The sequence below is a fragment of the Mustela lutreola genome, chromosome 9 (assembly GCF_030435805.1).
Source record: "Mustela lutreola isolate mMusLut2 chromosome 9, mMusLut2.pri, whole genome shotgun sequence".
In the NCBI taxonomy this organism is placed as follows: domain Eukaryota; kingdom Metazoa; phylum Chordata; class Mammalia; order Carnivora; family Mustelidae; genus Mustela; species Mustela lutreola.
This window is the reverse complement of record NC_081298.1, coordinates 63,176,283-63,247,819: the sequence shown is the minus strand read 5'-3', so window position 1 is coordinate 63,247,819 and position 71,537 is coordinate 63,176,283. Positions and strand designations below refer to the sequence as shown.

General features: G+C 46.3%; 1 protein-coding gene across 1 annotated transcript; it reads left to right on the top strand.

Annotated features, from left to right (window-relative positions):
• Positions 1–24,632: 24,632 nt before the first annotated feature.
• On the top strand, positions 24,633–58,088 carry IL1R2 (interleukin 1 receptor type 2). Its single transcript, XM_059133289.1, has 9 exons — positions 24,633–24,807; positions 40,637–40,764; positions 41,358–41,622; positions 46,987–47,167; positions 49,541–49,715; positions 51,843–51,905; positions 53,516–53,651; positions 55,554–55,696; positions 57,908–58,088. The coding sequence occupies exons 1-9, from the start codon at positions 24,794–24,796 to the stop codon at positions 58,045–58,047; spliced, it is 1,245 nt and encodes a 414-aa protein (XP_058989272.1). The 5' UTR covers positions 24,633–24,793; the 3' UTR covers positions 58,048–58,088.
• Positions 58,089–71,537: the final 13,449 nt, after the last annotated feature.

Here is a 71,537-nt window from a genome sequence, read left to right as displayed (position 1 = left end):
CTCACCACCCTCTCCCTACGCCCCCACCAGCCCCCCTCAGTTTGTTTTGTGAGATTAAGAGTCTCTTATGGTTTGTCTCCCTCCCAATTCCATCTTGTTTCATTTATTCTTTTCCTACCCCCCAAATCCCCCTACATTGCATCTCCACTTTCTCATATCAGGGAGATCATATGATAGTTGTCTTTCTCCAATTGACTTATTTTGCTAAGCATAATACCCTCTAGTTCCACCCATGTCGTCGCAAATGGTAAGATTTCATTTCTTTTGATGGCTGCATAGTATTCCATTATATATATATATATATATATATATATATATATATATATATATATATATATATTACATCTTCTTTATCCATTCATCTGTAAATACCCAGTAGTGCAATTGCTGGGTTGTAGGGTAGCCTTATTTTCAACTTTTTGAGGAAACTCCATACTGTTTTCCAGAGTGGTTGCACCAGCTTACATTCCCACCAACAGTGTAGGAGGGTTCCCCTTTCTCCGCATCCTCACCAGCATCTGTCCTTTCCTGACATGTTAATTTTAGCCATCCTGACTGGTGTGAGGTGGTATCTCATTGTGGTTTTGATTTGTATTTCCCTGATGCTGAGTGATGTGGGGCTCTTTTTCATGTGTCTGTTGGCCATCTGGATGTCTTCTTTGCAGAAATGTCTGTTCATGTCCTCTGCCCATTTCTTGATTGGATTATTTGTTCTTTGGGTGTTGAGTTTGCTAAGCTCTTTATAGATTTTGGATACTAGCCCTTTATCTGATATGTCATTTGCAAATATCTTCCCCCATTCTGTCAGTTGTCTTTTGGTTTTGTTAACTGTTTCCTTCGCTGTGCATAAGCTTTTGATCTTGATGAAGTCCCAATAGTTCATTTTTGCCCTTGCTTCCCTTGCCTTTGGCGATGTTCCTAGGAAGAAGTTGCTGTGACTGAGGTCAAAGAGGTTGCTGCCTGTGTTCTCCTCAAGGATTTTGATGGATTCCTTTCTCACATCGAGGTCCTTCAACCATTTTGACTCTATTTTTATGTGTGGTGTAAGGAAATGATCCAATTTCATTCTTCTGCATGTGGCTGTCCAATTTTCCCTACACCATTTGTTGAAGAGGCTGTCTTTTTTCCATTGGACATTCCTTCCTACTTTGTAAAAGATTAGTTGACCATAGAGTTGAGGGTCTAATTCTGGGCTCTCTATTCTCTTCTATTGATCTATGTTGATCTACTGTTCTTGTGCCAGTACCATACTGTCTTGATGATGACAGCTTTGTAATAAAGTTTGAAGTCCGGTATTGTGATGCCACCAACTTTGGCTTTCTTTTTCAATAGTCCTTTGCCTTTTTGAGGTCTTTCCTAGTTCCATATAAATTTTAGGATTATTTGTTCTATTTCTTTGAAAAAAATGGATGGAACTTTGATATAGATTGCTTTAGGTAGCGTAGACATTTTCACAATATTTGTTCTTCCAATCCATGAGCATGGAACATTTTTCCATTTCTTTGTGTCTTCCTCAATTTCTTTCATGAGTACTTTATAGTTTTCTGAGTATAGATTCTTTGCCTCTTTGGTTATGTTTATTCCTAGATATCTTATGGTTTTGGGAACAATTGTAAATGGGATTGACTCCTTAATTTCCCTTTCTTCTGTCTTGTTGTTGGTGTAAAGAAATGCAACTGATTTCTGTGCATTGGTTTTATATCCTGACACTTTACTGAATTCCTGTACAAGTTCTAGCAGATTTGGAGTGGAGTCTTTTGGGTTTTCCACATATAGTATCGTATCACCAGATGGGCTCTTGCAAGGATGAGGGTTGAGCTTGGGTGGGCCCGTGTGGTCTTGAGGTCTTGGGCTGGGGGCTTAGTATCTGGGACCAAAAAACTTCCCTCTCCTACTTGATAATAGTAATTGTGTTTGGAGTATTTATTAATTGATAAAAGACATAAATACAAAAGCCACAATGGATTCACTAATACTTTCAATGAATTTTCATTTTATGGATCAACAATAAAGTCTCTATACCCTTGGTGAATGGTAACTTACAAACATATGAATATAATTAATTTACTCTCCTGATAATACCTAAGGATTTTAGGACCTCTTACAATTCCTGTTTTCCTCATTCTCCATCCCCGTCCACCTCTCCCCTATCCCACTCCTCCCAAGTTTATAAAGAAAACTTCAGATGAAGACTCATTTCAAGGCCACCTGCCATGGCACTGGGAATAGGGTCTTCTGGGGGCCACCCTAGAGAAAGGCCTTTTAGAACAGAGTCTCCATTGCCAGCTACCTTACCTGAAGGTCAAGTTTTGGCAGTGGAAATCAGCATCAGATGGAGCTGCTGTGGTGACTCAGATCAGGGATAAGATGGGACTTGGTTAGGTGGCCCTGTGCATGTTATACCAGGAGAAAATGTCCAAGTGATGGGATTTTGTGTAGGGTGCAGGTAAGCTTGGGGAGGGCTGAGGTATTTAAATCCTTGTTACTATTTTATTTTAAAGTAGGCTTCACAGCCAGCATGGAGTCTAATGCAGGGCTTGAACTCATGACTGAGATCAAGACCAGAGCTGAGATGAAGAGCCAGAGCCCTAACTGACTGAGCTACCCAGGTGCTCCTCAAATGCTTTTTTAAAGAAGTGAGTTTTGTTGTTGTTGTTGTTGTTTGTTTTTTCAGTTTTTGCTTTCCACAGCCTTCAGTGACCAGGAAAGTGTGGGACTCACACTGCGGATCACTCACTCTCCACAACACTTTCTATCAGACCTGATGGTCTGTTAAGTGTGACTGTCTTATTCTCACCTCTGTAGAGAGTAAGATTTCTCTTCTCTTGGGTACAGTAGGCAGGCTAAGCTTTTGGATTTTGAATTCTTGCTTCTCCTGTTGCGGCGGGTAAACATATATTTTATATCCTGTTGTGCAGAACACGACCTTGTGAAAATAAGTGAAAACTACCCAAATGAGAACAGCAAAAGCTATGTATTCAGAGCTGGCTCTAGCAAGGGAGTCAGCCACTGTCACTGGTTTTCACAGAGACTTGTAGCCTGGCTGAGAAGACGCAGAGCTTTATGGTAGAAAGAGCAGAGATTTTGGGTGCGCCCTCCTTGTAGATATCTGGCATTGGGAAGCTGAAGGTGAATTTGCTAGAAGCCCAGCATCCCATTTGATTGGTGCATGCTTGGCTTTCTCTGGCCGGTCCTAAATTAGAAGTGCATGGGGGACAAGGACAGATATTCAAAGTTAGGAATCAAGTCCTGGCCCTATATGTCTGGCTATTGCGTGTGTATTCAGTTTCTTACTTTTTTCACCCTCCACAGGATTTGGGCCTATTGCAGGACTGGCCTGGATTGACCCAGATAAGGGTGGGATGGGAGAGCAAGGGTAGAGCTCAGTGAGATTTGTGTTGAAGAAAACAATGCTGGGACACTTGTGGGGCTCAGTCGGTTAAGCATCTGCGTTCGGGTCAAGTCCTATCTTGGTGTCTTGGGATTGAGCTCAGCGCTGGTCTCCCTGCTCCATGGGGAGCCTGCTCCTCCTGCTTGTGTTCTCTCTCTGTGTGTCAAATAAATAAACAAGTAAATTAGTAAATAAATAAGTAAAATCAATCTTAAAAAAAAAAGAGAGAGAGAGAGAGAGAGAACAAGGTGTGTTTCAACGGAAAACTTCTTCACTGTTAAACAGATAGCCCTCAGGGTTAGGTTATCAGTGTCTAGACTAGTTCATCACCTAGGAGCCATTCTGCAACTCTTTGTAAATTGTAGGGAGCTCATAGGCCTGGAAATTGTGTCCTGTCTGGTTAAGACTTAATTGGCTCCCCCCTTTACTCCCTTGGAAAAACCTATTTTGTCTCTGATGTAGTTTTGGAATGTTGGTAAGGTCCAGAGCTGACAGCCAAGGAAGAATTCTTGCAACATCTTTGGTGCAAAAAGAGTGATTGTATTAAAGCAGGGGGACATGACCTGTGGGCAGAAAGAGCAGCTGCCCTAGGAGTGTGAGGAGCAACTGATTATATACTTTGGGGTTGGGGAAAGAAAGGTAAGGGAAGTTCCAAAAGGTTTTTCGTATGCTACGGCAGACTCACAGGACGCCAGACACCTTGCTATTGTCAAGCTAAGGCTATTTTTCCCTCTAGCAAAGCACAGGTAAGATAGCTGGAAGCTTCCTGGAGGAAGCTCTCTCTGCCTCAAGTCTTTGCCAATGGGCAGCAGGTTATAAGGATATTTTATTTTATTTTGTTTACATTTTCTTCTGCCTTTGTTTCCCACATCACTATGGATGGGTGGGTGATGATAGCATTCCAGGAAACTGAGTCTGTGGGTCTCTGGAAATTTGGCTATTGATAAGAATGCTTTTTCCTTGTAAATCACAAAGATATTTGTAAACTGATAGAGGCTCCTGTCTAGCAGGACTGTGATCTCTGTTAGTTAACCATTTGTTTTTTCCTTCCCTTATCTTTAGGACAACCCAGAGAGCCTGACGATGTCATACATTTCCACTCCTGGGAGTGGGGGTGGGAGTGATGAAGTTCTAGAACCTAGGTGAGGTTTGGTGGGCTGAGGTCTGGGGCGGATGACCAAGAAAGAATTCTTGAGACATCTTTGGTGCAAAATGGTGATTTATTAAAGCACGGGGACAGGACCCGTGGGCAGGAAGAGCTGCTGCCCTGGGTTGTGAGGGTTGGCAGGTTATGTACCCTGTGGTTGAGGGAAGGTGAGGGGAAGGAAGGTTTCAACAGAGCTTCCATATGCTAAAGAGGGCCTACAAGGTGCCAGGATGTCTGAGGCCTACCGGAGGCCTTGCTCTTGCGGCTTGATCAATGTTGTCTTTAGACCAGCCATTACCATTAAGATAGTTGGGAGACTTTTTGGTGGGGTGTCACAATCCTGCTATCAATCATCTTTGTTAGTGAGATTTAGGACATTTGTAAGCCAAGGGAGACTCGGGTCTAGCAGGATTGTGAGCTCTGCAAGTTAACTATTTGCTTATTGTTCATGGCAGTCAGGGCTGCCTGAGGGATGCTACACCTATGACTGAGGGGGGGCGGATGGAGAGGGGGTGCAGGGTGCCAGCTTTTGCTTTGTCTTCAGCCAGCCTCCTGCTACCTTATCAGGAGGGTGCAGGGTGTCAGCTTCCTGTGTTTTCAGCTAGCCTTCTCCTTCCTCATTAGACAGAGCACATGTAATGAGGGAACAGAAGGCAAGCTGAGGACAAAGTAGATGCTGACAACCCACAACTTCCCTCCCCATTGGATACATGTGACATTCTTCATGCACTCCTGGCTGTCTGAAAGCTAAGGAAAGGAAAAACAAATGGTTAAACTATACAGAGATCACAATCCTGTAAGACCCGAGTATCTCTGAGTTTACGAATTATCTTGCAATTTGCAAGAACAAAGCATTTCTATCAATAACCTAGCTTCCAGAAGGAAATGTAGGTACAGTTAAATGCCCTTATAACCTGCAGCCCACTGACAGATAATAAAAGCAGGCAGAGTGTAACATTCCTCCAGGAAGTTCCCACCTATCTTAACATTAATGCCTTACTAGAGTAGAGGGGTCAACAACCTGAACTTGAGAATGGCAGGGCCTCCGGTATCTTTAGGTCCTCTTTAGCATATGAAAGTTCTTTCCAAAGCTCCCTTTTTCCTTACCTCCCCCAACCACACAGTATATAATCAGCTACTCCTTTGTAGCTCCTTCTGCCCATAGGTCCCATCCCTGTGCTTTAATAAACCACCATTTTCCACCAAAGACATCTCAAGAATTCTTTCCTGGTTGTTGGCTCTGGACTCCACTCCACAGAATCTCACTTATATTCCAAAACCACCTCGTATGGGAGACTCAACAAGTGAGTCTTTTTTAATTTTTTTAAAATTTTTTTATTTTTTAAAAGATTTTATTTATTTTATTTGACAGACAGAGATTACAGGTAGGCAGAGAGGCAGGCAGAGAGAGAGAGAGGAGGAAGCAGGCTCTCTGCTGAGCAGAGAGCCTGATGCGGGACTCAATCCCAGGACCCTGAGATCATGACCTGAGCCGAAGGCAGCGGCTTAACCCACTGAGCCACCCAGGTGCCCTCAACAAGTGAGTCTTGTCTTTGCTTGGGGTCTGGGGTTTTTATGGGTGGTGATCCTGTGATTATCTTCTCAGGCACCCAGGAACTGGGTAAAACCAAGACAAGTGTTATAAGCCACTTATATCCTAGAGCTAAGGGTCTTTAGTGAGTCTGTGGCCTGAAAAACCTTATCAGCTTTCTCCTTAGATGTTATTTGTTGTGCTAGAAGGTCCAAAGAAATCAACTCCTTGACCTTTGCAAGGAGGACTTCCATCATCTGTAGTTCAAAGTGTAAGTAGGGTGGGGATGCTATTCCTAGCAAGAATAGAGGCAACAAAGAAGCTGTCTTTCATGAGGTCCCTTCAGTTTCTCAGTCTCACAGGTACAAAGCAAGTGACCTTGAGAGTTGATGAGGGCCTTTGGTGCCGGGTTTGTCTGTGGAGACGGTTTTCCATGTGGTTCTTGGGCAGAGAGCGAAGATAATGGCAGTTAAGTTCCTTCCTGTGGATTCTGATTTGACCCTGGACTTGACTTTCTCACCAGCTCTGACTACAGTATGTGTGCCTGCTGGGGAGGTGTTGGGGGTGGGGTGTGTCAGAGCCAGATTTAATTTGGTGTGGAAAAATTAGGAAGTGGGAAGTTCCTTGCATCTGAGACTTATTGCTTTGCAGAACAAAAGGCAAAAGGAATGTAGATAAAATTAAATCTCCTTCTAAGAGAATTTTTTTTGTAAAGATTTTGCGTATTTATTTGAGAGAGAGTGAGAGCACAAGAAGGGGGAGCAGCAGGCAGAGGGAGCCGGAGAAGCAGGCTCCCTTGGAGCAGGGAGTGGGATGAAGGATTCGGTCCCAGGACCCTGGGATCACGGCCTGAGCCAAAGGAAGATGCTCAACCTACTGAGCCATCTAGGCACGCACTTCTAAGAAACTCTTAAGCATAGGAAAAAAAGGCATTGCTGGAGGGGATGGGGGTGGAGGGAGAGGGGGTAACTGGGTGCTGGATGTTAAGAAGGGCATGTGATGTAATGAGCACTGGATATTTTTTTTTAAAGATTTTATTTATTCATTTGACATAAAGAGAGATAAGAGAGAATAATCAGGGGAAGCTGCAGGCAGAGGGAAAGAGAGAAGTAGGCTCCCTGCTGAGCAGGACCCTGGGATAATGACCTGACCCAAAGGCTTACGCCCAACCGACTGAGCTACCCAGGTGCCCCAAGCCCTGGGTATTTTATAAGACTGATGAATGACTGATCTCTATCTTTGAAACCAATAATACATTATATTTTAATTATCTGAATTTAAATAAAAAATTAAATTTCCTTCTGACTTGTAGCCCATTGACAGATTCTTCCTCCAGGAGGCCCAGTCTTAATGTTAATGCCTTGCCAGAGGAAAAGCAATCCTAGCTTGTTGATAGCCAGGCCTCTAGGATACTGTACATCTTCTTTAAGATATGAGTCCTTTGGGAAACTTCCCTTGTCTTTACTTTGGCCAACTTGAAAGTGTATTATCAGTCATCCTTCACAATGCCAGTGCATCTCTTTCCACCCACGCTTCACCCCATGCTATAATAAAAACAAGAATTCTTTCTTGTCCCTTGGCTCCTGAGGCCTACTTCAAACCCATCATGATGAGGCATGTGTCATGGCTGCTTGATCTTGGAGGTTGCTCTGGGCTTTGGGAGAGCATTTGTGCAGCTTGTATCTGCACCACAAACTCATTCCCCCTCCAGTTGGTTGGAGTGTTAAATAACACACTTCAGCCCAATCCATCTGAAGGTTGAATAGGCTTTATTAAGCAATTAACGCAAAGGGCAGCATCCCATCTGGCAGATAGAGAAGAGTACCAACAAAGAAAAGATAGAAACTGTTTATAGGCAGCAGGGTGGGACAGGAAGTCATTACTGAAAGAGGATCGTTCAGGCAAGGTCACCTTCCCTTAGGAGGAAGTAGAGGAGGTCTTCCTAAGTGGACCACCTCAACCTCCTCTGAGAGCTGGAGAGGCTCAAGACTCTCTCCAAGAGGCCCAGGTGGCCTCTGTGGTACTGACCAGAAAATTCCAGATCGATTAGCTTAAGCTTTCACTCCTTGACAAACTGGAACTACAATTGGGTCTTGGTTTGCTGTCTCCACCTTGAGCCTGTGACTTTCTTTTTGCCAGAGAGAAGGCAGGTTTTGGGGAAGGCAGATTTGTGTAGGGGCATGGAAGGTGATGTTAAGGATCCTGTTTCAGGCTGCAACAGTCACACCACAAAAGCTTCCCTAAATAAACAATCCAATTCTTCATACCAGAAGTGCTTCCCAGAGAAAACGGGGTGTGCAGGGAGTGAGGGGGTGAGGAGTGAGGGTGGGGATGTGGTGATATGGTCCAGCCCAAACATGGGCCTGACTCCCAAGATGTGCAGGGCAGGGGGTGGGGCCCATTGTGCCTTGGCTTCTGTGAACAGTGAGCTACCAGACACAGAGGGGGCTTTCTGGGAGGACATGTCACCCTTGGGGAGGAGGGCTGGAACCTCTCCTAGATAGCTCATCTGAGCCCCGGGGGGTGTCAGTAGCTCTCGGAGGCCCAGCTGTGTTGGTGCAGAGGAAAGGCCACCCGGCTCTCTGGTGTGCACTGTGACTTTGGCTGGATGACGGAGGACTCAGCCACACACCAACACACACACACACACACACACACACACACACACACGCACACATACACATACACACCAACATACACACCCGGGGGCACCTCGCAGAGAACTGGTTGTTCTAACTGCAGGGAAACCTTCCAGTTCTGGGTTGATGGCTGGAATTTGAGATCACTGGGTCCTGGCAGAAGGTCTTCAGTCTTGGAGATAGGGAGACTGAATGTAGCAATGGACAATGACCTGAAAATAGGTAAAAACAACTCTGAGCCACAGTCTGCAGTAACCAGCCCAGGAAGCCAGGCTGCTCTCTCCAAGGCAGTCTTGTGGGAGGTCAGAGTCATCATCTAGCAATCAGTCCAGGAAGCCAAGCAGTAACCCTGTAACAGCCAGAGACAGCCAACTTAGCACCCTTCACCCATCACACAGGATGGCCTGCTGCTTCAGCCAATAGCCTCCAGCCAGGGCACTCCCTTTTTTCCATTATAGAGCTTCTCCCCCCCCCCGCCCCCCCCCAGTGATGGTGGCTGACTTCCCTTGCTAGAGCCAGCTCTGAATTAATAGCCTTTTCTGGTTCTCAGATGAGTGGTCTTTTATTTCTACAAAAACCTGGGTCGGACCCATGGAGAATCCTAACCCAAAGTGGGTAGGGCCAGCTCCTGACCCAGCCCTTCTCCCAATTCCCCGAATTCCTGGAGCAAGGTTGGGGAGTGGTGGAAAACAAGGCTTGAGGGACTTTTTCAGGGGCTCCTCCTAGGCCTGATAGCTGGGAGACAGGAGGAAGTTTCATAAGAGTGGGAGTCCTAACTGGTGCATTAGACTCATGGGAATTTCAGAGCAGGGTGCCCCTGAAAGTAGCTGCTGAGTCAAGGGGTCTCTGGACGTTGGCAAACAGGTTTGTGTGGCTGTCCTCAGTGGGTAGCCTTGGGTGTGTACCTAAGTTCTGGGCCTAAGAGGCAGAGACCCAGGCCATGAGCAGATGAGCAAACTGGCCAGGTGTGCATCGTGTTACAGGGCCGGCTTTTTTAACTCAAAAAATCACTTTGGTCATTTAGAGAGAAGTGGCAAAAATAATAAAAAGAATGTTCATGTTCACTTAGATTCCCCAAATGTTAGTATATTGTTGTATTGACTTTGTTCTCCACTGTCTTCCACGTGCTTGTGCGTGTGTACATGTGATGTGTATTATGTTTTCCTGAATCAATAAAGAGTAAGTTTTAGGCATGTCCCTTTATTCCTGAATATGTTGGGGTATATTTCCTGAAGACAAGGAGTTCTCTTATATAACCACAGCACAAGGAACAAAATTGGGTCATTCCCATGATATCATTATCTAAATTACAAACCTTAAATATTGATTTCTCAACTTGTCCTAATAACGTTCCTGAGAGGGAAGGAGAATCCAAGATCATTTGTAGCTTCTGGTTGCCCTCTCTTTATCTCCTGTAATCAGAGGAGATTACAGTCTTCCTGAGCATTTCACAATATTGATGCTTTTGAAGAGGAGGAGTCTGGATTCTATAGAAGGCCCCTTGTTTTCTGTCTGGTGTTTTCTTGTGACTGGATTCAGGTTGTGCACCTTTGGTGGGGACACCCAGGGGAGCCTGAGCTCCTCTCCTCTCAGTGCCTCACACTACTGACCTTGAATCCACATAGCCACTTCATGACCTTCTTGTGTGGTTCTGAAATCAAGCTATGTCCAGTGCCACCAGCATCCGGGTCAAGAGAGCTCAGGCCAAAGGTCAGCATGTCCCCCAGAGGAGGCTTCCTGTCACTTCTGTCTCTATCAACAGCTGATGGTCAGAATGGCCCCCCCCTTTAGAATTTAACACACACACACAGAGGGAGAGAGAGAGACAGACAGTGAGAGAGGGAACACAAGCAGAGGGAGTAGGAGAGGGGGAAGCAGGCTTCCCTCTGAGCAAGGAGCCTGATGCAGGGCTTGATCCCAGGACCCTGAGACCATGACCTGAGCCAAAGGCAGCAATTTAATGACTGAACCACCCAGTTGTCCCCCATCCCTGTTTTTGTTTTGTTTTGTTTGTGAGAACAGTGACCAGCTAATGTGCATGATGCAATTTAGAAACCAGTTTTCTTCACTGAGATTAGGGTGTTCGAGATGCGTGGCTAAGATATTGCAGAGAGCTTTTTTCCATTCTTGCATAAACAGGCCATAAAGAGCCCCCTTAGGGATGATGTCCTATCACCCTGTCTCCTGCCTGGTCCCTGGTGGATTCCTGGAGGCCTAATGCTGGCTTGGCTTTTGACTTGAAGGTCCTGGAATCCCTCTTTCCTTGGGGGCAATGGAGAGAAACTAATGTTTCCATGCTGGCCCAGTTATTTTCCAAGGACAGGCTGTTGAGCTATTGCGTCCCATCTGGTTCTTAGGGTGGTGGGAGGGACTGAAGGAGCAAATACAGTAATGTCTCCCTGTTAAGGGAGATCAGCAGGCATTTGGGATGTAAGTTCTGGCTCTCTTGCTCCTCTATTAATGACTTTCACATTTCAGGGACAAAAAGCCACTTGGGACTCATTTGGGAGAGTGAGTTCACTGTGAGTAGTTGACCTGGAGGGGACTTTGTTTGAAGAGGCTACCACTTGGGAGAGGGAGTGAGGGGGGCAACCCAGCATGGGAAGCAGGGAGACTAGTGTTGGGCGGGGAGGGGTGGGTGTTTGCAGGATGAAGACCTTGCCTGAAGGTCTGGGCCTGTGGTCAATGGACAGGACATCTGAGGCCAGCAGGCTGATGGAGAGTGACAGCTTTGTGGCTAGGCCTGTGTCCTGTTACCACCAGGCCATATCCTGATTTTGCCCCCTAACGAGACCACCATGGACCTCTCTCATTAGCAGACTGGGACCGAGTTCTGGTATGACCTTGATCACTGGCTGGGTAACTGAGTGCATTCAGGGAACCAGAAAGGGCTGCACAGAGCAAAGAGACCCGGTCTTGCTGGGGTGTGTGTTAGCACCTGTGTGGACCGATGGCCCATTTCCCAACTGCCACACTGAGCCCAGGAATTCGTAGGAGCCCTAGTGCTTAGACGTCTCAGCTCTGTTGACGCAGTGTGAACATCCATTTATTCAAAGCTCATCCCTGTGAGAGGCAGGGGTCAGAGGAATGCAGAAGTGACCAGACTGGGGAGGGGTGTCACTCAGAGATGGACCTGCTATCCCCTGGCAACTGGGAGCAGTCAGTTCTAGAAATGTTCAGCAGACAGGGACCAGGCAAGGGGCCTCCATCCCAGTCCACACCAGAGAGTGGGTCAGGGGGCTTCTGGGGCAGGTCTGGCAGAGAGGGGCACATGCTGTCCTCAGAATTTAGGATTGGGGAGCAGCGTTTTGTGCTCAGGGGCACCCCTGGGTTGGCGCTCTGGCTGTGTGAGGTGGGCTCGCTGCCCTGCTCTTTCCTGGTCCTTGGGAAAGTGAGCTGATGCCATGTAGTGACTTGAAATGGAGGGATGCCCGTTGTGTATCGAACCCAGTTCCTGGAGCACAGATGGGCTTCATAAACATCAGTCCCTTTGCCTCCTCCCATGTGAACTGGGGTACACGGCGGAGCTGATATTGAGAAAGAAGTCGAGAGCTCCACCACCAGAATCGGGGCTCTGAGGAGGACTGCCTGCTTCCTTAGGGGCTGACTCCCCAAGGCCAGGCAGCCACAAAGACCCTTCTACCCGGGATCCAGGAGTACCTCTGGAAGGCGAATAGACCCATCTGACTGACTGCCCTACTTTCCCCGCCCACCTACTACCCGCTTTACTCACCCACCTTTGCCTTCCACAGATGTCCCTGCCTTCCAAGCATCTGGACGAGTTTCCTGGCCTCTAACCTCTCTTCTCCTCCAGGCACTGGCCCTAGATGCCGGTGCACAGCAGCCCCTGCAGGTCTTGTCCTGCCTGGGGAGAGGGGTCTGGCCTGGCAAGGCTGACTCGGTACTGAGCCAATAGCCCAGGGCTCCCTAAATTCCTTCTGACTGTAGTAGGCTGGTCCCAATACCTAAGGTGGGGCTGTGCTCATGAGTGGTGCCAAGAGCCCCGGCAGCCAGGGCAGGGAGCAGGGCAGGCCCTTACTTGGCCTTTAGATAAACAGGGAGCTGTTTCTAGGAGGATTTCACCTCGCAGGTTTTCTGGGTGCCTCCTGGAGTTACGCTTCGGACCGGCTCTTCGTGTCCAGCCCATGAACAAGCCGGTGTTAATTTTGTTGCAGTTGCTGTCATTTCCTGAATGCTTTACTTTGGTAGAGTACTTTTCTTTGTTCTGGTGTAAGGCCAAACAACCCTAGATAGACCCAGTTACTGTCTGCAGAGTACAGAGGAAAACACAGGGACACAGAGAGTTTAAGAATCGTGCCCAAGGCCACTAATCTAGTAGACAGTTGGGCTCACCTTTGCACATCAACTCCCTGAACTCAGCAGGTGCCTAGTAAATGTTTGTTAGTGACCAAGAGCACTTCAACTCTTGCTCACCAGTGTGTTTGTTTTTGGCGTAGCTGTTCAAGATCAGTGGTGCTGGGGCGCCTGGGTGGCTCAGTGGTTTAAAGCCTCTGTCTTCGGCTCAGGTCATGATCCCAGGGTCCTGGGATCAAGCCCCACATCGGGCTTTCTGCTTAGCAAGGAGCCTGCTTCCTCCTCTCCCTCTCTGCCTGCCTCTCTGCCTACTTGTGATCTCTGTCTGTCAAATAAAAAAAAAAAAAAAAAAAGATCAGTGGTGCTGACCGTGCCCTTGGGCAGGGTGAAGGCTCTGCCTCTGTCGGACACCCTGAGTCGCCCGCCGCCCCCTGCCAGGTCTGGGACCCATTGCCAATCCTGAGGTGTGGCCAGGCTCGAGGGGAGTGGATTTGGAGATGGCCTCTCACCTGCCCCAGCTGGGAAGGCATTTTGCCTCTGGAATCAAATGCTTGGTGGGAGCAGCCAAGTCATTAACTTCTTGATGGAATGTGATAGGTTCAATTCCCTGGAGTGAAGTAACAGCTGGAAAAAGAAAGCAGTAAACACCGATCTCATCTCTGCTGGGTACATGACATTCTGGATTTTACCGTCCTGTTGCTACATGCTGGGCAGTTGGGGACAGTTTCAGTCTTGGAGACGTTTGCCATCTCTGTCATACCTTTTTCTCTGCAAAGAATGGGGCTGGCCACCTAGTCAGCGTTGCATGTTTTGTCTCTGTGAGGTTCTTAGCTCACCTCCTCCACCACACCACGGGACAGCTTCATCATGTCCTGGCCCCACGCTGGTGGCTGTCCCCCTTACTCCCCCACAGCCAGCCTGTGGGATGGTGATGGGAGCATGGGCTCTGGGACCAGAGGGTCTGAACTGGCATCTCCGCTCCAGCACCAGCCCCTGGTGTGTATCAGTGGCTGGCAGCTGGGTAACAGTTCAGAGTAACAGCTATTTATTGTCCCAGTTCGGGGCTCCAAAAGTCCTGGATCAAGGTGTCTGGCAGGCCCCACTCCCTCTTCCAGCTCTAGGGGATGATCCTTCCTTGCCTCTTCCGGCTCTGGGGCTGCCAGCGATCGTCGGGGTCCCTTGGCTTATAGCTACATCACATGTCTGTCTTCTCCTTGTGTTTGTCTCTGTGTCCAGATTTCTCCTTTTTATAAGGACACTTGTCGATTGGAGAGGGCCCACCCTAACAGCCTCACTTTAACTTGACTGCCTCTGTAAAGACCTAAGTTTCAACTAAGGCAACATTCTGATGTCCCGGGGGGTTAGAACCCCAACATACCTTCTTCTGTTGTTGGAGAGAGACACAGCAACATGGTGTTGCCTTTGACAAGTTACTACTGTCTGCATACCTTGGTTTATTTGTAAAATGGGCTGCAATACATCCTAATACTTAGCTCCTCGGGCTGTTGGGTTGGTGACACAAGTAGATATAGAAATTAAGTGCTTGGGACTGAGGCAGGTGCTTAATGACAGCTCTGTGAGTCGGAGCAGCTGTTACCAGGGCCTCTTCTCACAGTTGCAGAAATGCAAACCCTGGTGGTGAACACGCTTGCCAAGGATCTGAGGTTAGGTGACAAACCTAAGACTGCCTGGAACCAGAGATGGCTCTGGGATTATCCCCCTGAGACCAGCATTATGCTGGGTGGCCTGGCTGTGTGCCACTGAAGGAAGGAAGCCAGCTGCACCCAGAGAGCACAGAGCCTAGTCTGGAAAGTGTTCTTTCCATCTCCTTTTCCAAAGAATTGTTGTCTAAGCCAGCAAGGCTCCTGTAGCACTCAAGTACTCATCAGGGGGTAGGGGATGGCTTCGGACCTCTGTCTTCAGCTTGGATGAAATCCTATCACAAATCCCTTCCTCACTCACAATGAGGGGTAGCCCCGAGCCTCTGACAATCTGTGCATCTGTGGATCTCCAAGTACAAGAACAAAACCCACCATGGTGTAAGCCCCTATATTTGTTTCCTTAGTTCCAATGGTGTTTAGCCCTAAATGGCCCCAAAGCTTGGACAACCCTCGGGGCTTGTTAGAGTGGGCCCAGCTGGCTCTTTCTGTCTTTCAGGACCTGCGGAGCCAGAGCTTGGGGCTAGGGAGCTCTTGGGGTTCTAAATCTGCAGAGGATTCGTGGTTGGAGCGATTGGATCCTAGAGAAGCAGACAGATACCTCCCCCCCTCCAACCAGAGCCACCATGAAGTCTGGAGGTAGAGCTTCTTTGGGTGCAGGCCCAGGAGGGCAAGGCAAGTGGGCATGTCTGCTCATGCGGGATCCTCACATCGCCTTTTTGATCACCTGAGTCACTCGGAGAGTGGCCAGGATGACTGTGGGGTCATTCATCTTCCTGAGGTATTGATGGAGGTGACAGGGTGTTTCCTGATAGGATTAAGGTAGGGGCTTTTATTCTTGACTGAAGAAGCTGGAAGAAAGTTATAAACCCATGATTTCACGTAAGAGACCATTTACTACTTTATTTGACTCTCATTGTTTTGAGAAACAGATTAGTTTGAATTGTTGGGGAATGTATATATATTATATAGATTTTTATAAGGATACCAGTCGATTGGAGAGGGCCCACCCTAACAACCTCACTTTAACTTGACTGCCTCTGTAAAGACTTGATTTTCAACCAAGGCAACATTCTGATGTCCTGGGGGTTAGAACCCCAACATAACTTTTTCTGTTGTTGGAGGGAGACACAGTTCAACCCATAACATGGTGTTACCTTTGACAGGTTACTACAAGTTAGTTGAATATATTTATATTCAACTAAAAGCAGTTGGAAATCCGTCAAGTACACTCTGTAAATTGATCCAGGCTAACGGAGTGTTCCAAGCAGAGACACCTAGAACAAATAATGGTGATTTTTTAACAATGCATCATCACTTTATGGTGTGTGACTATTTTTCCTAAGAATGTAATGTGTACTCACCATAATTTTGGTTGTTTTTTTACTTAGCAACACTGTTTTTAAAATTTAAATTTAATTAATTAATTTATTCATTTATCAGAGAGAGAGAGAAAGAGTGCACACAAGCAGGGGGAGCAGCAGGTGGAGGGAAAAGTAGGCTCCTTGCTGAATAGGGAGCGCTATGTGGGACTCAATCCTAGGATTCTGGGATCACGACCTGAGCCTAAGGCAGATGTTTAACCGACTGAGCCACCCAGGCATTCTGGTAAGCCTTTTTAGTACATAGGAAATCAGAGTAAATTTCACTCTAAACCTATTCCCAAACTGTCAGCATTATCGACACCCCTGTTTTTACTGGATTAGTGTCCTCCAGGCTTATAGACATCCCAAAAGTAAGGGGGTGGGGACGCACCACATACTCAATGGGTGAGAACAGATGATGCGAACTGCTGAGACCAAACCTGGTGAGAAAATGGCATCTGAATTACCCTCGTATTGGTTATTGGCTGGCCAGCATCTTGCTTGTTATAAATTGACATTCATTTGCTTATGTCTCTATTATTGCCATTTCCTCCACTAGATTGCTAGTTCTCAGACCTGAGAACAATGCTGGGCTTGGAGTGGGGGCTCAACACTGAATCAGTGAAATGTATGAATGGATGAATAAACAGGGCTGTTGCTCCAGACCGTGGTCATTTTTCTGAGTTTGGGTTAATGTGAATTGGAGTCTGATCCCCATGGCTGACCTGATTTCAGGGTAGAAACTAGAAGCTCAGCTCTTCTGATCTAGCCCAGTTTCACCTTTGTCTTTCTTCTGAACTGTCCTCTATGAGTCAGCCTGGGAATTTTCCCCACTTATTTACTCTTTTCTTCGGCAGGAGGCGAAGACACAGCCCTGGAGAGGGTGAGCAGTTCAGCTCCTCGGGCAGTGGCTCTCAACCCTGGCAGGCAACACATTAGAATACCTGGGGGAGCTTAAAAGGAATTGACTAGCCCATCTCCACCCCTTTCCAGGGCTAATTGGTATGAGGGTGGGTTTGGGCACCAGCATTTGTTACAGAGTTCTCCTATGCAGCAAGAATTGAGAACCACTGGAATGGTGCTTCTTGAAATTTTGTCTGTATCGAACATCCAGATGGCCAACAGACACATGAAAAGATACTTAACATAACTCATCATCAATGAAATGCAAATCAAAATCAAATGAGCTATTACCTCACACCTGTCAGAATGGCTAGTATCAAAAAGACAAGAAATGAGCATTGGTGAGGATGTGGGGAAAGGCGGAACCCTCATGCACTATCGGTAGGAATGCAAACTGGGGCAGCCACTGTGGAAAACAGTATGGAGGTTCCTCAAAAAGTTAGAAATACCATATGACCCAGTAATTCCACTTCTGGGTATTTACCTGAAGACAACAAATATGCTCATTGGAAAAGTTATGTGCACCCCTACGTTTATGGCAGCATTATGATAGCCAAGGTATGGAAGCAACTCAAGTGTCCATTGATAGATGAATGGATAAAGATGATATGGTAATGGGGCACTGGGTGGCTTAGTCAGTGAAGCGTCTGACTCTGGATTTTAGCTTAGGTCATGATTTGGGGGTCATGGGATCAAGCCCCACATCCGACTCCATGCTCAGCAGGGAGTCTGCTTAAGATTATCTCCCTCTCCCTCTGCCCCACCCCTCCCCCTTGCTCTCTCTCTCTCTAAAAGAGAAAAGATGTGGTATATATACATAATGGAATATCACTCAGCCACAAAAAGAGAATGTGATCTTGCCATTCCCATCATCATGGTTGAACTTAGGGAGTACAGTGCTAAGTGTATGGCTGCACTTCTATGTGAAATCTAACATAAAAAACAAATCTAACATAAAAAACAAAACAGACAAACAAAACAAGAAACAGATTCATAAATACAGAGAACAAAGTGGTGGTTTCTAGAGGGGAAAGGGTAGGGAGGTAGACAAAATAGGTGAAGGGGATTAAGAGGCCCAAAGTTATAAAATTACTAAGTCACAGGGATGAAAAGAACAGCATAGGAAATAGAGTCAATGATATTGTAATAACCTTGTATGGTGATGGATGGTGACTGTACTTGCAATGGTGAGCATTTCATGAAGTATGTAAATATCAAATCACTAGGTTGTACACCTGAAACTAATATAATATTGTATGTTGACTATACCTCAAATAAAAATTGAAAGAAAAGAGAAGAAATAGTCAGGATCAGAATCACCTAAGGGCTGTTAGGCACCTGTTGTTTGGTCCCTCTTTAGGTTCTGTTTTTTTTTTTTTTTTTAAAGGTTTTATTTATTTATGTGTCAAAGAGAGAGAGCACAAGCAGGAGGAGAGAGAGGACAGGCAGAGGGAGAAGCCGACTCCCCACTGAGCCCAATGTGGGTCCCTCGTCCTGGGACCCTGAGATCATGTTCGGAGCCAAAGGCAGATGCTTAACCAGCTAAGCCACCCAGGCATCTCCCTAAGTTCTGATTTCTAGCCTGGGGTGATGGTTCAGAATGTGCGTTTTCTGCCATGCTCCCAGGACCTGCTGTTGCTGTTCCACTTGGGGAACTGCCGCCCTTGGGACTGGGGCATGGTTGCCCCTAATTCTCCCTGACATGGAGTTTTCTGTTTCTTGCATGTGCTGTGCCTGTTCTTCCTTTCTCCAGCTGGGGCTCTCGCTTTGCCTGCTGCACTGGCCTGCCTTTTGTTGAGCTCTGCACCATTCCTGACAGGGTGCAGAAAGCAGTTTTTAAAAATCTGCTCTTCTCAACCCAAAGGAAACTGGAATGCTTGGAAAGGAGTTTGCGTGGAGGGGGAACTGGACACCACCCCCCACCATGGGGACCCAGCACCTGGAAGTGGACACATTCAGAGGTGGTTGGGATATGGGCTCTGGAAGGGTCGTGCGTTCCTGAGAGGCAGGGTTGGGGCTGAGTTGTGTGCTACCTCTAGGAACTGGCTTGCCCTTGAGGGATCAGCAAGGCCTGGATGTCAGAGCCTCAGAGGATAGCCACGGTTAATAAAAGTCACAGTTACCACAGGGCAATTGTTGGCTCTGAGCTGGGCAGATATAGCAATGGGCTTCCCTGTGGACTCTTTTAAAAGTCACTCTAAAAACACTGCTTGTATAAATACACCTTGGCATGTAACCGCCCCTAGCCTCTCAGCTCAGCCAGCCTCTCGTAGGCCAGGTTAGGGGGTGCGGCCGTCACCCCCCTGTCCCCGTCCGGTGTATCCCTTGGCCACAGTTTGGGGCCTGAGGCTAGCTGCAGCAGCGTGACATCACCGCTCACAGACCCAAGAGGGAAGAACCAGAAGCTTCGGGAGTGCCGGGCGAAGCGGAACCATGTGTGACCGCTTCGCATGTCAGTTTCTGGGAAAGCCGGAGCACCAGCTTATGACAGGACACGGAGCAACGTGGATTCTCATTTGCGATGAACTTCAGTCGAGGCCCTTAGTGCAGCTGTTCAAACCTGCTGAGCCCAGATGCTGAGCTGGCCCATTACACCTGCCCCGGGGGCGGTGTGTCTGCCAACGGGGACAGGTGGGTCAGGGCTCTGTGTGCCTGTTCCAGGGCTGGCGTGTCACCGGCAGGCAGGGTTACCGTGAGCCTGTGCATTCTATAACGTGATACACAGATGAGACGGTCATGGGTGCATCTGGGGCCCTGCAGGGTGAGTCAGTCCCCATCACTGTTTTCCAGAAGTGTGGGGCTCGGCCGTCAGCTCAACAAAGCAAAATGTTTGACAGGTTACTGAGAGCCCATTAGAAAGCAGAGAGGTCTCCTGGTTCATGAAAAGAGCTGCCCAGAAACTGGCAGCTATCCTGGCAGATCGGGCGATATTCAGGCGGGTAAGGTTAGGGGTTGGGGGGGTTGTGAGTGACAGTGGCCAGAAAGGCCCTGTGACCCAAGACTCACAGTCACCAAAGAATGGGAAGGATGACTTGGAAATTGTGTTTTCCAGTGAGTTCCATGTATTGCCTTTGTGTGTCTGCTAGCACTTATTTTTAAAATGTAAACATCTCGTGTGTACTGATGATGCCTGTGACTCAGTTTGGGTGTGGATCTTCGATTTTTAATATACTGAGAGCTGCTTTTGAAGTTTTTGTTGGGTTTCTCTCCATGCCTGCTGGAGCCCTGCCAGGCACTAGAAGTAGTGATTATTGGTTATGGTGGGAGGCTGGCCTGACCCTGGGCAAGTAGGATAAGCACAGCACTTCATTAAAGAGAACCCCTGTCCTGCAAACCCAGCACACACACACACACACACACATACACACCCCTAAGAATCCTAGCATAAAAACTGTTTTTTAAGCCGCCTTTATTGTGGACATAAGGTCAGTTTGGTAAGTCTTGTAACAGGAGTGGAGGGAGTCTGTGAAGTACTGAGTAGAAGATTTAGCTGCTGGGATCCGTGGGCAGTGGGAGGCCTAGAAGCAGGAAAGGTAGGGTGGAGGCGAGGCTGGGGTTGTCCTGAGAGGTGGGTGGATGCTGATGGTGGGGTCTGGTGGTAGGTTTTCATTGGGATCTCGGAGTTGCTGTCTAATGGTTTTTCCACCATTCCGTGCTGTGAAGCCCGAGGCGGGTGAATCCAGCGGCTCTCCTCCCGGCCAGAGCAGGACCTGGCTGTGCCTCCGAGGCTTTGGTCTGGAGCCCTGCTTTGGGAAGGGGCAGAAAGGTGCTATGCCAACTGTCGAGGAGGGCAGCATCTCTGTGCCCCAGGAGCGTCAGGATGATACTGTGCTGGGGACCGACCTGATTGTGTCTGTGAGGTCATGATTTGGGTTCTTCTCTTTCAGTCTAGACTGGATTAGGAAGCAACCCAGACTATTGGCCGGCCAGGTCCTTCTGCCTCCTCTTGGGGCGGGTGGGGGGGGGGGGGCGTTGAGCTGACAGATGAATGAACATTGCATGGCTTATTATAGAAATCAGATATCATAAGGAAATTGTCCCTCCTTCTGGTTCTAAGGAAAATAAATTTTTATTCACCCCTCCCTTGGAGCAAAGAATGTGGCTTCATCTCTGTGAATGGCTTGTTAGTACTCTGGATGGCTTCTAGGTTTTTTCCTGGGCAGGCCACATCCCTGCACTGGTGTGTCTCAGGCCCAGAAGGCGGAAAGGCAAGGCCAGGGAAGCAGGGGCATCTACTGGGCCTCAAGTCGGAGCAGGTGGGGCTGGCCTGGTGCCTCCAGAGTCCCATGGCAGGGCAAGGCTTGGCTGTGTGGCTGGAGGAACAGGGGAGGGGAGGTCTCTGGACTGGGCCTGGGTATTGTTGAGAAAGAGTTAGCATGAAATGGGGCTGGTATCCAGCTCCCCTCCTCCCATGCTCTGGGTCCCATGGGCAGGTTGCAAGGACAATGGGCACATGTCCATCCCTTTCCACAGTCTCTCTGGAAAGCAAGGCAGGGAGAAAGAAGCAAAAGGACAGGCTGGCAAGAAAAAAGCTTTCCATAATGAAGGTTGGATTTTCTCTGGATTGGACAGCAAAACCCAATCTCTCCTGTAGATCTCAAAAGCTCTATGCAGACTCTGTCTACACTTGCTAGAGCAGCTCAGCCCTTCGGTGTAAAGGAAATGTTGGTGTTCCAATCCTCAGTCACGTAGAGCACTTTCCTAGGCTTCTATTTACAGTCATAGAGCACAGACTTTGAAAACTGGAAGCAACCTCTGAGCTCGTGCGCCAGTGAACATGGTCTTCTGACCATGTCCACGTCTGAATTCCTGTCACCTACGATTAGGTGACCTTCCATGGCAAAAGAGGTTTTACAGATGTGATTCAGGTAAGAATTTTCAGGTGGCAAGTTTATCCTGGCTTATTTGGGTGAGCACCAGATATAACCACCAGGGTCCTCATAAGAGGGAGCACAGAGCTCAAAGGAAAACGAAGGTCACATGATGATGAGAGCAATGGGAAAAAGCGGATGTACTAGCGGCCTCCGTGAATGAATGAGAACGGCCTCTGGAAGTGCATTTTCCATGGAAGCCTTCAGAAGGAGCTTGGCATCACTGACATCTTGATTTCAGGCCATGGACAGAGACTTCTGTCCAACGCCTGACCTCCAGAACTGTAAGAGAATTAATTAGTGGGTGTTGCATGAAGCCAGTGTTTGAGGTAATTTGTGAGAGTAGCAATAGGGAACTGATACAGAACTCATTTATTTTAGCTCTCTCTTTTCACAGATGAGACCAAAGCCCATTTGTAGTTAATATTTTCATGTTTATCTTGTGAAGTTGTTAATAATGTTTGGGGATGGGGATACATGGTATGACGTTTCCTCTGTCTCTATGAATAAGACACGAGAGATTTTTTTCTGTCATTGGCCAGCTGACCAGAACAGGCCTAAGCATTTTAATTTTATGGGTGCTGATTGCTAAATTGATCCTGTGGGTGTGATAACCATAATCTTAATCCAAATTAAGGACTCTCACCTGGCAAGAATGAGTGAATTTATCTGGATAATTTGACAGAGGCTGTCCCAGCAAACCAGGGACAAACAGTCTATGTTATAATCCATGACATAGTGGCCACCACAGGCTCTTTGCTTCTCCAAGTTCCCTTCTCACGGTTCCCTACCTTTTGGCTTCCATGGGAGGAAAGGGAGTTGGAACTTTGCCACAGGGGTTTTCAGAAGATGCTGTTCATTTATGACCCAAAGTAGACTTGGGAAAGGCCTGGGTTCAAAAAATAAAGACTCATTGCTTCAATCCTTGCAATAAACGTCCTGGCTTACTTTCACCTCAAACCTCAGAGGATTTCGAGATACTTCAGAACATTCTGTGCCTTGTTCATTTCCCATCAGCTGGTGGAGAAATTGAAACAAATGCTCTGGTGACAGTGAGGAGAGGACAGTGTAGACAGTGCAGATGGGTGGGTAATGGAGGAACACGGGCCGGGGGGGGGCATTTTTCCACGAAGACTTTTGGTGATGGTTGGGTCTGAGGTCATCTTTCTTTCAAGGGCCATTCAAGCAATTCTTGTGGCTCCATGATCACATTTTCCCACCGAAGAAGTGAGGTCACGTAAATTCCTCTTTATGGATCACAAGATCAGCAGTTATACTTCAATATGGCCAACAGCAGACCGCAGGGTTTCACTTCCTCTTTTTGACTATATTAAGCTGTGGGCTTCCCTGTGCTCTTGAGTGAGTATGATCCCAGCCGAGGCAAGGTTATCTGGTGCTGGTGTGTTTGGTTGACCACAGAGAGAGCAAGGACAGGACTCAGTTATTTGCATACCCTTCATCCTGGGATGATGAGGTATTTGGGGAAATTTCCCTGCATAGGGGTGAATTTATACCCTCAACATTACTTGGCTTGACCCCAAATTTATAGCTCAAACTTTAATAACCATGTCAAAATTTTGGAACAAAACTAGACATTCTCCCTTCAACTGATCCTTGGAGAAAGGATAAACACGGATACAGTGTAATATTTACCCCTTGGCCAACAAAGTCCATTTTGGGGACATTCCAGCTTCTATCATGAAGTTATATAAGTCAATACAGCTTTCTCACCTGTGGTCCCCCTAAGTGCCTGGACCTCAATTTGCGACCACGTCTAAGTTTCCATCGAGGTCCAACATTGTATATTTTTCTCCGATTTTGTTTACCCAGTCTGAGCTGAGATTCCCTGGGAGTTCTCTTCCTTGTTAGCAAAAGGTTAAATTTAGGGCCTGTGGGCCCTTTTAACTTGGAGCCATTTGTTTTGACTTGTCTCTAGACATTTCTCATCTGCCTTTTTACCTGTAAGAACCCCAGTATCTGAGTCAGTTAGATGGAAAGTGCCATTAAGGTTAGCAACATGGATTTTAAAAGACATTCGGGTAAGTGTTCTTTTCCATCCACCAACATGGGGGGGGGTCCATATTATACCCCTGCCTACACCACACAGCTCAGCCCAACAAGAGCACACGGGACCCAGAGGGCTCACATCCCCACCCCATGCCCTGGTCCTCGCCAAGTTCGTATCCTTTTCCACATGGCTTCCTGTTCATCACAGGGAGGGGACTGGACCTGGGTGCAAGCCTGTCCAGGCAGACAGCAGGGGCAGTGAACCCGGCAGGGGGAGGGCTGCTGTGGGCTCTGTGTATCTGAGGCCTTGCGTGGGGTCTCAGTGGGCCCTGGGCAAACTCCTGCAGGGGGAGTTAGGAGACATTTGTTTTGTACAGACATGACTTAGGACGGAAGTTCCATTTCTAGAGGACAAGCTATTCAGTTAGGCAAATTCCACAAGTGGTAATAAAGACTTGGAAAGTCACCCTCTTCCTTCGCATGACAATTAAACATCATATAAGACTGGGAACCGGAGAACTCAAAGCTTAACTTCCCTTCTATCCCAGAAGGGATGTTTTGTGGGGGAAAACACCTCCCAGCCCACTGGCTGAAGACCTGAAGACCTCCTTTTGTCTTTGATGAGGCCACGGCCAGCAGAATAGAGACATCACTTCAAAACCGCCTCTCAGCTGGAACTACGCAAGTTTTAGCGAGTCACAAAAAAACAGGGAAACTTGCGCACAGTGTCCTTGGCCACTTCCCCATCTGAATGATCACGCACCCAGCGCAGTCACCGAGAGGGTGCTCCCCTGTGAGGAGGGAAAAGGTGTGTCCATAGCCTCTCAGTCAGAGAGAGTGACACAAACCCTATTAGGAAATCCCTGGAGGACGGGGATATAAATCCCGGCTTGGACTGCCCAGTTTCCACTGAAGGTAAAAGTCGGGCCTGGCAGCCTTCCCCAGGCGAGAAGCAACAAGGTCAAAGAATGCAGGGCTGCAGGTAAGAGGCTTTTGAGAGAGAGAGAGAGAGAGAGAGAGAGCGCGCGCGGAGGATGAGAGGGAGTGTCAGAATGAGGGGGAAGAGAGAGGGAGAGAGACTGTGAGAGAGAAAGAGAGATGGAATGCGGAGAGAGAACGAGTGAGACAGAGGGAACGAGAGAAAGAGGTCATGAAAGAATGAGGGGGAGAGAGTATGAGGGGGAGAGAACTAGAGACGGTATGAGAGAGAGATGGCGTGAGGGAATGAGAGAGGGAAGGAGAGAGGAATGACAGAATGAGGGGGGAGAGAGGGAGAGAGAATGAGAGATGGAATGAGGAGAGAGGGAATGAGAGAATGAGGGGGACAGACAGAAGGAGAGAGAGAGAGAGAGAGCCGGAATGAGGGGAATAGAGAGAGAGGAAAGGAGAGAGAAAGAGAGAGCTGGAATGAGAGAGGGAATGTGAGAGACGAATGACAATGGGGGAGAGAGAGGGAGAGAATCTGGGCAGTCAGGACACTTGGGTTCCATTTCAGGGGTGGCTTTCCTGGTGTCTCTGGACCGTGAGTGCCTTCTCTGGGTGATATTCCTCATCTCTGCGACCTTTGCATGTTGGAAGGTGACCCTGACCTTCTTAGGCTTTAGCGTCTCTGTCAAAAACGGGCTGGATCAGGGGATTTCTGAGGATCTTCTGTGATTCACAGTGACAGGCAGAAATGCTGTGGGATCCAATTAAAAGAGACTCCTAGCTGTAGACAGTCACCTCGGGAGAGCCTGTGCCTGTGAGGCTTACACTGAATTTAGAGGGTTGCTTCTTCGGAAGGTCAGGGGGTTTTCTAGCATGGCATGTTTTCTTTTTTTAAAAGTAGGTGTGATTTTTCTAATACTTGTGCTTTCAGAGCTGGCTGAGGGCCAGTGTTCCAGGTTGTCTCAGAGGAGTAGTGAGCAGATCGTGGTGGGAAAGTATAAGCCGTGGGGCTAAGGGGTCTGCGTTCAAGTTCTCAAGAGACTTTCCCTCTTCCTAGCTATATGTCACATGTGTGTCCATATCATAACTGTCTTATAAAATTCTATGCTGTAGTGAATGAAGGGTACCCTTTGAATAGAGGTCATCTACCTGGTGGCCAGCAGCTGGCCAGTTATTGATAGCCAGGCAGCATTAAGCTTACCTTTATCCTCTGCTTCATTATTGTGAAATAACACTGGATTCAATTTTTAAAAATAAAGTTGCTTTTTATCCTCAGTTATCATTAAGTAAATTGCACAATTTATTTTTAACCCCTCAGTGCCTCAATGTCACCATCTGTAAATAGTGAACTCGATGGGGAGGATCATAAGGTCATGGGAAAAGTAAATGAGTATGAATCATGTAAAGCACTTCGAGTAGCCCGGCTCACTCTGTGGGTGCGGCTGAAACATTGGCTTTCACTCTTTGGCGCACTCTCTCTTGAATCCCTCCCCTTGGAAGTCCTTTGCTCCTCGTGGAACCCCAGCTCCCTCAGGGGTCCCCTACGTTGTGGCCCCCAGCTCTGCCACTGAAATGCTGTGATCCAGGTCAAGGCTGGCATCCGTCTGGGTTTCCTCTTCTGTAAATAGTTCAGTGAATTGACCTTGCAGGGTTCCCCTAGCTGCTCGGGGTCTGCCGGGGGATGTGGCCAGCTTCCCTCTCTGCAGTTCACCCCACCCCACCAAGCTCAGTCTTGCCATGGCTCTTCTTTCTGAGCTCTGCCATCTCAAGAGGGCAGTGGGTTCCTTCTCACCGGCTCAGTGCCATATTCCCACATGCGCAACAGGAAGAGCACCTTCTCTCACATCTCATTAGTTTTGTTCAGTTCCATTGCATTTTCCATGTTTTAGCCTCTGGTTACCCCAAAAGGCCAGCAGGAAGCCTGGATGGTGTCAGAGGCGCTGGGAGGACAGTCTCTTTTGCTCCCAGCTGCCTGGGAGCACCTGCCAAGCCCTACCAGCAGGTGTCCCCTCAACCTTCTGGCTCCCACCGGACCTTACCCACCAGCTGTTATACAGCAAACCCCTGTGTGATCAAGACCCTCAGACTCCATCCCTCCTCACCTCCCCCGGGCTAGCAGAAGTCCGTGTCACATGAAAATGCAATGGACAAAGCCTGGGTCATACGGGTTTGAGTTGTCTTTTTTCTGTAACCATCACCAGCTGTCCGGATGAGGGCACATGGTCATGATGGTGACCATCAGTGCGTTTCACTGGCCAGTGCGTTTCAAACTTGAGGGTGCACTAGCACCCCTGAGGCTTAGAAAGCACAGACTGCTCCATCCACTCAGACTGTGATCCAGTCTTATGTGCAGGGTGTCTGAGGTAGAGGTTCCCAGGTGATGCTGATTCTGCTGCTGCTGGTCTGCGGACCTCACTTTGAGAACTGCTTCCTTAGGTGATAATAAGAGGTTTCAGATCCAGTAGCACACTGAGTTGTTTCAGGACAAGAAATGTTTGAAGCCATTTTCAAAATAGAAGTCACAGAGACCTGCTGGGTTTGACATGAATGCTAGAGGCTGGACGTCTTAGATAGGAGAGTTCTATTTAACAGATGGACAAACAGGCGCAGAGGGAATGATAAGTATCTCAGTGTCTGGAACTTGACCTCAGGCTCCTAGTGGTTTTGTTCTCCACTCATGAAGGGACATTGCCTAACATAGGAGGGAAGAGGGTGGCAAAGTGCAGCCAAGAGATGAAGGGAATATGGAAGCTTTTGTGGCCGGCCGGCCGCCCAGAACCAGGGGGGTCATAAAAGAAACAGTGATGGAGTTGTTGGTCCTCTGGCATCTCAGTCCCCGCTCCGATGGTTCTCAGTCCTGGCCGAGCATTACCATCACCTGGGGAGCTCTTAAAAATCCCTGTACCTGGGACCAATTACATCATTCATGTTGGGGGCTGGGACCTGGGCATTAGTAGTGTTGAAAACCTTCCAGGCAGTTCTGATGTATACCCAAGGCCGAGATCCCCTGCACTATTCCATCTCTGACACTCCTTAGTGTCCCACCTTTTATTACACTTGATCTTAGCCAAAAGGCCGAGAAGCGATATGTCCCACCTTTTATTAGCTCTTCAGGGACTCCTCCTTTCTTCCTTCAAACCCTGTGTTCTGAACCTGCAATTTATCTGATAAACTTCAGATAAATGGGCATTTTACACACCAGGAGTGTGCACACGAGAGAAGTCTGAAAATCTGTATTAAACTCCCTACAAACATTTCTGAAACACACTTTGGTGTTAAGAACCTCTGTTTCATAACAAGCATAAATAATTTCCTAAACAGAAGGAGGTGAATTATTGTGGAATTTGACTCTGGGCCCAAAGAGTCCAGCTTAAGACCAGTTACCTTGCCACGCAACTTCGTCATGTTATTTAGCTTCTGGATGTTAGTTTCACTCATCGGATGACAGGGATGGGGTAGGGAGCAGAGGTTCTTTGCTATGGTTAAGGATCTCTGGAAAGTATTCATACCACACAAAGTTTTCATGAAACGTCAAGGAGACATTTAAGAATACGTTGGCTTCATTGGGGATTTCAAACTTGAGTGTACTGGGGGGCCATGCAGTAAATCAAATATGTGAGGCTATGAGTGATAAAGCCAGTGAACAACTGGAATGAGCTTGTCTCTTGGGAAATACATTCAACGAAGACTAACATCAACATTCCCCTGAATAATGCATACTCACAAGCTGAACTGGCCCAGATCCCAGTTTGTGATTTGCGGACTGGCTTTGACAATATGATCACATACCCCCAGAGTGAAAGGGATTAGGATCAAAACCTGCCCCATTTCCTTAGAGGAGTTATTTAACTCCTGTAAGCCCCAATGTCTTCATCTCTAAAATGAAAATAATAATATGTAGTTCACTTAATGTTGGGGAAAATAACGGAAAACTTTGCCTACTGCCTGCATATATTGGTGTTCAGTAAATGTTAGCTAGCATCTTCAATATCATCATCATCAGATCATACAATTCTGACAGCAAAATTTCAGAAACCCCTCTGAAGAGCTGCGGTGATCAGGACATAGGGGTTTACTATAATCTCTGCTCTCATTCCCTGTCAGCATCTGCCTACTCTACTTAAGAATAAGGCAGTTTATTATTATTTTTTTAAGATTTTATTTATTTATTTGACAGACAGACATCACAAGTAGGCAGAGAGGTAGGCAGAGAGAGAGGAGGAAGCACGATCCCCGCTGAGCAGAAAGCCCAATGCGGGGCTTGATCCCAGGACCCTGGGATCATGACCCGAGCCAAAGGCAGAGGCTTCAACCCACTGAGCCACCCAGGCTCCCCAAGTATAAGGCAGTTTAAAAACGAGTGCTTCTTCATTGCCTAGAAATCCTGTTGATATGCCCGTAATCCCAATGCCTAAATCTGAGTTGGAGCCTGAGATTTTGCATTTCTTCACAAATGATGCTGCTGGTCCATGGACCATACTTTAAATAGCAAAGCTTCAGAATATTTGAACCAAGGTTTTCTTACTTGGGAGCAAGGAAGAAGTGAATGTACAGTGTTGGATGGGTCCTGGATTATCTAGAACTAATATTAATCAGAATGTTTTTTTAAATGTCTGCCGGAGGCAGAATTCTAAGATGACCCCCACTGATCCATGCCCTTGTGTAATTCCCCCTCCCCTGAATGAGGATGGAATATATGAATGTGAAGGGATATCACCCTCATGATTAGATTTACCTTCTGCCACCAAGGTAAAGGAATTTTGCAGGTATAATTTAAGACCCTGATGCGATGACTTGAAGTTAATCAAAAAGAATTTTCCTGAGCATGCCTGAAACAACCAGGTGGGCTCTTAAAAAATAAATAAATAAATAAAAAATAAAAAAAAAGATCTAGAGGTTAGAGTCAAGAGGTCGGAGAGAGTTGAAGCAACATCTGATGTTGCTCTATTGGTCTTGAAAAAACAAACTGTCTTGTGGAAATGGCCATGGGTCAGGAAATGGTGGACAACTTCCAGCTGCTGACCGTGGCCTTGGCTGACAGCCTGCAAGAAAGTGGGTACCTCAGTTTATACAATCACAAGGAACTGACTTCACAAACACATGGAACAGAACCTTGGGATTTGATAGTCTCTAACACCCTCAGCAGAGACTTCATCCAAGATGAGACCAGACATCTGACCCATGGCCGTATGACTAATGAAGGGGTGTTCTTTTAAGTCACTGAGTTTGTGGGATTTCTACAAAGCAACAGAAAACAAGTCCGATGTCTTATTTCTTCTCTTCGATTGTTGCGCATATCGGTCCAAGGTATAGATAACCTAAAACATCTCAGTAGCTTAATATAACACATTTCTCTTGCACATGCAGTATCACTGTCATTGGTCAGCTGTGTCTGACCATAATGGCTCATGATAGCTACTGAGGACATTTTCAAAAGAGAACTCATGGAGATCGTCTGTTGGATTGTTTGGACATGGGTGCTGGGGTGGGAAATAGGTGTTCTCCTACTTAGCAGAAAGAGAAACAGACATGGAAACACACTGGAGTAGATGCATGGGTGGAAGTAGACCTCATCCTCCTATCAGGTTGACCTGATCATCCTATGTGGCCACCATCAATAAATGAGGGCTCAGAGAAAAGGGGGCTGGAGGGTAGGGCACCAGAAATGAAATGCATAGGCTTGCAAGTGACTCATGGCCTTCCTGCTTACTTTTCATGGCTATAACCTGTTCTGCGGCTATCTCTGACTTCAAGGTACAGAGACGTGGCATCCTGTGTGTACCCCAAAGTAGAAAAGTACCAGATGTTGGTGAGCATGAGTCTGTCTACCATGGCATGTTGCTCAGTTGGGTTGGAGTGTTGGGGAGAAAGCAGGATCTCAGACTTCATAGATCTCTTCCTGGCGCTGGGACAAGATGGTGGGACATCCCAATGCTGAGAGTAGCAAGAGGGGCTATGTGTGTGAATGGAACGCTCACTCCCAGACACAGAGGAGGGCAAAGGGCTTCTGGGGACTTTTTGGGTCTGCGGAAAACCCAGTCAGTCTGGGCTGTCTTCAGCTAAATAGTGAGCTTTCTTGTGGCAAGGGATTTCCCCCACACAGTAGAGATAAAAATCACTTGGGTTTTCAATTGTTTGTTTTTGCTTGACTTTTATCAGCTTGTATGGACATGCTAAACACAGGGCTGGGGAAAGCTGCCACCTTCTGTGACTCTCAGAGGACTAGCCATTCTGGGCGGGCACATTTCCCAGGGATGGAAGATGGTTTTTCAAAGCATAAACAGAAAATCCCCCCTTTTTTTGACAACTTAATTTTGGAAGGAAATACTTCTTTTTTCTTTCTTAAATAAATAATAATAAAAAAAAAAGCAGCAGGCAGAGAAGACTCCCTGCTGAGCAGGGAGCCAGATGTGGGACTCAATCCCAGGTCCCTGAGAGCATGACCTGAGCCAAAGGCAGATACTTAACTGACTGAGCCACCCAGGCATCCCTGGAAGAGAATATTTCTAAAATTTGTAGCATGGTGAAAATTTATATTCACTGTAAACTGATGCCAAAAAATGTACCTTTCTTTTCTAACTTTTCTAACAAGCCTTTCATTTGGTGATTGAGGTCCCTTTAGTACCATGTCTTCTCCATCTTGCTGGCTCACATCTGCTTCTCTTAGATTTATTCAGTCTCTTTGGGGGTAAGTGCTCAGGCTTTCAGTTTCTCACTTTATTGCTTTCTTCTAGCCAGGAAGGAGTCTGAGAGTATGGAAGCCATGCCCCAGGGCATGATGCGGAGGGTGGCAATCCACACCTGATGGCCTGGGGCCTTCACTGGTATCCATGGAGATGTTCCTATACCTGACTGGCCATGGGGTGTCCTGCCAAATCTACTGCTGAGGTCTGCAGCTGGGAAAACCCACAGTCTGATCTTACAGCTGGGTCATAGCCTCCACAATGGCCAACTTGGGCCCACTGTGCCCCTCACCGGCTCCACAGGCTCTCTGTGTCTTCGCCAGGCCACGTTTCTCATCTGGCTTTGACTGACCACTTGTGCAGGTGATACTCAAGATGTTTGACAACCAGCAGGGGACAAGCACCAACTAGTCAGAACGGACGCTATAGGATCTGTTACTAGACTGCGAGGATCTCCGAGGAGCCCCAGGAAAGGCATGGTAGCAGAGGACAGAGGGCTCAGGGCTTGCTTAAGTGATATTTACCAGCTGGTGGAGACATGTTTCCATCTTTGGCCACACTGCTCCTTATGGACTGAATATCCAGCTCCAGGTCACCTTGTCCTTTATCACAGCAGCCCCAAATTAGCCCAGATCTCAGTTTACCTCCCATTCCCCACTTGAAGCACAGAGATGTATCTGGGTTTCTTCCTCATCAGTGAGAAACTCAGGCTAGCAGGACTTCTGTCTCTTTGCACTCGGGTTTTGAACTCAGAGTCAGGAGCGGGCCAATATGCCTACCCCCTCTTGTGGTTTCCTTCCTTTTAACCTGAACCCCCTGCCCCCCACCCCAAAGCCTTTTCTTCTACTTCCCCTTCCTACCAGGAAGGAATATGTAACATGCACTTCCTTCCCTCCTTTCTGAGGAGGATTTTGGTCTTCCCTTTTCTTTGGGGCATAGTGGCAGAAGAATTGGAGATGCTAAGAGTTCTGGATTCTGAACAAAATTTAAACTGTTTTTCATGATTCAAGGAAATCACCATGAACATCAACTGTTTTGTGCTATAACACCCTGATGCCCCCATCGGGCACAGGGAGGTGGAGGGGACCACTGGTGTCTGCTCTTACTGGCTCCTGATTGCCGTAATTTTGATTCTTGCACTTTCTTAATGTTTTTCTTTCCTTTCCCCCTCTGCATCTATCTTAATGTCTTTCTGTGTCCTGTGTTATTAGGCCATCAACTGCCTCTCCCTTCTCTGTGTTCTCTGGTTCACCAGCCCAGTCCCTCTTTCTAATTTGCTACCTCTAATCTGCTTTTGATCAAGCATTCTGGTTGCATACTGCTGTGTAACAAAATGCCCCCAAATTTAGCAGTTTACAACACACATGTTATTATAACTCACATATTTTTGTAGGTCATGAATTTGAGAGGGGCTCTGCTAGGTGATTTCTTCTGTTCCATGTGGTTTGATTGAGTTCAAGCAGTGGTACTTACTTGGCTAGTGAATTGACTCTTCTGGGAGTCTAAGATGGCTTTACTCACATGGCTGGAGTTCTTGAGGGGATTCCTGGGAGGCCAGACATAGCTGGAACTGTGAACTCGGTCCCCTACAGGTGACCTCCTCTGTGAGGTGGTCTCGGGTGGTTGGAAAGCTTACATGGTGGCTGTCTTTCCCCAGAGAAAACATCCAAAAGACCCCAGCTAGAAGCTCTCACCCAGCATCATTCTGTTGGTTAGACACCAGTCACAGGCTGGCCCATATTCAAGGTTGGTGAGTTGGGCTCCACATTTTGCTGGCAGAGTGGCACCGTCACATTACAGAGGACCACGTAAGATGGGAGGTACTGTTGTGGCTATCCTTAGAAAGTATAATTGTCACTCTGAGAAGCAACAAGACTCGTAGACTCGGAGAACGAGTTGCTGCAAGAGAGCTGCCAAGCTGCTTCTAGGAGTAAAATATCCGCGCCTTCGTGCCAGGATCTTATGGGCTCTCTTTCACCTGTTTGGGTCTTTCTGTCTTTGTTTTCTCTGTCCATGTTATATTTCAGATGGACAGGTTTTCTGGATGACTGATAATTTAAATATCTGGGGTGTTCACTACATACACTCAGATTATAAGAGGTTGAAAGCCATCTTCAGCTTACGGGATGTGTGGTACCTGTCCCATATCAGCATAGAGCTAATGTAACCCAGCAGGTAGTCCAAAAGACCTAGAACTCCTATCCCCGGGAGAAGTCAGAAGTCTTGAGTTGTGCCTCAGCTCTTTGCCGGCTTTGGGATTCCTGCAAGTGAGTTGATGAGATTTGTGGTTATCTGATTAAAGCTCTGGATTTGGTGCTTTTGAAGCAGAACCTGTGTCCAGGGCTGAAACTTAAGTGCAAATTCAACCTTGTTTGGAACTTTCAGGACTTCAGTGGCTGGGAGGGTTGCAAGAGCTCTCAATAGCTCAGCTCTTGTATTTATTTTAGATGAAGAAACTGTTTCCCAGATTGGGTAAATCAGTTAGTGACTTGCCTAAGCTCACACAGCCAGTTAATGGTAGAGTGAATCCAGCTTCAGTCTTTTGCTGTGTGTGCTTAGAGGCTCTATCACTAAGATGTCAGTCTGAATGACAGCATGGGAATGCCACACACCGGGCGTTGATTGAGTGTGTGTGTGTGTGTGTGTGTGTGTGTGTGTGTGTGTGATTGTGTTTCCGTGTTAAGCGCCCTTCTATGATAGGGATTTAGGCGTCAGGCTTCTGATTCCACTAGGTAAAGCTGAACACCTTTCTTAGTAGCAACCGGTTCTAGTAAGTTATTGCCTACAGTACCGAAAGTTCTCAGGCTGTGGGATGGACCTTCAGCAGGACTTAGTAAGAACACAGACGGTGGCATCTCTGACTTCTCCCTTAGTTCTGTCAGTTGCAGGATCCTGAGAAAGTTAATCACCTCCTGAGTTTTGGGGTCTGCTTCTGTAAAATGCTGATGAGAGCCACCACTCGTCAAGTGATTTCTCTTTGCCAGCGCTCTGTACACATCACACACCATCTGCCCCTCTCTGCTACACGCCAGGCTGCAGCCATTTTACAGATGAATAGACTAAGCCTCTCAGAGGCAATGTGATCTACCCCTGGCACAGAACTACCGAGCTGGCCTACAAGGTTCTTTCAGACTCTCGAGTCCGTGTGCTCTCCTATATAAACTCTCCAGACTGCTGCAAGATACAGCTAGACTTCTGAGCTGCTTCGTGGGGTGGCATCTGACCAAGGAGTGGAGCTTAGGAGAAGGCAGATTTGCATTCTGAAATGACAGAAGGTTCTGATCATGTGTACTTCCCAAGACTGGAAGTGCCCATCTAATGAGGGCTAAACTTGGCCATCTGTGGGGATGCCGAGTTTGGGAAGACTGTTAGGTGGGCTGCTAAGCTTAATGGCTCATGGTGCCCCCTCTAGTTTTGGGTTCTGGTGCCTCTACAGAGCAGGTGAGGAATACCAAAGCTGAAGACTGTGTTGACTCAGGTTTGCATTCCACTTTAGCATTGCATTAGCTTTGTGGCCTTGGCTAAGTTACTAAATGTATCTGAGTCTATTTCCATTGCTTCATGTTTATAATGGGGATGATGCACTCTTCTAGGCTCATGAGTGTTGCCCTCTGGAATTTCTTAGAGCGGAAAATTCCTCTTATGCAGATACCAGGCTGGGAGAACTTGAAGCCTGGTGGATTCATACTGAGCGCCTCATGGATGGAGCTTCTGCATCAGTCATTTTGCAGGAGGATGGCAATCATTCTGAGCTAGAGGAGTGGTCTTGTGAGGGGCTCGCCTGTGGTGAAGAAAGTATCTGTGGCTGATGGTCCAGTCTGCGGGGGGCTGGGGGGGAGTGCGTCTGAATGATTCAGCCTTACTGGGAATGCAAAGTGTGAACAGAGGATTTGAAAGAGTGCAGAGATGAATTGGGTTGGTTTACCGAATCTCTTAGTCAGTGGTTCTTGGGGGCAGAAGTTGGCCAAGTCCAAAAGGTTTGACAGGGAAAGAGTGCTTTTAGAGAGAAGGGACACTTGTTGGGAGAAATTAAAAAATAGATAGCCTGTAGCCATTAGTGGAGCCAAGTCTGAGTTTCTCTAAATTTTCCCTTGAGATTCAGCCCATCGTGGCCCAAAGATGGGTCTTCCTGTGCCATGGCTCCCAGACTCCCAGGCCCCACTAGGATCAAGGACATTGAGGTGCTCTTATCCTGACACAGCCATGCAGACCAGAAACAATCTCACCAGGCTGCACTGAATTCCCTCAGTTCTGGGGTGTGTGTGTGTGTGTGTGTGTGTGTGTGTGTGTGTGAGATGGGGAAACTGGCTTCTCTCTTTTCAGTAGAAACAGCAATAAGCTGTGGACAGCCCATCCAGGGTTCTGCTTTGAGCCAGTATATTAAAAAAACAAAACAAAATAAAATAAAACAAAACAAAACAAAACAACAAACAAACAAAAAACAAACAAAAAAACCTCCTGCCTCAAACCTGGTCCTATATTTCTCTGCTTCTAGTTTCAGAGAAATATAGGACCTTGTTATTTATTTATTTACATTTATTTTTATTTCCTTATTCCCCAAACTCTTCATGTTCTGTGATTTCCAGAGACTGAGTTCAAAATACTCACTTTGTCTCTGCTTTGAATTTTAAAAAATTTCCCAAGCTTCACTTTAGTGAAAATATTTATTTTCCCATGGCTGTCAAAAGGTTTTAAAGCACATGCCTGCTCCAACATGTGTTGGTTTTTAGGGATTTATTTTACGAACTGGAGGTGACATATGGTATGCGTCAGGCCTGATAAACTATTTGACTTCATTAATATTCAAGATCTGTCACCTTTGTTTTGCTTTTTTTGGATGACTGTACCTCCTGACTCAGAGATGGGCAGTTGCCTATAAACTTCCGGTAACAAGGTGAAGACAGAAATAAAGAGAAGTTAAAGCTCAGTGAATCAAGAGATACATTAAAATATATTATGGAGTAAGATGTTGCATCACTTTAAATGCCTGAAAATTTATCTCTGGAGCTATCATTCTATTATTTACTTACACATTTGTCCTCAGTCTGCTAAAAATGTGTTCTCCATGCACTCTAAAGTCTTTAGGGGTGGAGGGTGAGAATGTCTGCCACTTTCCCATGTTCAGGGGAAAAATAGGTATATGTGTATATAATATGTACGTGTGTGTGTGAGAGAGAGACAGAGAGCCAGAGAGCCAGAGAGAAAGGGAATAAAGCCAAATATTAATAATTGGTGAATCTAGGTGGAATACAAAGGGGTGTTATACCATTCTCTCACCTTTTTGGTTTGTTGGAACTTTTCAGAATTAAATGAGAAAGTGAAGCAGACTGTGATCAGGAGGCTGAGCCCGGGGAGCTGTGTTCTTTCTCCCTCCCTTCACTCTTCACACAGTATTGGAGATTTCCTTATGCGCAGACCGGCTTTTCATCTCATTCCTCTGTTTTCAAACAGGGTGTAGTGAAACATGAAACATGGTTGTGCGACCAAAAAAAAAAGAAAAAAAAAAGTCACTCAAATTCTTGGAACCAGCTGCCTTTAAAATTTCTTTCTTCCAGTAAAAAGGTCAACTCAGATTCAAGCAGAAATATCAAATTGTCTGTAATTTAAAGACACATTGAAAGAAAGTAGGTCAGGAGAGGAATGTTTTGCTGCAAACCTCTGCAGAACAAATTCTTTTTCCTTTGGGCCTGCCAAAGACTTACTCTTTCCCACACTGGCGATTTTGGTTCCAGCCTTCCCTTGAGGTTTTGATTTTTGAAAATGATCACTACTCCGTGTTTGCGGTTTAATTACCTGAAGCCACTTCCTGAAGAGGTCACAGTAAAGTGGCTGTTTTACCCGAGTCCTCATAGGGCAACCAATACAATTCCCTTGAGTGAAGGGGTCCCTCTGGGTTGGGTTGGAAGGGGGCCAAAGGGGAGATGGAGAATGGCCAGCTGTTGCTTGAGGAGGACAACAGTTTAAGATTTTGTTCCACTGGAACAGGATCTTCGTTGAAACATTTCTACTTTTCGCTCTGACCACATGTGTAATTTTGAGAAGAGGATTAATGTCCAAGGTGATTTCAACACACCTGAAAAAGAAAGTGAGGGGATTTCTCTAGGACACTTTCTGCTCTGTAGCTCTGTGAAGCCTCAGCTAACATCAGCCAGACTTTCTGGCATAAAAATAATTTTAAACTTGGTTACAAAGCACATAAATCAAGGCTAAGCCTGCACCTGTCTTGCCGGGGTGGGGTGCTCCCCTCCAAAGGGAGGCTGCCCAGTTCCTTTGCCTTTGAGCTGAATTGGCGCTCTGAAACTGTTGAGTATCAGAAAGAGGACTAGGGACAGCCCCGGCAGGGCTCCTTTTCCCGGGGTCCTTTTCATAAACTTTGGAAAGTTTGCATATTGGGATTAGGTTTGGCTGTGTATGGCAGGAAGTCTAAACGTAAAAAAAAACCAGAAACCAAAAAAGTCTAGGGTGGGAGAGCTGTTCCACGAAGCCAAGCCACCAAGGACTCATGCTCCTGTCTTATTGCCCCAGCACTGCCAGCCAGTGGCCTGTGCCTTGTGGCCCAACATGATGGCTACAGTTCACCCATCACATCCAGACTGAGCCAGCAGAAAGGCAGACCAGTGGAGACCTTGAAGTCTTTTGAGGAGACTTTTAAGTCAACTTCCCAGAAGGAGCCCACTTTTCTACCTATGTTTTATTGGCCTATATTCTGTCACGTGGCCACTTCTAGTTGCAAGGGAGGATGGGAAATGTAGTCTTTATGTGGGCTAGTGATGTGCTGCGTTGAGTTAGGTATTCTATAATTGGGGAAGCAGGAAAAGACTAATATTAGAGGAGGAAACTAGCACATCTGTCATAGAAACTGTATTTTTGAAGAGTTAGGGCTTTGGAATCAGTAGTCCTGGGTTTAGTTTAAACTTCAATTCCTGCTTACTAGTTGTAAGATATTAGTTCAGCTACATAACCTCCTTAATCTCTTCTATTACATGATCTGTCAAATTGGCATGATACTCACATCATGGAGGTAAAATGAGAGAATAGATGCTCAGTATTCAGCTCAGTAGCTGTCACTATTACACGTATCCCTGTGTCACCATCCTTGACTTCGTTCACTTATTCGGATATGTGGTACTGGTTATACATGTGTATTTGATTCCAACATCTTTCATATCCTTTCTAGAGAACCAGTGAGTCTGGCGGGGATCAGCACAGTTAGGGACGTGAGAAGCTAATGTGGGTGTAGAGGACAAAGCACCTTGCTCAATGCTGATGTGACGTTTATGCTAATCAAGTGGCCTGGTTAACCTGAGGCTGGGGTTAGTGGTTAAAGTTACAGGAAATATTTGTATTTCAGAAACATGTGAAGGATAAGACCATGCAGAACCAGGAAGAATTTAGAGGAAACAGCCCTGGGGCAGACACCCAGCGAAGGGGCACATCTCAGGTCATTCACTACCCATCCTGGCTCCTAATCACCAGAGGGGGAGTTCAGACTACAATTCTGAGCACATGCCTTCTGATGAGCGAGAGTTTCTAGCATACAAGGACTGCTTCCTCAGTCTGCTAACCCTGCCCTGGCCACCTAAGGGCCCTGTGGGCTTATTGTGAGACATTCACAATGATATCTGTTCCAGGAACAGGAACCAAGTTAAACTTTAAGGAAATGGGGGAGGGGTAGTGGGAGGGAATTTATTTATTTATTTATTTTTCCTGGACTCACTCATCACTTCAAGTCCTTGCTAGTTTCTGATCATAAATACTCACTGGAATTTTCTGGGACTGGGCATCTTGTAGGCCTTGAGGGCTATGAATAAGACCAGGCTTATTCCGGGGACTCAAGGCTGTCCCCACCCATGCGGAGCCATATTATAAACAGGTGTAGTAGGTGTCATGGTTGCTCCCACGTGTTTCCCCTCCTGGCATAACTTGGAACTCCTCCTACTAGAGGTGGGGGTAATTTCCCTGCCCTACTGATGGCAATTCTGGCCATGTGACTTGCTTTGGTGAATGGAATGTGGGGCACATGGGAATGAGCTAGTTTTGGGCAAGGCTTTGAGTGCTCTTGTCCATGTTGCTTCTGTTTTTGCCATCACAGAAGAGGTTCATCTATCTCTCAGGCAGTCATAGATCTAGGGAGGATGAGAGACAATGGAGCCGACTTAGCTCCCACCCAAAGCCTGGAGCCACGCCTAGCCCAGCTTGATCTAAGACAGCCAACCCCCATCTGATCCACGGACTTGTGAGCCAGAACCATTTTACACGATTGGCTCAATTGCCATGGCTATTGTTTCATGCATTTCAGTTTTGAGGAGGATTGTTGGCAGTATTGTTGAGGCATTGATGAGCTAATATGACAGGTAATTACGATATGATTTGAGAACTGCAGGGAGGTAAGAGGCACCTGGTGCTCTGGTCTTGGGAAGGTATGTAGGCAGGAGTGCTTCACGAACTTGTGTATGTTATTCACAATTTGGACCTTATTTGGCTTTCCCCTCAGGAGACCAGAGAGTTCATGGTGTATGTAGTTTGCCAGTGAATGTCGGAATTGTGTGTAAAGTAAGAGCTAATCCATAAAGACAATAGGAATAGTTCTTTGACATGTAAAATATGAAACCTTTTTCGCAGCTAGTGATTAATTCACTCATTCATTCATTTAACAAATAGAAGTTAAGGATGTAGCTGTGAGTAAAATACAGTAGGATCTCTGAGCCCATGAGCTGGCATTCCAGAGGGTGGAGACATGGTTGATGAGGAATGCCATAGAGAGCAATGGAGTAGGAAAGAAAAATGTGGAGCATCGAGGCAGAAGGGTGGTGCAGCTCACACAGGAAGGTCATTGAAGACCTCACCACCAGGGATGCTGAGTAGGGACCTGAAGGAGAAGAGAACCTGAGCAGTGGCCATAGCTGAGGAATGAGCATCTTGGCACAGGGCAGAGAATGCTAAGGCGTACTCCAGGAGAGAGACATTAGGATATGAACATCTATTCCAAGACACCTTGTAAGTGCTTTGGGGGTTTGATGGTAGGTATGCTCAGTGAATATAGTTACTGAGATGCAATTTCAAAGCTTCTGTATTTTCTTGCTAAAAACTGTAGACAAAATGATTTCCATCATCAGATGAAGCCTCCAGAACCTGCTGCCGGGACCAACTTCAAGGGGTTCTCTCTCTGGCTCCTGGTGACCCCTCTGTCTCCTCCTATAGGCTACCGAGTGCTGGACCTGAGATCTCCATCTCCTGTGTCCTCCAGAAGTTGCCAGAAATGATGTTCATCTTGTACACGTTGATAATGAGTGTTTCAGCCTTCACCATTCAGCCTGAGGAACACACAGGTAAGAAATCAATCTTACTGAATCTAGCTGAATCTTACTACCAAATCTTACTAATCTAGCTGAAGAGGGCCTGCCTGCAGCTTCTCTGGGAAATGTAGTTGTTTATCTAGTGAAGTTTGTTGTTTTCAAAAAGCAAAGTGGGACAGATCTTCCTCCTGCCCATCTCCTCTGTTGCATGGGCATCAATCATTTCTGCCAAAGAGTGAGCCCAGAAAGTAGTGCCTTTGGACTCAATAAAAGATGCTTTTGGATTTTAACCACATGTCCTGTCACAACTAAGCTCTTTTTCTATCTGAACTCAGCCCAGATCTACTTTTAATGTTAAGGAGTCAACAAGTGAAAAAATATGACCAAACTTTTTAACCGTTTTTTGTCCCCATATGAACCAGATTTAACTTTTCCCACAAAATTTAAATTGGAATGGACAGAAGCCCTAAAGTTGTTTTGGGGAGTTTTGAAATCATTATAACAGGAGGTGTTAATGGGACCCCCAGGGTGCAGGCCACTTGTTTGGGGGCACTCAGCTTCTTCAGATGTGCCTGTCAAAGGAGCTTTTGGATCCAAAGCCTGACTGTGGTCTCCCTGTCCTTTAGTGGCAGCAGAAAACTGCAGATTTCTTGGCAAGCATTTCAAAACCGACTTCAGGGTGGAAGGGGAGCCTGTGGTTCTGAGGTGCCCCCAGATGCAACTCTGGCTGTGGACGTCTGTCAGCCCCCATGTCAATGTGACATGGCGTAAGAATGATTCTGCTCCAACTGTCCGAGGGGAAGAAGAGACACGAATGTGGATCCAGGATGGTGCTCTCTGGATCTTGCCAGCATTGCAGGAGGACTCTGGCACCTACATCTGCACTGTCGGGTAAACCCCCACATCCCCTGGGACTACTAGGGTAGGGGGTGGGTCTCCTTCCAGAATGGGCTTCTGCATGGTTCTTCAATGATGACGTGGATTTCAAAATCCAGTGTGTAGGACCTTCTGTCCTCCTCACTGTTCCTGAAACCTCCTACCTGAGAGCCTTCCCCAGATGCCTTCATGGCTCCTTCTCTCCCTTCATTGAAGTCTTTGCTCGAATTTCACCTCTTTGGAGAAGACTTCCCTAGCTACTCTACCTAAACCAGTACTCTTGACAGTCCCTCTCTTTCCCCTGCTGGTATTTTTCCTCACCTGACACACATGTGTTTACCTATTTAATGTTGTCTAGCCCATTACAATGTAAACTCTAGTTCCGCAGGGATTTGATCCATTTTGTTCATGCCCACATCCACCTGGAGAGAAGAAATTGATGTAGAACAGTGGATGAGACTTGAGGAATGAGTTAGCCCAACTGCTTATTGTATGTGTGAGGGGACCGAGCTCACTAATAACATGCTCCCAGGTGGTGTGTGTGGAGCTGAGACAGGAACTCAGAGCTCCTGATGTGGAGGCTGGAGCCCCCTTCCTCTTTATCCTTTCCAATTCACTTTGTTGTGCAACCGTCACCGCCGTCCATCTCCAGAATTCTCCATCTTCCCACATTGGAGCTCTGTGCCCATTAACCATGAACTCCTCCTTCTCCGTCCCCCAGCTCCTGGCAGCCCCCACCTTCTGTCTCTCTCTGTGAATTTGAGTACTTTACCTCAGAGGAGTGGAGTCAGATGGTGTTTGTGCTTTGGTGATTGACTTATGTCACTGAGCACAGTGTCTTCAAGGGTCATGCACACTGAAGGTGTATCTGAATTTCCTTCCTTTTTAAGACTGGATGATATTCCATTGCATAAATACACCATGTTTTGGTTACCCATTTATCTGTCAGGGGACAGTCTACCTGCTTTTGGCTACTGTGAGTAATGTTGATCTGATCATAGGTGTGCAAAGATCTCGTTGAGTCCCTGCTGTTACTTATTTTGGGTACAAACCCAGGAGAGAATTGGTGGATCAGTGGTCATTCTATGTTTAATTTTTTGAGGAACCATCATATCGTTTGCCACGTGGCTGCTCCATTTTACATTCTCATCAGCAGTATACACGGGTTCCAGTTTCTTCACATCTTCACCAACACTTACTGTTTTCTTGGAGAAGGATAATAGCCATCCTACTGGGCATGAAGTGATATATTATGGTTTTGATTTGCATTTCCCTAATAATTAGTAGTGCTAAGCATCTTTCTGTGTCTTTTATTGGCCGAATGTCTATTTAAGTCCTTTGCCCATTTTTAACTTTAAAATTTTTGTTGTCTCATTATTTTAAATTTCTTTTAAAAATTGAAATATAATTAACATGCCCTGTTATGTTAGTTTTAGGTACAGAGTATAATGATTCAACAATTCTATACGTTTCTCAGTGCTCATTGCTAAGTATACTCTTAATTGCCTTCATCTATTTCTCCCATCCCACCACCCATCTCCTCTCTGGCAGCCACCAGTTTGTTCTCAGGGTTTAAGAATCTTTTTGTTTGTTTGTCTCTTTTTTATTTTATTCATCTGTTTTGTGATGAACACAATTTTTCTTTAATTTCACCTATGAGTGAAATCATATAGTCTTTGTCTTTCTCTGACTGATTTATTTCACTTAGTGTTACTCCATCTAAATCCATCCATGTCATTGCAAATGGAAAGAGATCATTCTTTTTTATGGTTGAGTCATATTCCAGTGTGTGTGTGTGTGTGTGTGTATGTATGTGTGTGTATCACATTTCTTCTTTTTTTTTTTTTAAGATTTTATTTATTTCTTTGACAGATAGAGACCACAAGTAGGCAGAGAGACAGGCAGAGAGAGAGGAAGGGAAGCAGACTCCCCACTGAGCAGGGAGCCCGATGTGGGGCTCGATCCCAGGACCCCAAGACCACGACCCGAGCTGAAGGCAGAGGCCTTAACCCACTGAGCCACCCAGGTGACCCCACATCTTCTTTATCCATTCCTTAATCGAGTTATTTGTTTTTGAATTGTAGGAATTCTTTCTATATTCTGGCTATCCATCCTTTCCCAGATATATGATTTACAACTATTTTCCCCCTTGCCATGGGTTGCCTTTTTACTCTTTTGATAATGTCCTTTGACGCACAAAGTTTTTTTAAATTTTGATAAAATTCAATTTATCTATTTTTTCTTTGGTGGCCTCTGCTTCTGATGTCCTATCCAAGAAGATTGCTGTATCTAATGAAAAGCTTTTGCCCTGTGTTTTCACCTCAGAGTTTTTATAGTTTGAGCACTTGTGTTTAGGTCTTTGACCCATTTTGAATTAAAATTTATGCAAGGCATGAGGTAATGGTCTGACTTCATTCTTTTGCAAGTGGGTATCCAGTTTTCCTAACACCTTTTATTGAAAAGACTGTCCATTTCCCACTCAGTAGTCTCGGCAAAGCTTGCTACTTCTTTTTTTTTTTTAAGATTTTTTTTTTCTTTTATTTATTTATTTGACAGACAGAGATCACTAGCAGGCAGAGAGAGAGGAGAAAGCAGGCTCTCCACGGAGCAGAGAGCCTGATGCGGGGCTCGATCCCAGGACCCCGGGACCATGTCCCGAGCCGAAGGCAGAGGCCCTAACTCACTGAGCCACCCAGGCGCCCCCTTGCTACTTCTTGCAGGAGAAAGTTGTAGGTGCAGTTAGTGCTGGTGATTTCAAACCTTGCCTGGCTAAGTTCTCCTGGAAGGATTAGGGCAGACTGGGAACTGGTGCTTCTGGTCTTCTGTCTCCAGCTGCTGCTTGTATCCTGCCCCCAGGCTCTGCCCACTCCTTCTACTAGCCAGCTTTAGAGCCTGCACATCTCCTAAATCTGCTTGATTTAAGGAGGAGTTGTATCAATGAGGATTTTCATTTGGAAAGAGAACCAAATAAAGTGGATTCATAGCACAAGGGAATGACTGGTGAATGGGAGATTTTCAGACAATATCAGCCCCAGTCTTAGATGTTGTGTGTTGAGGTGGAGGGTAGGGGGTGGTGTGCTCAGTCCTGTCTGTGGACCTTGCCTAGGAAACAGGTAGGCAGTCTCTTATTTCCCTTTCAGGGCAATGTGGATATCTGATTTTACAATAGCTATAAATGCATAGTTTTTCCTACCTTTTAGAGGAGAAAATTCTAATGTTTTCCTAAGGAGTGCTACTAAGAAAATTTAATAGTGTGGTAGACAAAGATTGGAATTCAGACGTAGAATGGTATGAGTGTGAATCCTAGCCCTCTCATTTTCTAGCCAGTAGGACCTTGGTCTTATTACTTGGCATTTATGGATCTCAGTTTTCTCCTCTCGAATGGGGAGAGTTTGTTGGGAGTCCTGTGAAATCACAGCATGTGAAGCATCTAGTTATCGGGAGCACCATAGAAGATGGACTGCATATATATATATGGAAATGCCTTTTCTTTCCCAAAGGCAATACTTATTGACTACTGGAGGGATAATATGCAAAAACCAGGGAGATGTGAACTGAGTCCTGTTTGTCTTAAAGTTTCTTTTTCTACTTGATTAAAAAGACTGTACCTAATTCCCTTATTTTATTTTCTTTTCTTAAAAAAAATTTTATTTATTCATTTATTTTGGAGGGGGGCAGGTGGAGGGAGAGGGAGAGAGAATCTTGAGTAGACATGCTGCTGAGCTCAGAGCCTGATGTGGGGCCCGATCTCATGACACTGTGATCATGACCTGAGACAAAATCAAGAGTCAGGTGCTCAACCAACTGAGCTACCCAGGCACCCCTTTATTTTCTGATTTTGTAGGAAAAGAGAGCTCTGAGATTGAGAGGGGCAGATGAAATCCCAGGGTCAAGGTTCCTTAGCATGTGAGAGAGTTCCCCTGGTTGATCTCTAGAACTCTATTCCAGCTCTAAGACTGGGGTTCCAGTGGAGTAAGAATCAACAGTAGTCGCCCTAATACCCTTTGGCAGGTATTAACACAGCCCTATTCCTGTGATTTTTATTCGCTTCTGATCTAGAACCCGCTTGGATTTCTGTCAACCATGGTGGGTAGATTATGCTGCTAAATCAAACAGCCCCCAAATCTGAGTGGCTTAAAACCACAAAGGCTTATTTATCACCCATGGTGGGGCCATGATGTGTAATTCCACTGTTTGCTCAGGGCGGGGGAACTGGACGTACTCGGTGAACAGCCCTAATGACCACCATCCCTTTGCTGTGGGGAGGCCACGCCACATGGAGAATGTGGGTGGTGACCAAGTTACTCTCTACCCACCAGTCTTTTTTGAGTTATTTTCATGGACTGTCTGGCCCATATGTAATTACCAGATCAATAATGTGAACAGGTTTGGAACTCTTGGTATGTGTAATAAGTTTGGTTTCTGGAGATAGTGCCCCAATTTAGGGGTTTTCCCAGAGCCCTCCTGGGCTTCTAACCTTGGTCTGACCTCTAAGTAGCTCTGCAGTCTTAGGAAGTAACTTCATTTCTGTATACCTAATTTTCCTCATCTAAAAATGATATGCTAATAATTCCTACCCTGTAGGGTTGGATAATACATGAAATAACTTACGGAGAGCACCGAGTCCAGGGCCTGGCACACACCTCTCCCAGCTGCTTCCATGCCTATGTTCAGGTGTGCACTGGTCTTGTGTCCTCATTGGTGTTTCTTTGACTTACAGTGAGATCATGTATTTTTCAAGGTGATAGCTTTCTGCATTTCTTTGTGCCAAAGATGTTTGTTCATCCTTTTCCTTTTTTTAAGCAGACATGAAATATAATATTAGATATTCTTTTTACTTTCAGGTACCAAGCTTTTATCACTTACTTCTCTCCAGACATTTTTCACACTTTCTTCCTTCTTTAGATATAGACTGTTTGATCTTTTGCTGTGCAGGCTTCTTCCTTCTTTCCCCTCCTCATATAGCACACGTTCTCATGGTCTCTGTTGATTATGTAGCCAGGAACTTACTTAGCTGAGATAACTGTATTTTTATGTTGTTTTCCCCATGTTTCTATCAATGTTTTGCCTCTACCCTTTCCCCGGTCCTATGGTCTTAATAGAATTATGATATTGAGGTTAGTTAGGTGAACCAAAAATTAAAAAAAAAAAAAAACCCAAATTAAAAAAGAAGCTTGCCAAGTTCATTTCCCCCATGCAGTATTGCGAAAAATATTTTAGAGATCTTACCCAGAGTTCTCTGCAGTTTTCTGAAATTTGACATCAGTTGATAGATGATTCCCAGAATTTAATGGGTTTGGGAAAATTATCCTCAATTTCATTTAGTGTTGCTGTTATTTTGCCTTGTCATTTATTATGCCTTTTCCCCCTTTACTTCAGAAATGCTTCTTACTGTGATGAAATGTCCATTGAGCTCAAGGTTTTTGAGAAGACAGAAGCTTCCCTCCCTTTCATATCGTACCCACAAATTCTAACTTTGTCAACCTCTGGGTCCTTAGTTTGCCCTGAGCTGAGTGAATTCACCCATAACAAAATGGACATGAAGATTCATTGGTACAAGGTACGTCTTTAAAAATTGCTGCTTTAATTAAAATGTGTTTTACTAGACACGGGAAAGATATAAAATGCTCATTCTGAGGACAATATACTCACTTTTATATTTCTGTTTTTTTCAACCAGTTATTTTTTAAAAGGGGGCTGACTAATAGGTTCTGTTCATCTGTATGTGGCTTGGGTAAGGGTCCTCAGAGTAGAACTTTGAGAAGCCAGAATGCAAAATGAATGGAGTAAGTGACAGCTTACTCCAGAAAATAGCTTTTTACACGGACATTTGTCTATAGCAATGTAGAAAAAAAAGAAATACTTGTTTTCTTGACTGGTTGAATAAATACTATCATAGAGCACTTGTGTAGACCAGGTATGGGCAAACTATAGCTATGATCAGTGGCCAAATTGACCTGTCACCTGCCCGACAGCTCAGGATAGTTTTCACTTTTTTAAATGGTTAAAAAAAAATTAAAAGAGGAGCACCTGGGTGGCTCAGTTGGTTGAGTATCTGACTCTTGGCTTTGGCTCAGGTTATGATCTCATGGGTCATGAGGTCGAGGTCCATATTGGGCTCCATGCACAGCAGGGAGTCTGCTTGAAGGTTCTCTCCCTCTGTTCCCCCTCACTCCCCCCCTCCCACCCCAAGCACATGCTTGCTCTCTCTCTCCCTCACCTTCTCCCTAAGATAAATAAAGAAATGTTTTTTAAAAAGTTAGGAATGCCTTGGTGGTTCAGTTAGTTAAGTGTCTGCCTTAGGCTTAAGTCATTATCCCAGGTCCTGGGATTGATCCCCATAGGGTCCTGGAATCGAGCCCCACTTCAGGCTCCCTGATCAGCAGAAAGCCTGCTTTTCTTTCTCCCTCTGTCTGCCACTTGCCCTACGGTGCTCTCTTTCTCTCTTTCAAATAAATAAAGAAAATCTTAAAAAAAATTAAAAGAAGACTAGTATTTCATTATATGTGAAAAAGATATAAAATTCAAATTTCGTTGTCCATAAATACAGTTTTACTGGGAGGTGGCCATGCTGTTTGTGGTCTCATACTGCAAGGGCCAAGTTGAGTGGCTCTTCAAATTTAGCAGAGGACAGAGGGCATCTAGACTGTAGGCCTGAAATATTTACTGTCTGGTCCTTTATAGAAAAATTTGCTGACCCCTGATCTAGATAGACCATAGACTGATACTGAAAACTACAGTTACTTGCTTAATATTTGATAGAAATTAACCTTTCAATCAAGAGACGCTCAGCCAGTTGACTGGTATTATAGCTACAAGATACATACAGGATACCAATGCTAATCATTACTGAGCAGGTACTGTGTATAATTCTGGTCTAGCTTCCCTGGCATGTAACCTACCAAAGTGGAGATTGCTAATATCTCCATTTTACATATTAGGAAACAGAGAGACAGAAATGTAAGGGCACTTGCCCAAGGTCACCCAGCTGGTAGATGGTAAAGCCAGCACTCCAGCATGGGAGGCCAGGCTCCAAACACTACTGCCATGCAGGGAAACCCTGGGGTTTTGGTGGCCTTGGAAGAATTGGGGGACTGAGCCCCATTTGGCTTTTTTCACCTCTGGGGACTCATGTTAGGAACAATAAGATCTCTCTTTTTAATTAAACATGTTGTAGAATAGCACTTGATGAGCCACTAGCTGACAAACTATTCCAGTTATGTCTGTGCTCCCATTCAGAGCAAGATTCTGAGATGACTCAAGGTTATGTTGGACTGTCGCAAGCTTTCAGTCATCATGGTTTTGAAAGATAGGTTCCTGAGAACACTTTGTGCTCATTGGGATGTTTTCTCGAATCCCATTCAACGTTTTCTGTTATTGGAGGTCTTGATCTTGAGGGTTCTGTAGTGTAGAATCCTCAGGACCTTTTTGTCCATATGGAAAGTGTGCCCTCATTCCTCACACTTAGTTTTTCCTTACAAATTTTTCTCCATCTTTACTGACCTGTAAAGTTGAAATGATTTTTAAAGTCATTACTCTAACATCATTTCTCTATTTTCCCTGAATACATCTCCTGAATATTACAGTCACCCTGATGACATACCACTACTCTTCCCTCCGTGTTTCCCAAGGTGGTAATGACCTACTTTATCCAATAAGAGATAGTTTCTTTTTTTCCCTTTGTGCTCACACGAATGTGCTTATTGCACATTGTGTTTAAACACATCCCACAATTTCATTTTATCTGTTAACAAATTCCCTCTGTTAAAAAGTACATTTAGTGGTGTGTCCAAAGTACATTCACTAAGTAAATACCAGGGCAGTTCTTGGGTTGGATATTTAACACTGATTGATAATATGAGTGCTACTCATATATAGCTTTTGAAATACAGATTAGCACATAGCATAACTCTGAAAAGTATTTTCCCTTAAGGATTCTGTCCTCCTGGATCAAGACAACAAGAAGTTTCTAAGTGTGAAGGGAACCTCTCGCTTACTCATCTATAATGTGTCTGTGGAGGATGCGGGCTATTACAGCTGTGCCATAACGTTTACCCACAAAGGCATGCTGTACAACGTGACTAGGAATATTGAACTCCGTGTCAACAGTGAGTATTTGCCACTGAGGGACCTCCCCACCCTGTCAATAACAAGCATGCAAAGAACTAATGAGGGTTCATGTGGAATTCCTTGAATGTCCTCAGTGTGAAAGGAAAACATACCTATCAACTCGCCTAAAGCATCAGGCTCACAAAACACATGTGTGGAGCTTTGAAAGATAGAGAGCAGGGTGTTTTTCTCAGGAAAGGTGGATTGCTGAGTGGTTGGTAGGGTTCCAGGTGTGGCTAAAACACACCAGCAGAGGGGGCCATACAACGGTTCACTGGGAAGGTCCCTTTGGAAGGCTTGCACCACCAGAGACAGCCATCTGGCATCATGGTTGCCAGAACTTTATTTATAATTCAAGGATATTAAGATTTTATTGTGGTTTTTTTTTTTTTTTTTTTTTTTTTTTTTTAGTTAGAGGGCTTTGCATTGGCATATCCAGTGGAAATTCCCCTTTCTTGGGCTTCCCCAAGGCACATGACCCTTGAAATCAGAGTTTCAGATAGTGAGGGCTCTCATTGCTTTAAATGAGTTCTACTTGAAAAGAATGTTGTGAACAGTGTTGATGAGTATTTAAAATTGTTTAACATTTACTGCCTACATGCTGGACATCAAGCTTGGTACAAGGAACATAAAAGGGCTTGAGTTTTGGACTCTGCCCTAGAGAGTATGCTGCTTTTATTTATTTTATATACTGAATACACAATTGGGAGTCTTTTAGGACATTTCAGATGGGTTTGAAAATATATTAAGGTTAAATAATTGGTCTATGAAGGGAGAAGTATAACTTTTTGCCCCTTCCAGAGAAAATCCAGATATTCAGTTTTACCACAGGGAAAACTCCCATGGGATATCTCCCATGAACTGAAATCTCTAGATGACATAGTCCTGTGAGGATTCATTCCTATCAACAACTTGTTCCCTGGAGTGGGAAATCACAGAGACTTCCGGTGACTTTCAAAGGGCTCAGAATTATCCTGTTCATGTGATACTCCACAAGAACACTAGGGGGCGGCCAGCCCACATATTACCCCAAGTTGTGAGCACACTATTTGTCAGGGCTTCTCAGAGGGTGTCTAGCTAGCACTTGGGTCCTCACTAGACTTGCAGAATCTCAGTCTCCATCCCAGATCTACTAGGTTAGAACCCGGGGCATGATGGGGTGGGGGGAAGCATAGCAATCTGCGTTTAACACTCCCACTCCACCCCCACCGGATGCTGATGCACCCTTAGGTTTGAGAAGCACAGAGGTATTTAACTACCCTCGCCACCCCCACGTGTGACTATGTGTGTTTTTGGTGGGGGGCATGACTGTGGGGAGGCTCCTGGTCTTGGCCCAGAAGCCATGTGCTCCTCATGCTGTGAGGCTGCCTAATGCTTACTCATGTTAGGATTTCAAAATGCTCTGCAGGGAAAATGGAAGGGAAGAGTGAGCAGTTACGGAGATGGGCAGCCCTCTACCCACCCACAGCCATGCTTTTTACTCCAAGTCAGGTGCCTACTTTCTTCAATTTGGGAGACGAACCTCTTGGGGAACTGAGTTTCTATTCAGAGATCCCCCTCTGTCTGCCTCCCAAAAAAGTTTATGTCCTCTATTAACAAGACACAGTAGCCAATGCTGGGTCATGCTCCATATCATTCAGTGTGGGATTAGCAGTAGAAACGGGTGGTTCCCAAATTCCTGTGTCTCTGTTTATGTTTTCAAAGTGACTCTATGGTGTTCTGAGGCAGGCATGTGGGGAAGCAGGAATGGAGAGGAGGGGGGAGATTTTAGGGCAAATAGACGTTAGGGTAAAGCCTATCTTGTAAGCGTTGAGAAGATTATTATTAAGAATTCATTCAGGAAGCCGGGGAAGGGAATGGTTAATTATTTATCACAAAGCAAAGAACATCTGTTAGTGTATTTAATTGTGGCCTCTTCCAGTAATATCTCTTCTGGGAAAGGCATTGGCCAAAGATGCTCAATTTTGTGGAGAGCCTGTTTCCTTTGCCAGACAAAGGTCGAATCTTACAATGGCTGGCCATACTGTAGGGGATAACTTTGTTAATTAGCTAAACAATGGAACTTGAATCTCAGCTTGAAATGATGGCTTCCCTAATCGAAGCTCTTTTCCTCATATCTTTCTCAGAAAAAGAAGAGGAGACAATTCCTGTGATTATCTCTCCCCACCAGACCATATTAACTTCACTGGGTAAGGCCTATGAGGACTGTGTCACCCACGGGGGTGCCTTCAGTCCCAAAGCCTGAGGTCCCCTTCCCCTTTGGTTTGCAGTGTGCATGGGTAGGACCCTGGAGCCCCTGCGTGAGAGGCAGAAATGACATCTTTCCTTCTGTCAGATGTTAGAAATGGCACTGTGTGCAAATAGGTATACTTTGTCACAGGAACACCCGACCAGCAAAAATCTAAATGTGAAAATCCCAACGTTCTGGTGGCAGTTGTCAACTGTATGAGAGGATTAACAGCAGGATCCCCTCCTGGGGCCTTGCATAAAACATACTTGCAGTATGTTTTAAATAAGTCTCTCCAAAATTTGGCTGACATGCAGCACTTCCCAAAGAGTCCATCTGTAACGCGAGGCTGACCCCGTCACTGCTGGCCCCACAGAGACGGTCTCTTGTGGTCGAAAGAGCTGCTCAGCTGGTCAAGGTGGATGATGAGAGTGACTGACAGGGTTTTCCAGTTTTCACCCCATTGTGGTTGTGGCTCAGGCTGTTCTGGCCAGTGCCCACTTCCCTGGTGACTATCACTGTGTCTCACGGGACCCCAGTCAGTGCCAACACCGACCCCATAGGGGTCCTTCTGTAGAAAGAAAAGCTGCTCAGGGCATCACTGTGGGCTCATTGAAGGTCAAAAGCCACACTCATGTCAGGCTGGGCTTCCAACAGGCCTATGTATCCAGGAAGCCTGTACCATTTTGGTGTTTGTTTCCCTATAATGGTTTTGTAGGCCTCATTCTCCCTCCCTCCCTCCCCATCCATCCATCCATCCATCCATCCATCCAGGTCTCTCTTCTGTTTGGTATTGGGCTTATATTTTAAATTTTAGTTGGTGGTCATAGAGAAGGGGGACTTTGGTACAGATGCTGGGATTGCTGCCAACACAGGCTGCCTCGGCCCTTGGAATAAACCACCTGGAAACCTGGGGAAGTGGGCACACGGGTCGCTGCCGGCTGGGATTCCAGCACCCTGGCTCCTAGATTCCCCAGCCAAATGGAGCTGAGTTCCCCACCCTGTTGCTTTGAATGCACTCAAGTGCATGGCAGAATTACGTGAGGCCAGGTTTAATGGGTTGCTTTTGACCAAGAAATCTTAAGGTTGTAAGAGGTGGTGAAAGAGTGAGAAGAGCCTGAAGGGGGGCCGTACATTAAAAAACCCACCAGGAGGAGGCATATCACCCATGGGGGTTCCCAGGAGGGCTGAGACCAGCAATGGGCAGAGAAAAAGAATTGAGACATTCATCTGACTTTTTGAGGTGCCTAGAAGAAAATGTGGGAGAAGGCATCCATGAATTCAGAAGGCCCTGTAGGAGCTGAGTGACCTTGGGGAAGCCATGTGCCCTCAGGGTTTTCATCTCTCATGAAGACCAGTTGAGGGAACTGGAGACACTTGATCGATACTGGTGTTCTGTGTGAACAGAATCATTTGAAGGAAACGAGTTTCCTTTTAAGGAAAGAATTGGCCAGTGAGGGGTATTTGAGAAGGTGGGGCAGGGTCTGCCACTTGGATTTGCTGGTGGCCACGGGGGCTGGCGTGACCCCTGTTCTCTGGTGGGGCTCTGACATGGTGTCTTGCTGTGCACAGGTTCAAGACTGAGAATCCCGTGTAAGGTGTTTCTAGGAGCCGGGACACAGTCGACCACCATGCTCTGGTGGATGGCCAACAATACCAGAATAGAGAACGCCTACCAGGGAGGCCGTGTGGCTGAAGGCCTGCGCCAGTAAGTGGGTGAAGGTCATTGTCAGCTGAGAAGCATCTTATGGGATTTCCGAAGGCTTTGCTCTTCCTTCTAGAGACAATGTCGCACCAGATCAGACCAGGACACACAACTCTATAAATAATCTTTTTGATTGTAAACTGTTGGATTTTTAGAATTTTATTATTTTTTTTTTAGAGATTTATTTACTCATTTTAGAGAGAAAGAGAGAGAGAGAGAGAGGGCATGAGCTGGGAGAGAGATGGAGAAAGAGGGAGAGAGAATCTCCAGCAGGCTCTAGGCTGAGCGCAGAGCCCAACACAGGGCTCGATCCCACGACCCTGAGATCATCACCTGAGCTGAAATCAGGAGTTGGGCACTTAACTAACTGAGCCACCCAGGCACCGCAGATTTTTAGAATTTTAAAAATTGAATTTTTCTAAGTATCACCAGTTGTTCTTAAGAATCGAACTTCTTATAGCAGCTGGGCTGCAGTCGACTGCTTGGCATTGATGTTGCATTTTTTTAGCTGTTTCATTAAACATTTGTTTCTTGATTTTTACGGTTTTCCGAAAAAAATGCTTTGGAGTTCATACATTTCTATGCCGCACCCTGCAATCTGAGTGTCAAATGTTTTCACAAACTCTTCACAAGAGTCTGAGAGTTAGCCACAGTATCTGAGGGTGGCTATGGGCATCAAGGAAGGTCAATGTTCAAAGAAAGGAAGAATTCTGTTCTCATAAGCATTCATCTTTGGAAAATGTTTTCTCAACCCAAAAGTAGGACAGTCAGACCTTGTAAATCTGTGTTTGAGAAAGGGAGACCGTTCGATTTTGCAAATTATCAAGGAATTTTTTTTAAGATTTTATTTATTTATTTGAGGGAGAATGAGTGAGAGAGAACATGAGAGAGAAGAAGGTCAAAGGGAGAAGCAGACTCCCCAACGAGCTGGGAGCCCGATGCGGGACTCGATCCTGGAAGTCCAGGATCATGACCTGAGCCGAAGGCAGTTACTCAACCAACTGAGCCACCCAGGCACCCATCAAATTATCAAGGAATTTTAAAATTCAAGTTCCACTATGATGAATTAGGCTCAACTTCCACTTGACCTATCAAAAAAGATCTTTCTAGATGCAGTGTGGTGAATCAAAATTATATGTGGTTAGCACAACTGCTTGCTTGCAAAGTCCCTGTTGGGAAAAGCATGGTATCACTCACATGCCCCATGTTAGCTTACTCATACTATCCACTCACTTAAAGGAGCCTTTTTTCCCAAGGATTAAAAAAAAAAAAAAGAAAAGAAAAGAAAGGCCTAGCAGATGCACATCAGTGATATTTTTATTCATGCTCCTATGTAGCAGTGAAGCATCTTCAGATGATGATCACATTACAAACGGCAGCGATGCTGGCCAGAACCATTCCCTGGCCTGGCCTGTCTGTGGCCCTCTGCTCTGAGCTTGGGTTCCTGGAATTACAGCTGGCAATGGAGATGAGAGGAAGAAACACAGTGGAGGCCAGGATTCCTGGAAAATCCCTCCTCTTCAGTATGCAAATGATTTTTTGGCCTTACAGTCAAGTTTCTCCAAGGCAGATATTTCTTTCCCACTACCGCCTCTTTGTTCGTCAATGGCCTGAAAAATGAATTTTCCCAACATCCAAATGAAACTGGCTCCTGTTAAGTTCTTCTTGTGACAAGTGTCCTGTTACAAGGACCAACATCTTCAGTGTCACTTCCACCTTCAAGCACAGGTTTAGAAATTCTCCCAGATAGGGAACCAAAATCAAGGCAGGTGCCCCTCTCTTTATGAATCCTGAGACCAATTTAAGCACAGCGGGTCCTTCTCGTTGAGAATGTTCGGATATCTCCCTTGTAAAGATGGTCTTGCACTGGTTACAGCGCATTTAAGCAGATGTTTTCTCTCTCAGGGAATACTCGGAGAACAATGAAAACTACATTGAAGTGCCCCTGATTTTTGATCCAGTCATAAGGGAGGATTTGAACACAGATTTTAAATGCCTTGTCCGCAACAGACTGAGTTTTCAGACACTGCGCACCACAGTCAAAGAAGGTATGTACCTGGGGGGACGTTTGAGGGGAAAGCAGCACGGGCAGGGGTCTGTGGTCGCTAGACAAAACTGCTAGTTCTCCAGCTGATGGCTTAGGAAGTCCCCCCATTTCCTGTTAGCGGACCACCCAGAGCGGATCTCTCAGTTCTTATGATTTATTTTTTGTCAGGTGGAAGCTGGTTTTGGGAGATTATGTTCAAGGAAAAATTTAAATAGCAAGCTGACTTCAGGAAAAATGATAAGGTGGTTCTGTGATAAACTTAAACACACACACACACACACACACACACACACCCGTGTCCTTCTGTGGTTCTGCCCCTGGATCAGCAGGACTAGCTGGTTTCTGGTGACACCTGGAGGAGTGTGCGATGGTCTTTATCCCGAAATTGAGGAACTCCCTTCTCCAAGAGCTGGGGGCTGGGAGATCCACAGGGCTCAGAGCAGCTTTCAGGTTAAAGACATTGGTTCCCAGGAGATAAAGCACAAGACTGTAGTCACATCAACTCAGTGCCCATATACAGTAAGAAGAAAAGAGAAACCCGTGCTCTCATTTGGACCAAATTGATTTCCTCCCAGCGTTTAAGTGGGGAAGGGAAACACAGGTACCGCTGAGACCGCTGACACTCAGAGGGGACGAGGCAGAAGCCAAAGTGATCTCCAGCAGCGCTCTCCTTATGCCTTCTGGGCAATCTGTAGCAAGTCAACAAAATGCTCCACTTTCTCTCTCCCTTGCTGGGAAGGCAGCTGCAGATGTACTTGTAATTGAAAAGCTGAGGATTTGGTTAAGCCTCAGGACAGTGCATGACGCATACAGCTTTTCTCCAGTTGTGGTCTGAGCACTACCAGCACTGCCCACTTGGGCCACTAGCTGAAAACACAGAGCCCCAGCCTCAGCCCAGATCTACCTCAATTCTTCCAGGGTAAGGCCAAAGAGGGTAAGGTAGCAGGCTCCTTTCCTATTCACGTGTGAGGACCGCTGTCCTAGGACACATATGCAAAGGCTGATGCTTTAGATTGTTTCCATGAAAGAGTCAGTAGTTGTCCAGACTTGGAAAGGAAGTGTCCCCCAGAAAGCAGATTCCACTTCTGGGGTTCAGATTGTGACCCAAAAGAACCTGTGGTTTGTCTGGACCCGAAGCTGGGGACCTTTAAACATTTTCATAATGTGAGCCTTCTCCCTCCTTTGTGGGGTTGGCCGTGACTCATGGCCGAGGGCACAGCTAACAGCCTGTCCCCAGCATGGAGAGGTGTGTCCCGATGGCTGCTCAGCAAATTAAAGCTTGATGCATTTCCAAGCCTTGTGGGACGTTAAGGTGGAAGAATCATCTAGAGAGACAGTCTGAAATTGTGTTGGTTCCCAGAGGCCCAGATAGATGATGATAAACAGTAGCTTTAAAATGTGGAACTCTGGGGCACCTGGGTGGCTCAGTGGGTTAAAGCCTCTGCCTTCAGCTCAGGTCATGATCCCAGGGTTCTGGGATCGAGCCCCACATCGGGCTCTCTGCTCCGCAGGGAACCGGCTTTCTCTCCTCTCTCTGCCTGCCTCTCTGCCTACTTGTGATTTCTCTCTCTCTCTGTCAAATAAATAAAATCTTAAAAAAAAAAATGTGGAACTCTGGCCTCGTCATCAGTGAGTCCAGGAGGACTCATGTTCTTGTGTTTGCTTGTCACGTCTTTATCTGTACTCTCCACATTTTCATGATGCAGAGATGCCAAGGAGTAGAATATAAAATAGCTGGGTCCAAGCAATCCTCTTGACACCTAAAGCTCCTACATTCAAAGTTGGTTTTCTCTTCCTGTGTTTGTTAGTTTCTATCATCCCCCTCACATGCTCACTCATTGGAAGAGGCCACGCTGGACCTTGGCCACGTCCCCGTTGTCTGGTTGAGACCTGAACGGATAATCTCTTATTGCACACTATTCAACAGGTGGAACAGAGACCCTCGCCACCTCACCCCACTCTGTGCTCTTTTCTCTGGTCGCTCTCTGATCGATTTTTGTTCTCCCTTGTTCATTTCCCTAATGCCGCAGATGCCCTTCTCAGATATCCTTGATCTGCTGTGAGGGGCATGCTTTGTGAAAAGCCAGTGCACAATTATTAGGAAAAAATGAACTCCAGCTCCACTCTTCTCTATAAACATGCACTGCACTGTCCTGCTTGGCAGTGAGAGAATGTTCCTTCCACCCATGATGTGACTCTGTTCTTCCCACAGCTGCCACATTCTCCTGGGGGACCATACTGGCCCCACTCTCCCTGGTCTGCTTGGTTTTGGTGGGAATATGGATGCACAGACGGTGTAAACACAGAACTGGAAAAGCATATGGTTTGACCACGTTAAAGACTGGCCATTAAGATTTTCATCTCACCCAAGTAAAATAAAGACAATAAAACAATTCAGAGTCAAACGATATCCTTTTTTATGGAGGTGACTTGGCCTTTGCGAGGATTCTGCTCTTCCTCAGTTGGTTTAACAAGCTGCTGTGTTTATGGTAAAGGACAGAAGTATGAATGTGATGTTTATTCTGAAGCTGACAGGAGCAAGCGTACATGTGTGTGGGAGAGTAGCTCTTGGACACTTGTGACCTATTTAGAAGAGTGAGGTGGCGTCGAAAACATCTAAATGAATTTTGTAGTTCATTCATTTGTCTTTTAACGAAAATGTATTAAAAATCTATGTTGGCTATGCTCCGTGGAGGATGTTAACAGATAGCAAAGATAAGACGTAGGTTGCCTTTTTGGGAAGATGGAATTTCATTTGGAGACTGGAAAGAGGGATTTAGAAATGCTAAAGAAGGAGCATCAGCAAAAATTGGTGGATTTTTCCCAAAAGGATGAGCCAAAGAATAACAACTAAAATAGACTATGAGAAAAAGACATGTTAGCACATTTTAGTGAACTGAGAACTAGACTCAGCTTTATCTCAAAGCTTCTGAAAATGAGGAGGACGGAAAAGTATTGAGATAACTGCATACACGTTGGAAAAATATAATCAGAACCTCTTTTATATCATATCCTCATTCCCCTCCACCCCCCCCCCCCAAATCCCAGTTAATTCAGTAAATTCAGTTTTAAGAAATCAGATTGCAGAAAGACTAACATGAGTCACTCCTTCACTTGAGTTCAAGTCTTTGTTCAAGTGACCTTCCCAGAGGCACACTTCTGAATGGTACCTCTTTCCATCCCTCTCGGGTTTCTCCCTCTGCTTTGTGTCCTTATAGATCTTATCACCACCAGACCTTCCATTACATACGTACTTGTTTATTTTCAGTTTTCCCCATGGGAATGGCATGAGGACAGAGATGTTATTTTGGTCATGGCTGTATCCCTGATACCTGAAATCATGCCTGCCACTGAACATTTAATCCATGTTTGTGGAATAGGTAAACATAGAATAGAGTTTCTTGTGTTCACCAATGAAAGAATAAAAGGATTGATTATGATCCAATTCCTGCATAACAAAAGAATAAAAGCAGAACATAAAGGAAATTATGTCAGGCGAGCTCAAGGAATTAATAATGACAGCATAAGGGGTTTAAGGAAAGGCATCCTAACCCTCGTGGATGGGGGAAGCATGAACAGGGAATGTGTGGAAGAAACACATAAGAGGACCGTGGAAAAATGATCCGTTTCAGTAACAGAGATATAAATTAAAACAATACTGAGATACCCAGGCACTCACACACTACCCAGTTTTAAAAAGGCAACATCAAGGTCATTTCCAGATAATAACTCCCACATCCTGTAATTCCATTTATAACTTTGTCCTGGGAAGTAGAAAGGCAATTTGTATCAAGCCAGGGGCTGCTGGGTACGACTTGTTCTTTGCAAGGGCCAAGTGTGGCATCTTTTCCCAGCTCTGCTCAGTGATGTCGTGTTGGAAGCCTAAAATCCACCATCATGGGAGTTCCTGACACCATAAAAACTGGCAAATGCCGCAAGCCAGTGCCCCCCTCCCCAGCACACCACTACTAAGGCCGAGAGATGCCTGGGAATGCTGCTCCTGGGAATTAATCTTAGATGAATTCAGCAGCAGAAGATAAACAGATGTATAAAATGTTTCAATGAAACTGATTTCCCTGGTGATGAACAATTATGTGTCAATTGTGATCTATAAAGAGCAAGAATGCAAGACCGAAATATTTGTAACATTAGGAAAAAATTGTATATTGTGTATGCAATATATATGGTTAAGACCATATTAAAATTCATTGGATGCTAGAAAAAGGGGAAAAACTCAAGGGTTTTGAAGACAGACTTCTTGGGTTCAATTCACGGTCTACCCCTTTAGCTGTGCCGTATGTCAGTCTTCTGATCTGAAAATGGGGTTAAGAACAGGAGTTATCCCAGAGTGTTATATTTAATCATCAAAAACGTAGGAGGAATAGACAGGAGCAAAACTAGTTGTACTGTTTAGACACAAAAGTGGACAAACCATAGCCTCTGGCCAACTGCAGCCTGCCCTTTGTTTCTGTAAATTAAGTTTTGTGAGCACACGGTCATTTTGTTTATGGATTGCCTGGGGCTGCTTTTCCTTTTTGAAGGCGGGGTGATCGTGTCAACAAAGTCTGAACTGTTAGCTCTCTGGCGCTGTCCGGAGAAAATTCGCTGACCGCTGGTTCAGACCAAGGATGTTTACAGGCAGGTTTTGAGCCTTACTTTTGCGTTTCCCTGCGGTTCTCTTCTCTTTCCTTCCTTGCCTGTCTTGTAAGCATGGAAGGAAGGGAAGGAAACGAGAAGGAGCCGGCAGAGGACTCTTGGTCTCGAATTTGGAGCTTTGACCTTGAATGAGGTGACACAAGGCTTGAGACGGAAGCAAAGGGCAGCTCTGGGTGCTTCTGCCCATTCTGGATCCTCCGTCTGGGGCACCACGCAGCTCTCGACCTCTTCCTTCCTGGGACCCCTCCCCCAGGGTTCCCCGGAGCTCCCCCCACTCAGGCTCTGGTAGCTTCAGCCATGACCCAGAAAAGAAGCCGCCTGCAGCCGGAGGAGAGCTGCTGACAAGTGTGGAGACTCACCTTGACTGCGTGGTCTATGCACTTCCTCCATCCACAGTGTTCGGGGGTGGGGTGTTGGGGGGAACTTGCACTTAGAAAGAACAGAGATAACCAGGGAATTTTGGACACCAGATTGATGATAATAGCAAGGTGTAAGTGTGATACTGGGATTGTGTTACATTTTGAAAGCAGAGTTGCTGTATTTCTAACAGACTTCGAGAAATAGTTACAGATGATAGTTGAGATTTGCATCAGAGTGTTCCAGTACTGGGGGGGGGGGGTTGGGGAGTGTGGGTGAATATGGGATTGACTGGCCGTTTGTTGACAATTGTTAACACCAGTGATGGGTGCATGGCGGCTCCTTATATAATCCTCTCTCTTTCTATGCCTAGAGTTTTCCATAATACAGAGGAAAAAAACAATAGTATAGAAATAACCAAGTACACACTGGACAAGAGAATGTGTCCATGAGCTGAGTGTAATCACTCTGTCGAATCTTCTACAGCGGTGAAAAGGAATAAAACATAGCTACACACAGCAAAACGGAGGAGCCTCAGACATATATTATTGAGTAAATAATAAGTCCTAGAAACATCTATACCAGGATCCCTTTTTAGTGAAAGTGAAAAACAGCTAAAACTAAAATCTCTCTCTCTGCATACATATGTGTCTTTATATATGTTTGTAATTAAGGCACACATATGATAAAACTATATTTTAACTATATTTAGATATGTATGTATCTGTATTTGAAGAGCACTTATCTGCTTTTAAAAGTTTACAATTGTCTGTGTTTTAAGAAAGCAAGAGAATGAGCAACCCAAGTTTCAGGATAGTGAGCATAACAGGTGACTGGTGGGGGACCAGGCCTGGGATGGGTTAGAAAGACCTCAGTTATGTCAAGGTCTAGATCTCCTGTTGAGTCGTGGATTATTACTCTTTATTATCAAACAGACGAAGACACAGGTCACTCATGGACCAATGAAGAGTGTGTGTCTTGAACTGAGAATTCTGCTTAATTCTGAGTCCAAACTAAACAAACAAACAAAAGAAACAAGGTGTTTTCTTGATGTCTTCATCTACTTTATGTTCATTCCATTGGTCAAACTTTCTGAAATGGAATTTTTCACCACCCCCCCACCCCCGCCACAAAAGCAGGGGGATGGGGCAGTAGTCAGTATCTGATGGCCTCATGCTTCGAGAAGCTACCTGCAGGAAAGCAGGCCCTACCTCATCAAATACCACTTGGCCAAGAACCGACTGAGGATGGCAGTGGACACCAGGAGTGGGCACCAAAATTAATTTAGGCACTAGAGTTAAATTTGATATCTCAAAGATTTCCTGTGCTAGGGGAATGTGTAGGGGCTTTATGGAGCGGGTAGGACTGTATATCTAGTGTCAGACCTTCCAGGGACAGGAATATCCCCGGCACCGGCCCAGGGCCTCACGACCAAGCAGGCACTGCAAAAGTGTCCGCCGCTGGGCAGAGAAAGCGTGTGTCACTTGGGTTTTTCCAGGACTTGCCAACCTGTGTGAACAAACACGATCACCCTGGCAGGACTCTTCCAAGTTTCCCGGCTCCTGCCCCTACTATCCAATTCGCACCCGTTATTTCCATGACTCCTGCTGATAGCTCACTTGGACACATTAAGGGCCTCGTGTTCTGTGGTTGTTTTCCTGTTCTTGTCCCCACCTGTGGGCATCTGCTGACCATGTCATCTCGCAACGTCTCCTTGTTGCTGCGTCTGGCCTCCCACAGAGTGCTGTCACCCCACAGAGGGCGGTGTCCCAGGGTGTCTAGAGGACGAGCAGTCCAGCTGGCACACTCGGTGGCAGCCCCTGTCTGCTGCAGGGCCGGGAGCCTCCCTGTGTGTTCACAGATGCTCCCCCTCCGTGGCTCACGTGGTTAGCCCCTGTGGAGTGGTGGTGGGGGCCTGCAGCCCATCTCCCACAGAGCTCAGCCAAGAAGGATGCCCTCCTCCTCCCTAGCGTGCCTGCAGAAACCGCTTCCTTCTTGTTTGGTTGAAGCAGAGCAAAATAGTCTCCTGCCAACAGTCTAGAGGTACTGCTACTGGTTCTTCAGAAACGGCCCATCTGCCGTTACCAGGCCCTTGAGGGAGGCCCAAGAGTGGGGCCACACGGGGCCAGGAGAAGCTCAGCCAGCTGCAAGGATGGAGGCAGGGAGAGCTTGGGATGATGGAGGAAAAAAGCAAGAAGGAAGAAGAGGAAACTGACATTGAATCATTTACAATGTGCAAGATTTTATAGGTTTTACACAATTTCATCCCCCGCCAAAAAAAATCAAGGCAAATCCTGTAAGCTACATTTTGGAGATGACGATGGGGGGCTCAGTTTCAATATTACATCATCATGTGGCTTAGATGGGCAGCAACAGAGAGTTTCCTAATATGGACTCCTGGGACTTAGCACAGCTAGAGAACAGCTGGCCCCAAGCCGGGCTGAGTCCTTTGCAAGAATATAGAAAGAGGGAGCAGAGCAAGTATTCGTTTTCCTGGGGACAACCTGGCCATGGGGAAGAGCTGAGATCCACGTGTCCAGCTCTTCTCCCGACTCACCGAAGCCACATCTGGAGGGGACAACAGAGACTCTAGTGGGGGTTCATCTGCAGGGAAGAAAGTACCATGCATGGGATCCAAATGTCTCCTTATAGCATTCCCCAGGTTTTAGTCTTCTTGTCCTGTGGGACTCCAACCGGCCTGTGTCCCACAGGGTGGGGATGAGCAGCCCACTCACTTGACCTTTTGGCTGCTCGTCCAGGAAATAGAAGTGAACCATCTCCATCCAATCTTTCTGGGCCTGATGGTGGGCAATGTAGATTTAGCCCCCCAGAAGGTTCAGAAATTATTAGGAATGGATGTGAATTAAATTTCCTGTCCCAAATTACTGTTTTAAAATGTAGGTTTTATTATTCTTATTATTTTGATTGATTGATTGATTGAAGGGGGGAGGGGCAGAGGGACAGGGGAAGAATCTCAGGCACACTCTGCCCTGAGCATGGAGCCTGACTGGGGCTTGATCCCACAACTCCTGAGATCAGGACCTGAGCCAAAACTAAGAGTTGGACACTTAGCCAGCTGAGCCACCCAGGTGCCCCTAAAATATCAGTTTTATTATTATTCAGGTATGGTGAGGCCAACAGATTTGGAAATGATTGTCATTGAAGAGATGGTTTGTTACAGATCCCAGAAGAAGGGGCCACCCCATGCCGCGCAGAGCCACATGGGGATGCACCAGGCTGGGTCAGGAGGCAGAGGGAATGAGGGGAAAGCATGGCTTTACTGCTGTTTCTGTAGAAGGAAAGGACAAGACAGGGGGAGCATTGGATCACTTCGGATTGGCTAGTGTGACTAATTTCACTGAATGATCTTTGCTCTCTGGTTTAGGGCAGGTGGGTGGAGGTCTGGAGGGTGAGAGAGACTGGTAAAGGAGCTGATCCTGGTGTGGACTCTGTCTTGGTTGGTTTGCATTTGAAAATAGTGCTCTAGGAACTGGCTAGCCCTGGGAGGGGCAGCAAAGCCTGGGTGTCAGAAACGCATGCTTCATGCACTGACGCCCAGCTTCACCAGGGGGGCTGGTGAAGGGCTGGCCGGCAGTTGTGCGAGGACATAAATGGCCAAAAGTGAAGAGCCAACAAATCAGATAGGCTCCCGATTTTATTTTATTTTATTTTTTTGCAAGAGAATCAAATATCCTTTACTAAGCCAGCCACCAAGCCAGAAAAGCAGTCACGGTCAACCTGCAAGCATTAACAGTAAAAGGTTATAAAACAATATTCCGTAACCCGAATTTGATTTTCAAGTCCTTTCTCACTATCAAGTTCCTTAGGAGACATTCAAGTTCAAAGATTAAATTTGCCCTTGTAAAGCTGAGGGTAGAGAAACCAAACCTCAGAAATGTTGAGATTGCCACCTGAGTTTCATCCTCCCCCATCCCACCTCGCTCGGTCACCGCAGGAAGGCTTCTCTGTCCAGGGGGAGTGACCGGCAGCGGGCAGTCTGGTCTGCCTTCTGCAGGGAAGGGTGTGGCTCCTAGGCCTTGACCATGGCATTGGCCTCTCACGTGTCCCTTTTAAAAAGTCCCAGGTAAATACAATATAAGCATATGAGCACAGCCTGGACTCCACTCACACCGTGTTTTAGGATAGGCTACCTCCTGGCCTTTGGAGCTGATACTGCAGGCCACTGTTGTTCCCACCTGGCACTGAGTGTCGGAGTGACCCCAGCAGCCCCAGGGGTACTGGGGAGAAGGGCAGACAGGTGCTGGTGCAGGCTGCTGGTCCTCAGAGTGTGGACCCCAGCCTGACAGCACTGGCGTCCCAGGGAAACTGGAAATGATGGAGCTGCTGAGGAGAGGCCCTGGATGGTGGCCTGGGGTGCCCGTGAGGCATGCTCATGGCCTGAGCCCTCTGTGGTTTATCTCGGATCTTTAACCCAAGAATGTTGAGTCTGTTGGGCCAACTACCCTCATAGGCCTTAGTCACAGCACCACAGTGACCTTATCTGGAAAATTCCACTGCATCTTACGCATCTTATCTCAGCAACTGAATCCCTGATATCTTCTTGAGTAATGTCCGTGTTTCCAGGGAAAGCCCTTCTTCCAGGCACCGTGTGTTTCTTGGTGCCATTCTTCCCCACCTGGTTCCCCACTCAGAACTTCTTTTGGAGTCTTTTTAGGCTAGTCCTGGATTTCAGGCCCTGCCTGGTGACAGAGCCTCCTCAGTGTGTTGTTAGCAGGCCTGTGAGGTCCTGGCCCGGAGCGCTGGTGACCATGGCCTCCTACTGTGGAACTTTCTAGGCCTCTGCACCTTTCCCAAGGGCAGGAATCTCTTCTGGCTCCACTTGAGCTTCAAAATCACCCTCAGCAGATTGCAGACCCTGCCTGGTTCCCTGAAGTTGATCCTCCCACCAAGCGCAACTCAGTTCTTGGTTTTCCCTCAGCTTTGGAATGGTCAAGACCTTTGTAGCATTTCGGCCACATAAATAAGTTTCTGAAGCAGTGGGATAGGCTCCGAGCTTGTGTGCCCCAGATAAGCAGCAGGGTCCCAGCCTTGGCTGCATACTGGGATCACATGGAAGGCCTGAACCGAAGCTGTGGATGCCCGGCCCCGCCTCTGCGGATTTTGCTGGAAGTGGTCAGGGTGCTGGCAATCTCCATGCTCTGTAGCTGGGGCTGGGTTGGAGTCCTGGCTTAACCTCTTCCATCTTCTTGTGCCTGTGGGTCTGAAGGCTTTGACTGTAACTTCCTCTGCTGTCCAGACCAGGATTCATCCACTCATTCATTCATTCATCCTGGTATGCTTTTCTAGATTTTTTTCTCCTTTGGCTCTTTCCTGTGAGAGCTATAAAATCAGTAAGTTTGGGTTTGCCACAGTCCCCTGCTCACCTCTCTTGAGCTTGGTAATCCCACTGGATGCTCTCGGTTCAACATCTACCCAAGGCCAGGCTCAATACTCTTGTCCTAATGGCCCCTTTACCGTGCCTCATCTGTGCCTTACCTTCCTTTATTACTGTCCTAATGGAGTGCCTGAAGTAGAGTTTCTGCCATGTTCCTTCAACAAACAGTCTTGCAACCCCATCTAGCAAGAATCATGTCATATGGAAACTCACTGAGCACTTTGACTATTTTAAGATTCTTGGGTTATAGACAAGGCCCATGAATATAAAATGTGTCCCTCCACAGTAGCATCCTTGGACCCAGTGGAGATGGAAACTGGGCCACGTGATCTGGCTTTGCCAACTCAGGCCCGGGACGGACAGTGCAGGGCTAGAACGTCTTGGTGCCCACGGGCAACATAGGAACTCAGCGGCCTTGCAGTTTAGAAGCAGTGCCACCCCGACTAAAAAGGCTTAATCCAGTTTCATTCAGCTTTGCCTGGAATCGTACCACACTTGCCTGTAGCTAATGTAGTTCAAGGTCAGGCTGTACCACTCTGTCTCTGAAGGCGTCTGACTTGGCTTTGGTCACGACAGGGCCTGCCTCCCTGCTCAGCCTCTGTCCTACTTCAGACAGCCTCAATATGAAACCATATGCTAACAAGAAGGCAAGCAAGCAAACCAATCACGCATGAGCTGCATTGGCTACCAAGGGAAGCTTCCGTGCGGTGAAGCGTAACATGGGTTGGAAGTGGCCCACCACCTTCCCTAGAAGAATCTCTGCAGTCACGTGATCCTATGTGGGCTGCCATAAGCCTCCAAGGGAAAAGCCAGCCGTCAGAGGTTTCCGTCAGAGGTTTCTATCATGATGTGTATTTTACCCACAAATCCCACTCCTTATCACTTCTGCTTTTCCCAGCTGCGTTCTGAGCCAATTCAGAGGAAGCATGGAAGAGGAGGCAGAAGGGGGAACCGAACACTACCCTTATCACAGACAGAGCCAACGCTGGAGGGTATGTTGTAGTTGTGTGGCAAAGGACCTTCCTGATTCTGAAAGCTTGAGCTGGACAAGCTCCAGCACTCGGTCCCAAAAGAACGTAGGACACAGAGGAGCCTGGCAGAGGTTGTGGATAGCCTGGACTGTAAAGGTGGAACAGGAGCACGTGACAGAGCAAAGCATGCTTGGCACCTCTCTGAAACTCATGGGGAGGGTCACTCGAACCTCCTTCCTCAGGGTGGCTTACAGGGGACCAGGGTCCAAAAGGGTCCTGATGAAGGAAACATCAGGAGTGACATTTTGCCTCCTAAAAATAAGCAGTTCTTGGCTATTTCTGGCAACTGGACCACGACTTTGTTGTTGTTTCTGTTCAACTCTTCATTATCAAGAATTTCTTCCCTGGAAGAAAGAACAGGCAGAGTCGCCAGGCTGTGGTCAAAGTTTTGAGTACCACTGGGCTCTCTTCGTGGAAGCCAGACCCAGAGATCAGGACAAAGCGTTTATAAGGCTGTTGTCCATGTCTTTGTTTCCTGTGTGATGTGTAAGAAAAAAAAATGTCCAGCAATTAATTGTTCAAAAGACATTCAGAAGTGAGGCGGTCCTTAAGGTCTGGTACTCAGTAGGATCCATACCTGCTTGTTGAATGAATGGACGGAAGAATGGATGGGTGGCTGAATGGCTTCTGCACTGAAAGGACAGGGCCAGAGGAAGACCTTGCCCATTTACCATTGGCTTCCCTGCAACTGGCTTTGCCCATGCATTTTCTTCCTCTCCAAACCCTACTCTTCTCTTAGGGCTCTGTTGCAATGTCTCCTCCACCACAAAGCCGAACCAAACACAGGACTCATTGTCCCTTCCAGTCCTGAATCCTATGTGGGCCTTTATTATAACATTTAGTGCTTTCAACTTTTCCCTTTTTTCCCCTATGAGGGTGTGAGTAATTTGAGAGCAGGTTCAGGATTTGATTTGTCTTTCCAAAGCAGCCCCCATAGCATCACAGAGCAAAAAGCTCATAGTAGACACACGCAAGGGCTCTGAGGAGGCTACTCAGGACAGGACTGACTCTGAGATGCCCCAGGGAACTGCATGACACAGACAAGACTGCTGAGCCAATCAGATTCTCTCCTGGGACTCTGAACCCATTTTGGAGAGAACTGGCCACAAGGAGGTGCTGAAGGGGGTTGGGGTGAGGGGCCTTGGCAGGGATGTGCTCTTGTGGGAATTTCATGTGGGCCATGGCCTCACAATTTCCTCAGGCTGCAGTTGTATCCTAGGCTTACACTTTGCCTAGCTTCGCAGTCTCAAGGTGGGACGTGATCCTCTGCCTCCAGGCTGGCCTCCAGGCTGGCCTCCCACTGCAGCTCATCTTCCACAGGGCAGAGCCAGCCTGCCTGCCTGCCTTCCTTCTTTCCTTCCTACCCCTCCGCTTCCTTTTTCTTTCTTTCTTTTCTTTCCTTCCTTCCTTCCTTACTCCCGCCCTTCCTTCTCTTTTTTCTTGAAGATAGATTTTATTTATTCATTTATTTGAGAGAGAAAGAGAGAGAGCCCAAGTGGAGGGAAGAGCAGAGGAAGAAACAGACTCCCCACCAAGCATGGATCCCAAGGTGGAGCTCGATCCTGGGACCATGACCTGAGCTGAAACCAGATGCTTAACCTACTGAACCACCCAGGTGCCCTAGAGTCATCTTTCTGAAGCCCAAACATGGTGGTGTGGCTGCTCTGTTTCAGACTTTTTAATGGCTGCCTATTGGCAGGATGCTGGAGTCCAAACCAAGAGATTTTTCTCAGTTGGCTTACTTATGTCATTTATTTTGTCTGCTTCTGTCTCCTTATACTAAAAGGTAAGTTCCAAGAGGGCCATGGTTGTAGCTGTTCACTGCTGTGTTTGCAGTTTCAAATATTTATCAAGCGAATAGGTGGACACTTCACCTCCTGTGAGACCCTCCCCATCTGAAGGACTGAACCACTCACGGTTCTGTTCAGGTCTGTGTCTCTGGTCCCGGGGACTTGGCATGTGTTGTTACCCAGTCTGGAAAACTTCCCATTGTGTTCAATTGGGCTGACTCCTTCTTCCTGTTCAGGTCTTTCCTGAGAAGCTTTTTCCAACCCCTAAACCTGGCAAAGACACCTCTTTTATGTGCCCCTAGGGCACCAGGAAGCCCTCACAGTTGGAATAGTTGTCATATATTGATCCAACAGGCCAGGCTTTATCTAAAAACTTTCTCAGATTCTATCTCCTTTGTTGTCCCAAACCTATGAGACGGCTAGTAATAATACCTCTGCTTGATATATGGGGAAATTGAGGCTTGAGCACCTTAAGTAACTTGCCTTAGTTACAAAGGTAGAAAGGGGCAGCAATGGGGATCAAACCCTGTTCTCTAGCTCCAGATGTCACATTCTTAGTCCCTGAACTTGGTCTTCTAGAACACTGAAGTTGCCTGTGTCCCATCTGTCTTTTCTAGCAAATTATAGGCTCTTTGAGGGTAGGGTCTGTACCCTGCACACTTTGGCTTTGTCCTGGTTGTCCTGGTTGCTTATGCTTAGCATGCATTACCTGACTGAACTCACATGAAGCACTCAGCATTCATACCTGGTCAATGAATGAACAAAGGACAGTGGGAAGGTTTTGAGCATACATGGTCAAGGAGAACACAGTCCCTGGCCTCCACCTCCACCTCCTCCTGGAGTGTCTATACTGATTTTCCCCTGTGGGCACATTTATCTACCCAGATGTTTACCTGGTTGCCTCAAAGGAATCCACCTTATTTGTAAGGCAGAGGTCTACAGATTTCCCAATGTCCAAGATATCAGACAAATGAGTGAACAAATTGTGCTGGCTTCTTGGTGTTCATGGGAGGTGAGATGTTCTGAGGCAAACAAGGAGGATTTTCTCTGTAATTCTTGGTGTTCATGGGAGGTGAGATGTTCTGAGGCAAACAAGGAGGATTTTCTCTGTAACAAAAGGAAGAGATTGGAGTCCTATTCCAAGAATCACTCACTCCTACGCTCAGAGATCAGAGTTCCCCTTCTCGAAGTTCTGATGCTGTCAGGCTCTGTCTTCAGCCTTGAGCAAACTCCTTTATCCCACTGTGAAAAGAACTGTCCCACCCCCACTTTGAGATTTAGATTTAACGTTATCTTCCAACAGTGGAGCCGGGGAGGCGGACAGCTTAGTCGGAGCAGGGAGGGTCACTTTCTAACTCCCTGGATCGGTTCAGAATGTTTTCTGTTCTTTGGACTTAGAGTTTCCTGTTTAAATGTCTGAGAGCCTGGGCACAGGGTGCTGGCGGATCTCTGACTAACAGAAGCCTGTGATTAAATTATTTCAAGCTCTAATAAAAATAGTTTTAGGATAAAGTCCTTCGGAATTATGTCAAGTGCTGAGTACACTTTTCTTGGTAAACACTTGAGTCTGCCATGTCTTTGAGTCAGCTTTTACTCAGCAGTGTTCATCCTGAGGAAATTCAGAAGATTTATCTTCAAAGTCCTAAGCCAAGGTTGATTTCAGAAACCTCCTGGAGAGAAAGGATTCTGATGATATCTCATGAGTAGGGCTTTTTGTTTGAGCCTATCATTGCCCACCCAACTGCCACCCCCTCCGACTGCTGCCATCTTTAAAAAAATATTCCTGTAATGCACTTGAAATTACAATCTTCCAGGGAAGAAAATTTTTGAAGGGGTTGCCCTCAGTCTCCCTTTCTCCATTCCACCAGCTCCTTAACCCAGAACATGTGGTGGCAGAGTGGGGTGATTTGGGGGAAGTTGGGGAACCATGAGTCTCATGACCTCCCCATGCTCATGGACAGCACTGACTCCAATATTTCTTAAATTACAATTGTTCTGCAGTAGCCCAAAGAAGATTCTTTGTTTTATCCTGCTTATAAGCAAATTAGGTAAACAAACAAAAGTCTATTAAGTAACTGGCACGAGTGAGATGCTGGGCTTGGTGATGGTATAGAAGGAGACACGTTGATGGATTCTGCAACATTTCCTTGCTCTCCAGGAGCTCATGGAACAAGAGCAGGCATGACGTTTCATAAACAGCACCTGTTTCTCCAGGCCACACCAGCTGTGGGTGCCACTGGGGAGGGTGCCACAGTGGCAACTAAGAGTCTTCTCTAGTCTAGATCCATATCAGTTGGGATGCATTTGGCTGCAAGTAAGGAAAAACCATAGAGAGTGATCTGCACAAAAACTGGTGTTTATTTCTTGTCACATACTGGAAGTATAGAGGTTTGGCAGCTCAAAGATGTCAGGATCAGTGACTCTTGAACTTTTGACCTTTTATCGTGGTCACAAGATGACTGCTGGAGTCCCAGACATGGTGTTACATTCAAGGCAGGGAGAAGGAGAAGAGGAACTTCTGTTCTGTTTTTACCTTTACCTTTACCTTTACTTGGAAACCCTTTCCTGAGCTCTCTGCAGGCTTTTGCTATATCTCCTAGAACAAATCTTTCC

Coding starts and splice junctions, on each gene's coding strand:
- IL1R2 (XM_059133289.1), top strand. Junction 47,168..49,540: donor TGAAGATTCATTGGTACAAG/GTACGTCTTTAA, acceptor TTTTCCCTTAAG/GATTCTGTCCTCCTGGATCA. Junction 49,716..51,842: donor TATTGAACTCCGTGTCAACA/GTGAGTATTTGC, acceptor TATCTTTCTCAG/AAAAAGAAGAGGAGACAATT.